Source organism: Lissotriton helveticus, chromosome 10, assembly GCF_964261635.1.
Source record: "Lissotriton helveticus chromosome 10, aLisHel1.1, whole genome shotgun sequence".
In the NCBI taxonomy this organism is placed as follows: Eukaryota; Metazoa; Chordata; class Amphibia; order Caudata; family Salamandridae; genus Lissotriton; species Lissotriton helveticus.
The window spans coordinates 727,807,150-727,879,238 of record NC_136071.1 but is presented as its reverse complement, the minus strand read 5'-3'; positions in this window follow the sequence as shown (position 1 = coordinate 727,879,238).

The following is a 72,089-nucleotide window of genomic DNA, read 5'->3' as shown; positions in this document are numbered from 1 at the left end:
CAGCCCGAACTGCCAAGCCATGTCCTCCCTGGACCGGAAACAAGCTTCAGAGGACCGATTTCTGGCATTCCAGCCCTCTTCAGCCCGGCTTGCTTGAATCCAGTGGCAAAGTGAGCAAGGGACTCACATCTGAGCATACCCTGCCACACTTATGGCGGCCAAAAGCAGTACAAAAGGGGGTGGTGATGGACGGAGCATCTGAATCAATCAAACACTCACACCCAGTCAAAAGATCTGGGTTTAATCCATCACCGTACTTTAGCCCACTCTGCCACCCCAGTTCAGACATGGCTATATGCAAATCAGTCTGCTCCTGTGCCCCATGCGAACAGTCCAGCCCGAACTGCCAAGCCATGTCCTCCCTGGACCGGAAACAAGCTTCCGAGGACCGGTTTCTGGCATTCCAGCCGTCTTCAGCCCGGCTTGCTTGAATCCAGTGGCAAAGTGAGCAAGGGACTCACATCTGAGCATACCCTGCCACACTTATGGCGGCCAAAAGCAGTACAAAAGGGGGTGGTGATGGACGGAGCATCTGAATCAATCAAACAGTCACACCCAGTCAAAAGATCTGGGTTTAATCCATCACCGTTCTTTATCCCACTCTGCCACCCCAGTTCAGACATGGCTGTATGCAAATCAGTCTGACCCTGTGCCCCATGGGAACAGTCCAGCCCGAACTGCCAAGCCATGTCCTCCCTGGACCGGAAACAAGCTTCCGAGGACCGGTTTTTGGCATTCCAGCCCTCTTCAGCCCGACTTGCTTGAATACAGTGGCAAAGTGAGCAAGGGACTCATGTCTGAGCATACCCTGCCACACTTATGGTGGCCAAAAGCAGTACAAAAGGGGGCGGAGATGGACGGAGCATCTGAATCAATCAAACACTCACACCCAGTCAAAACATCTGGGTTTAATCCATCACCGTTCTTAAGCCCACTCTGCCACCCCAGTTCAGACATGGCTATATGCAAATCAGTCTGACCCTGTGCCCCATGGGAACAGTCCAGCCCGAACTGCCAAGCCATGTCCTCCCTGGACCGGAAACAAGCTTCCGAGGACCGGTTTCTGGCATTCCAGCCGTCTTCAGCCCGGCTTGCTTGGATCCAGTGGCAAAGTGAGCAAGGGACTCACGTCTGAGCATACCCTGCCACACTTATGCAGGCCAAAAGCAGTACAAAAGGGGGTGGTGATGGACGGAGCATCTGAATCAATCAAACACTCACACCCAGTCAAAAGATCTGGGTTTAATCCATCACCGTTCTTTAGCCCACTCTGCCACCCTAGTTCAGACATGGCTATATGCAAATCAGTCTGACCCTGTGCCCCATGGGAACAGTCCAGCCCGAACTGCCAAGCCATGTCCTCCCTGGACCGGAAACAAGCTTCCGAGGACCGGTTTCTGGCATTCCAGCCCTCTTCAGCCCGGCTTGCTTGAATCCAGTGGCAAAGTGAGCAAGGGACTTACGTCTGAGCATACCCTGCCACACGTATGGCGGCCAAAAGCAGTACAAAAGGGGGTGGTGATGGACGGAGCATCTGAATCAATCAAACACTCACACCCAGTCAAAAGATCTGGGTTTAATCCATCACCGTTCTTTAGCCCACTCTGCCACCCCAGTTCAGACATGGCTATATGCAAATCATTCTGACCCTGTGCCCCATGGGAACAGTCCAGCCCTAACTGCCAAGCAATGTCCTCCCTGGACCGGAAACAAGCTTCCGAGAACCGGTTTCTGGCATTCCAGCCGTTTTCAGCCAGGCTTGCTTGAATCCAGTGGCAAAGTGAGCAAGGGACTCACGTCTGAGCATACCCTGCCACACGTATGGCGGCCAAAAGCAGTACAAAAGGGGGTGGTGATGGACGGAGCATCTGAATCAATCAAACACTCACACCCAGTCAAAAGATCTGGGTTTAATCCATCACCGTTCTTTAGTCCACTCTGCCACCCCAGTTCAGACATGGCTATATGCAAATCAGTCTGACCCTGTGCCCCATGGGAACAGGCCAGCCCGAACTGCCAAGCCATGTCCTCCCTGGACCGGAAACAAGCTTCCAAGGACCGGTTTCTGGCATTCCAGCCGTCTTCAGCCCGGCTTGCTTGAATCCAGTGGCAAAGTGAGCAAGGGACTCACGTCTGAGCATACCCTGCCACACTTATGGCGGCCAAAAGCCGTACAAAAGGGGGTGGTGATGGACGGAGCATCTGAATCAATCAAACACTCACACCCAGTCAAAAGACCTGGGTTTAATCCATCACCGTTCTTTAGCCCATTCTGCCACCCCAGTTCAGACATGGCTATATGCAAATCAGTCTGACCCTGTGCCCCATGGGAACAGTCCAGCCCGAACTGCCAAGCCATGTCCTCCCTGAACCGGAAACATGCTTCCGAGGACCGGTTTCTGGCATTCCAGCCGCCTTCAGCCCGGCTTGCTTGAATCCAGTGGCAAAGTGAGCAAGGGACTCACGTCTGAGCATACCCTGCCACACTTATGGCGGCCAAAAGCAGTACAAAAGGGGGTGGTGATGGACGGAGCATCTGAATCAATCAAACACTCACACCCAGTCAAAAGATCTGGGTTTAATCCATCACCGTTCTTTAGCCCACTCTGCCACCCCAGTTCAGACATGGCTATATGCAAATCATTCTGACCCTGTGCCCCATGGGAACAGTCCAGCCCGAACTGCCAAGCCATGTCCTCCCTGAACCGGAAACATGCTTCCGAGGACCGGTTTCTGGCATTTCAGCCACCTTCAGCCCGGCTTGCTTGAATCCAGTGGCAAAGTGAGCAAGGGACTCACGTCTGAGCATACCCTGCCACACTTATGGCGGCCAAAATCAGTACAAAAGGGGGTGGTGATGGACGGAGCATCTGAATCAATCAAACACTCACACCCAGTCAAAATATCTGGGTTTAATCCATCACCGTTCTTTAGCCCACTCTGCCACCCCAGTTCAGACATGGCTATATGCAAATCAGTCTGACCCTGTGCCGCATGGGAACAGTCCAGCCCGAACTGCCAAGCCATGCCCTCCCTGGACCGGAAACAAGCTTCCGAGGACCGGTTTCTGGGATTCCAGCCGGCTACAGCCCGGCTTGCTTGAATCCAGTGGCAAAGTGAGCAAGGGACTCACGTCTGAGCATACCCTGCCACACTTATGGCGGCCAAAAGCAGTACAAAAGGGGGTGGTGATGGACGGAGCATCTGAATCAATCAAACACTCACACCCAGTCAAAAGATCTGGGTTTAATCCATCACCGTTCTTTAGCCCACTCTGCCACCCCAGTTCAGACATGGCTATATGCAAATCAGTCTGACCCTGTGCCCCATGGGAACAGTCCAGCCCGAACTGCCAAGCTATGCCCTCCCTGGACCGGAAACAAGCTTCCGAGGACCGGTTTCTGGCATTCCAGCCGTCTTCAGCCCGGCTTGCTTGAATCCAGTGGCAAAGTGAGCAAGGGACTCACGTCTGAGCTGTTTTATGGGTGTCACCAACACTTTAGCTGGCCCGCGATGCCCGGTTGGCCAGAAATGTTGGATTTGTTGTTTACGACGCTGTTATAGCCCCAGGCAGAGCTATTAACTTCAAGGAACTGTATATAAAGTCTATGTTTGCTTTATTGGTACTGTGCATTACTGTATGGTGGCTGTTTATCGTTTTTGTCATGTCCTACGCAGATAAATATTGGATATTTTTCTAAAACTGGTGTGGTGTCCTTTTGAAGTGTTTTCACTGTATTACCTGTTGTTGTGTTTAAATGATTTACACACTGCCTCTGGAATAAGCCTGACTGCTCTTGCCAAGCTACCAAGTGGGTGAGCAGGGGTTATTTTAGATGCGTAATCCCCTTATCGTGACTAAAGTGGTGGATTCTGCCTGGCTTAGGTGCAAACCCTAGCCAACCAGAAAACCCATTTCTAACAGCCAGGATGAGCCTCCGTCATGCTGAGTTCACCCTGGCTGCACATTTTTGCAGATGTTCCTCTTCACGGGTTGTGATGTGTTGTAGTGTTCTCTAGCATTGTTTTTTCTCACTCTCCTCCGCATAGTACATAGTAGCAGTCCTGTTCCTTTTTTTGCTCACTTTGCCGATGTGTGGGGACTAGATTCATACGATGTCTCAGGCGTTGCCCCCAGGTCATCTGATTGCTGTGTGAGGTAGTACCTGAACAGGCTCCATATGTCTCTCGGTCTGGAGGCTAGGGAGAGGAGCTATGCACATACCTCCAACTGCTCATTGCAGTGGGTCATACCCTGAACCATTATTTAGGCGTTGGCCAGCGACCTTGTCCCCACCTACATGCTACTGCTAGAAGTTTCTTCTGGGCTGTGTTGATTTTTCCAATCTAGACCGATAGAGGCACTCTGGCCCCGACTGGAATATCACGTTAGCATTTGTTTTAAGGAGTTTAAACCCAGATTCGACACCCATAGAAAGACTCTTGTACAAGCCCTGGTGATAAGCCACTTGGATTATTGCAACGGTCTCCTTATATCAGCAAATGAGGAGGCGCTTAACCGTTTGCAGGTGGTCCAAAATACGGCGGCCAGATTAATCTTAAATGCTCCTGCAAGAACTCCGTCTAAACCCTTATTAAATGACCTTCACTGGCTGCCCATACGGCAACGCGTTAAATTCAAAATCTGCTGTTCAGTGCACAAATGTCTTTATGGACAAGGCCCCAGATACTTGGCCCAAAAATTTCAGATATATAAACCTGAACGTCTTCTACGCTCCAGCAACCAGTGTTTACTGGAAACTCCAACCATCAAAAAGGTCAGGCAAGGTGGTCGTGCCTTATCATTTGTGGGACCGACCCTGTGGAATAAACTTCCAACCGACCTAAGACACAATACCAACCATCTGTGCTTTAGGAAAGCCCTAAAAACGCACTTGTTTCAGGAAGTATAACTCACCCTGTGGTATCCTACAGAGGCACCGTATTTCTGTATTTAAGGCGAGTAAAGCTCGGAGATACCCCATGGGTCGATTCTGGTGCGATACAAGCAACTATATAAAAAATAAATAAAAATAAAATATTCTGTCATTCCAGTAGGTCATCACCTGCGGACATGCTAACTCCAGGTGCAGGAAATGGCCACTGGCGCTCCACAGAGCATGCACTCTGAGTTTGTGATTAGTCCAAAGTGGTGTTGAGTTTTTGGTGTGTAATACTCTCTAGTCAGGAACTTAAAGTGCATGATTCTCAATCTGCTACTAGCAGTTACCATGCTCGTATAAGTGCAGCAGAATCTCCACATTCCCTGGGTGATTTCCAATCTGGTTTTGGCTTCCCACCCTGTCCTCGCTGAGCATCCTGGCTCCGGCTCTCAAGACCATGTGTTTAGTGGTAGATTTGGTGTGTAATGAGTCTAATTGTGACTGGGCCCTAGGGTCTTGTGTAGTTGACAGCAGTTGGTGGTTGTGCAATGTCAGTTTGGGTAAGTACAGGACATTATATGCTGTTGTTTTATGTTGGCCCCCGATAGTACAAGTGACTGTTGAGGTATTCTTTCAAAGAAGCATGCGTGGTATGTCCACCAGAGAGGCAATGGAGGAGGGGCTGACACTGCCCAAATCTGTTGCAGCGTGTGGGCCAGTAGTGCACAAAGTGGGCATGTGCACTGAGGTACTATAATTCTCGACCTGTTGCCTCAAAGCCCTCCACGTGATATGGTAATATAAGCATCTCCTATGCCACTCCCACCACTTACTCCTACCACACCAGGTGCGTGAATTTTGACTTTGAAATGCAGAACAATGCTTTGTTGAGGTATAGGGGGATGCTGAGGAAAAGATACCACAGGCGAGGCATGAGTATCATTTTGAGGAGGCCGAACCACCTTGCGAGGTATTCTGGTAGTGCAAGTCCCCTTCTGATTTAGTCAGTAATCTGCGTCAGTGCCAGGCCATCATTTTCTGGAATGAGTGTATGTGGGTCTCGATTAATGTGGATACCCACATACTGCACTGTATCATCCAGACCTAAAGCAAATAGGAATGGGGACAGGGGACAACCGAGGCGAGTTCCTCAGGCTACCAAAAAAGATCAGGAGTTGACATTGTTTTTCTGAAGTTGGGGAATTGGGGTTGTGTACAACAGTTTGATTCGGATGTATGACGTTACAACGCATACTTTTACAACGCCTACCTTTACAACACATTTTTTACAACGCAACATCCATTACAACGCATGCATTTACAACGAATTTTTAAGTACTACCTTTACACCGCATTCCATTACATCCCATAATACCTTTACAACGCATACCATTACAACGCATAACACTACTTTGCATTTAAGGTAAGTATTGGATAGTGTAGGGGTAATAATTACTATTCTAACTCCAGGGGGTGCAACAGTAGGGTAAGTGTTGGATAGTGTAGGGGTTAAAATTACTATTCTAACTCCAGGGGTGCAACAGTAGGGTAAGTGTTGGATAGTGTAGGGGTACTATGTGTTGTAATGCTATGCGTTGTAATGGTATGCGTTGTAATGACTGCGTTGTAATGACATACGTTGTACTGGTGTGCATTGTAGTGTCATGCGTTGTAATGACTACGTTGTAAATGCATGCGTTGTAATGGATGTTGCGTTGTAAAAGTTTCGTTGTAATGTGCAACAGTAGGGTAAGTGTTGGATAGTGTAGAGGTTAAAATTACTATTCTGACTCCAGGGGTGCAACAGTAGGGTAAGTGTTGGATAGTGTAGGGGTACTATGTGTTTTAATGCTATGCGTTGTAATGGTATGCGTTGTAATGACTGCGTTGTAATGACATACGTTGTACTGGTGTGCGTTGTAGTGTCATGCGTTGTAATGACTACGTTGTAAATGCATGTGTTGTAATGGATGTTGCGTTGTAAAAGTTTCGTTGTAATGGTAGTGCATTGTAAAGGTTGTACACCGTTTGATTCACGTCGTGAAACAGGGTAGAATCCCCATGCACTCAAGAATCATGAAGAGGTAGTTCCCCTCTAAAGAATCGAACGCTTTGATAGCGTCCTGAAATACAGCTGTGGCAGCGATATCCGGATTAAGGTCTGTGATCAATGCAAACAGGATTCATAAATTGTGGGACATGGACCAGCCTTGTTTAAACGCTGCTTGATCTGGTCTTACCAGGTCTGGCACCATCAGTGTGAGGAGGTTAGCAATGATTTTAGCGAGTAACTTGGCATTGCAGTTAATAAGAGAGAGTGGGCTGTAAGAATCTCATCTAGGTGGAAGATTATGGATGCCTTTCTCACTGAGGGGGCAGTATATGTCGCCTATGTTTCTCATCATATACTTCTAGAAGGTGCAGGCCTAGGATGCCAATATATCTTTCATCAAATTTAGCTGGGAAGCCATTGGGTCCCGGCACTATGTTGTTTTGGAGACTCACGATGGCCATTTATTCAGTTCAAATGGTTGGAGCAGAAATTCTTAGACCCTCTTCTAACCAAGCAATGTACGTTCTTGTAGATATTCAGCCACCTGAGGAGGGAGGCTAGAGTATTGTCATGTGTGGAGGACGGCGTAATAAGTAGTGAATGTGTCTAGAATGCAGTCTGTTGTTTGGTGATGCTTTCCTGTTGTGTCCTTAATCTCTGCCACACCAGCTCATGAATGTAACGTCACAGGCACCAGTGATCTCCCTGGTGGTTTGCCCTCTTCATAGACACATGCTTTGGCATATTTGCCCCTGTTTTTACGTTCCCTTTGTGCCACCTCTATGTGCCCCGAAAGCAGTTGGCATATCTGTGCTGGTGTTACTATGTCATGGGTGCCCTCTAGTGTGTATTTCAGGCATTTGATTTCATGTTCCTTGCTCAGATTTTTGCTTTTAACCTAGGGCCAGATGTACGACCCTACTAATTTGCGAGTTGCGAATTGCGTTGTTTTGTGACTTGCAATTTGTGACTTGCAAATAGGAATCTACAACAGTGTCTCAGGCACTGTTTACGACTCCTAATGGGGTCGCAAATTACCTACCTCATCAATATTTATGAAGCAGGTGCTATTTTCGACCCCATTAGGAATGGCCAGCACTCTCAGGGATGGTGGCCTGCTAGGGTGAGCAGACCCGCATGTCTGTGACTACATTTTAAATAAAGCAGTATTTTTTTTACATGCTGCCCATTTTCCTAAAAGCATTTAAAAAAAGTAAAATTAAACATTAGATTTTCATTTTTTAAGAGTAGGCATTTGTCCGTGGGACCACTGCCTGCTCTTAAAAAATATTTTAACTGCCAGTCACAAAGGAGAAGGGGTCCCCGGGGACCCCGTCCTGTTTGCGAGTGGCTTACCACCCATTTGAAATGGGTTGTAAACTGCTAGTGTTTTGCGGCCGCAAATGCGGACACAAAACAATCTTACATTTAAGTGCCAGTCACTATTAGGAAGGGACGGCCTTGGCACGCCCCTTCCTAATAGCGAATTGCAAACCCTATTTTGCGAGTTGATAATAGGTTACTGACTCGCAAAATAAGGTTTGCAATAAAGACAGACCTATTTTGCGGTCGCAAACTGCCCAATTTCCCTTTTTCGAGTGCAAAATATGGTTGTACATCTGGCCCCTAGTATCATCTGCACATAGGTTTGGAGTTAACATACAGGTCTTTGTCACCTGCTAGCCTCCACCAAATCCTTAACTGAAAGTCATACTTTAATTTCTCCGGCTGAAACCATCATGTTGCAGCACCACGCTGTCCTTCTTTAGTCAGTGAGTTACCTTTGTACTAAAGGAGTAATGCCATATCAGGGTATTCATTGTTCTATATAAGGACCTGGGTGTCTATCAATCCTTCCCTGCAGAGTCGGACTGGCCCATAGGGCAATCTGGAACTGCCTAAAGGGCTGGTCTAACAGGTTAGTGTGTCAGCCATTTTTTTTAGCAGTTTGTGGGTCTATTTCATGGTCTGGTGGGTAGGTTTTTACTGTTGATTTCCCTGATATTACCACAAACATTGTCTGCAGCAAACACAAATGCAGGCAGTCACCGATACCTTGCCTATAATGGGTGTCTTTCTAAGTTCAAACGTGGGCTGATTTGCAAATGTAGGCCACATTTTTGAGTGTTTAGTTGGATCATGGGGCCCAGTTTTATTTTGGTGCCCTGGCCTATTTTATATCCTAGTTTGACCCCACCTCCCTGGAACAATATTTTGCAGGATACTCGGGTGTGGTCTACCCAGGCCTCACTGGTTAAAATATGCATCCTACGTGCAGAGGGGAAAAGTGGTGGTTTCATGCACCAATCAGGCACGCAATGCCCATTGGGATCAAAGGGCTTTAGCTCCCCCCCCGTCGTGTGTGGCAGCCTGGGCTGACTTTTCTTGAGCCCCCTTGTAGTTTATAAATAAGCCCGGGCTGAGACAGCATCCCGGGTACACACACAGCTGCACCCGAGTATTTCACAGGTCTTTAAAAGACCATTCGCTTGTAAATTAGGGTTTGTTGTTTTTTCACCCCTTCTAGAGCCCCTGCATCTCCATTCTAACTATTGCTGGAAGAGTCAGCCGCCCGCAAAAAAAATCCTTAGCCCCCCCACCCGAAATTTGTCTCTAGTTGCGCCCCTGGCACCAACCGTCTTTTATTTTGCTGAAGTCCTGAATTTGAAGGATGTACGTCGTTGCAACGCATGCTTTTACAACGCATGCCTTTACGACGCAAGTTTTACAACGCAAGTCGTTACAACGACTTGCGTTGGGGGGTGCTGGATAGTGAATAGTTTAATTTACTATTCCAACTCCAGTCCCCGTGGATAGTAGGGAAGGTGTTGGATAGTAAATTAAAACTATTCCCTATCCTAGAGCGCCCCCAGCGCAAGTGGTTGTAAAAGTTGCGTTGTAATGGTTGCGTCGTAAAGGTACTTCGTTGTAAAATTTGCGTTGTAAACGCTGTTCCCCGAATTGGAATGACCCCATTTGTATCACTCTCTGCTACTCTCTGTTTAACGTTTCTATTTTTCTCCTCCCTGCTAGCCTTCTCTTGATTTTCCAGACTTCATTGTTTTGTACACAGTGTCCTCTCCATCCATTGAAGGTGTTGTTTACCACGGTGCGCTAGGCACCATTAATCACCCTGTCATGCTACGTCTTAGAGTAACTGAAATTCACTGACTGTAAAGAGCAGATGCCAGTTGGCATCACTCCATGACTATTTTGCTGTGATAACTGGTCACTGCTGTTGAAATATGCTAACTGATAGGTTCCATGCTGTGTTCTTTTGTAGCACTGGCCCAGGAGCAAGAAAACATTAAAATTAATAACGTGCACATATTGTTTTCTGTATTTTAAGTTTTTGAGAATATTAAAAGTTTAGCATCTTTATGTCTTGTACTTACAATGAGATTCAATTTTAATGATTAAGTAAGTGTTTTGTATAGTGTGTAGTGGTAGCATTTTTTCTTTGGCCTCACTCCATTCTTCAATACTTTTAACACAGAGGCTTATTATAAAAATAATTACATTTATTAAACTGAGTCAGAATGATTTTGTATATCTATTGAGTGATCACATATGTGGGTTGAAATTTCACACCCTCAAATTACTGTTAGTGCAGAGCGCGTTAATTAGCAGCCGATACTGAGAGGGACACCCCCCAATGGGTCATCATTACGCACAAACTGAGCATAAAACCATCCATTCCAGGTGCTCAAACTGATATTTTGCTGTAGATATAATGGGGGCATGGGAGTTTGCAACTGATGCAGGAGTTTGTACATTAAATGGAAGTACCGCCTTACTTGCAATCAGGACCTTCACTCTGAGCTTTGTCTCATTAGAACACATTGTCAACATCTTCTTGCACAGGATATAGTGCTCATAAACACTGCCTATATTAATTTATCGAAATAGGGGGTTGGGCCTATATTCACATCCAAGCTAGGCCACCAATCAGGCTAGTAACAAGAAAAGGTGTGGAAGTGTTATTCACACGAAAGAGTTTGACCGAGTCATGGTCCTGAGGAGAACCCTCAAATGCTAATAGGGTTCAGAAACGCGTCGAACAAACACAGCTAGGCATAACAATTACGATTTCTCTGATTGATACAGTGTGCAAACAAGGCATTTCGCCTGTTGTATTTCTATTATTGCTTAGCTGTTTGTAGCAGGCTGCAGTAACATAAATCACAAATAAGTCTGCACCGTTACTGTATCTTTTCCAACTTGAGGACTGGTCATTTATGTTGTTAATGGAAAGGGGCGACCGCTCGGTCCCCCCGAACGTATGGATGGGTGCCCTGAACCCCCCGGGAAACCAGTTTTGGCGGGGTGGGCGTAGCCCGGCTGGTATGCCCAAAGCGGCGTAGCCGGGGCGCGCCTTCCCCCGCCCAAGAGGGGTTGTCCTAGACACCTTGATGGAAGACCACGCCCAGTAGGCGTATCGGGGACGGGTACACGCCCTCCCGCAGAAGGATAAAGAAGCGGGAATCCAGAAGATCGTCCTCTTGTTCCTCGGATCGGAAGGCTGCACCCACTCGTTGCTCGTGAGCCCTCGACGGAACAAGCAGCAATTTTGAATGTGGTAATCTTGTTTTTTCTCTTTCAGTTTCGAGGGCCCACAGATTTCAGGACCTCGTGGATCGACCAAGGGCGGAAGACTCGAAACCATGCCTAGCAAGAAAGCAGGAAAGGGTTCCGAGACAGAGAGGATGTTACGCCTGTTGTCGAATCGGATGGCTTGTATGGACCGAAAGCTCGGACAAGTCCAATCGCTCGGGAGAGGTTTAGCGGAGGTAAAGAAACAATTGGCCGCATTGAACGACCCAGGTCAGCCTAAAAAGGTTATAAGCCCGGCTTTGCCGGGGATAGTCCCCGGGGGAAGAGGGAAGCGGGTCAAGGAAAGGGCGGTTTCGGGGGGGGCCCCAGTTCCAGAGGTACCTCTCATCGCCCCCCTCGTACCGGTCGATAACCCGGTTCAGAACCTAGATGTAGGCCAGCCTATCCCGGTGGTGATCACCTCTGTCGAGGACGATGAAATACCCCCAGAATTGGCCGCACAGTTGACGGCATGGCTCAAAACAAAGGTGGGGGGCACAGCGACCCCGGGAGATCCGGCCGAAGAAGCCAGAGTGTTAATGAAGCAGTTGCGGCAATCGAGAGATGTCGCGAAGGCGAGTGTTCCTCTTGTTCCCCCACAGGTGGTGCCGGGAGTACCAGCAGCTGGTCAAGAAAAGACGGCGCCAACAACAGCCGATCCGGGTAAGCTCGCATTGCCGATGGTGGGGGAGGGCTCGATACCCTCAAGGCGGGAAAAGGTTGCACAGCACATTTCCTTGGCCACGAAAGAGTTAATATGGGGAGACAAGTATGTCAACATGTTTTCATTGTTAACGGACCATCGTGAGATGGAGTATGCTAAAACGCAGAAAGATTTGTGGCACCCTAGTGTCTGGCGCGCCAAGATGGCCGAGTTCAGGGTGGAAGAGACTGTGACGAACTGGGTTAAGGCCTTCTCTATATTTACCGCAGTTATGGGTGAACGTAAACCTGAGGTTATGACTGAGTTGGTTTGCTATCAAAATCGCATTATGGATTTTTATTCAATGTATGAGGGGGAAGAATGGAAAGGCTATGACATGAAGTTCCGTAAAGCAAAAGAATATGATGCTTCTTTGTCTTGGGATTGTTTGGACTCGGTGTCATGGCACAAGCAACTCCTGCCAGGGGCGACAGGTACGTCCTCGCCAGGCGGGAGCGGGTCCGGAGTGGTCCGCCAAAAGCCTGGGGTGCCCTTTCGAGCAGGCACAGGTGGGGGCTATCAGCCTAGAGTTGGCGGGAATGGCGGAAAAGGAGGGGTCTGTTGGGGCTTCAATCGAGGCAATTGCAACAGACCGCAGGGGACATGCAAGTTTAAGCATGTGTGTGCCGGCTGTGGGAATTCCTCACACCCGGAAAGTGCATGTAGATCGAAAAATGGCTGGACGGGAGGAAAAGGTGGACCTAAGCAGGAGTGAGGTAGACCTTTGTAACCGAATGCCTACACCCGTTGATCTCATGGTTATGATTCCGTGGTTAAACAAATACCCTGATCATGTATCCGCTGGGGTGTTGAGGAAGGGATTCTTACATGGCTTCCACATCCCGGCGGGGGAAATTCGGGGGAACTCCTTTTGTAGAAACCAGTTATCGGTACGGCACAACCCAGGCGTGGCAGAAAAGAGAATAGCAAAAGAGGTCAGTTTAGGACGAGTGGCTGGCCCCTTTTCCTGCCCGCCGGTGGCCCAGTTCATCTGTTCCCCGTTAGGGGTTGTCCCGAAGAAAGATCCGGGGGAGTTTAGACTCATACATAACCTTTCTGCCCCTAGGGGTTCCTCGGTGAATGATGCCATTGACCCAGAAGTTTGTTCGGTACGATACGCATCGTTCGACGATGCCGTGGCCATATTGAACCACCTAGGCCCTGGGGCGCTGATGGCGAAATGTGATATTGAATCAGCATTCCGGTTGCTTCCGGTGCACCCGCAGGATCAGCGCCTGCTAGGTTTTGCATTTCAGGGAAGTTATTAAATGGATAAATGCATGCCCATGGGTTGCTCCATTTCATGTGCATATTTTGAGATGTTTAGCTGTTTTTTGGAATGGGCATTTACCGAGGCTACAGGGCATAGACATGTTATGCATTATCTGGATGACTTTCTGTTTTTGGGGGCAGCCGGTGATACGAACTGCGCACAGGCGCTGTATGATTTCTGCATCCTCATGAATGAATTTGGTGTCCCATTGGCACCAGGTAAGACGGTCGGACCATCTACTTCACTGGAGTTTCTGGGAATTGAGCTCGATTCTGTGGAGGGGTGTTTCCGACTACCAGTAGACAAAGTGATCAAGTTCCAGGCTTCCTTGATGCAATGCCTGGGTGGGGAGAAAGTGACCCTGCACCAGTTACAACAAACAGTGGGTCAGCTTAATTTTGCCTTGAGGGTGATTCCTATGGCCCGCCCGTGTTCGCGCTCTATCGCGCAAGCTATGGGTGGTCTCAAAGAGGCTCACCACCGTACGAGACTGTCTGGAGAGGTTCGCCAGGATATGCGTATTTGGTTGGCATTTCTGGCGGACTTCAACGGTCAAGTCGTCTGGAACTCCCCGCCAGAGTCTTCGGAGGAATTAGGTCTATGGACCGACTCGGCAGGGAGCGTGGGTTTTGGCGCCATCTTAGGTGATCGATCGTCGGCACAAACATGGCCAACATGGTGGCACTCCAACGGTCTCACAGGTAACATTGGGTTCCTCGAGTTAATCCCCATCTGGGTTGCTCTGATGACATGGGCTGACGACTTCAGGGGCCGCTCAGTGGTTTTTTGGTCCGACAATATGACTGTTGTCGATTGCATTAACCAACAGGCAGCACGCTGCAAAATGATCTTGAGATTGTTGAAAGAGATTGTACTGCTTTGCATGAGATTGAATGTACTGTTCAGGGCAAAACATGTGCCAGGTGTACTGAATCATGCGGCTGATGCACTCTCTCGTTCACATATACAGGCATTCAGGGGTTATCTGCCCACAGCAGACCTAGAGGCAGCACCAGTCCCAGAAGCAATGTGGCTAATCGGTGCCTCGGATTACAAGACCTCGTGGCAGCGAGTCTAGCCCCCAGGACAAGGAAAGCATACGAAGGAGCATTTCGTTCCTATTGCACATATTTAGGTCCCACGGGGAGTCAGAATTGGGGTCAGGAGGAATCCTTCCTGGGGTACCTGGTTGCACTACACAGGGAGGGCCGATCAGTGGCAACGGCCGGTAGGCATAGGGCGGCCATTTCCTTCATGGCCCAGGTACACGGCATAAGAGACCCTACAGGTTCTTTTTTGGTGAAGAAAGCCCTTCGCGGCTGGCAGCGCCTTGAGGGTTGCAAGAAAGATACGAGGCACCCGATTGGCTTAGACAGACTGTCTCTGCTTTTAGCAAAGCTGGATGAGACGTGTTCCTCCCATTACGAAGCAGTTCTGTTCCGAGCAGCGTTCACATTGGCATTCCATGGGGCCATGAGGGTGAGCGAACTTGTCGCAAGGAACAAGAGAGATATGGAGGGAGGCTTGTGCAGGGATCACATCCAAATAAGGGGTGATTCAATGGTAATCACGATAGCCAGGTCCAAGACTGACCAGGGGGCTATGGGAGATAGTGTTGTCGTGCAGCGCAGACGTGGGTCCCCCGTTTGCCCGTTGAGGGGTGTGGAAGACTATTTGGCGCTGAGAGCGGCCGCATGGGGGGGGAGTTTGCTCCGACACAAGGATGGCACCCCACTGACGAGATTTCAGTTTCAGAGGGTGCTAGCACTGGCAATCGCTGACGCGGGCATGGACCCGTGCGATTTTGGGACCCACTCCTTTAGGATAGGGGCTGCTACTGAGGCTACAGCCAGGGGTCAGAGTGCTGAGGAAGTGAAACAATTGGGCCGTTGGTCCTCGAATTGCTTCAAGAGGTATGTGCGCTTGCACATGTTGTAAGTGATCTATTGACATGCACTCACGTTTTCTGTCTTTTGTTTACTTTGCAGTTTCGCGAGCCTGCCACGCAGGGCGGAATTGGAGGTCGACCCTGCATCAAGAGACCAGCGGTCAGAGGTCACCGACTGGAGAGAGGATGGTATGGGTCGTGGGCCACTCATACGTGAGGCGCGCCGGTGACGTATTCAAGGAAGGTGACACGATTCACGCACCTGGGGAATACGGGTTCAGAGTGGCCTTCCATGGGAAAGGTGGGCTCGTTTTTGACAAATTTGAGTCATTTTTCGAGGGACTTTTAGGGTGGCACAGGTCAGCGCCATCTGTAGTCATAGTACACCTGGGAGGCAACGACTTGGTGACACTGGGTAGACGAGTGTTACTTGAACGAGTCTTGTCGGCTGTTAGCTGGTTGGCTAAAAGAGTCACGGGGTGCACGATTGCCTGGTCCCACATGATTCCTAGAAGGAGGTGGCAGGGGGGCCTTTCGGTGTCAGCTCTGAACCATTCGGTTAAACGGGTCAATAATAAGATTAGTAGATTGTTCCGTTCTGCACAGTTGCATGTCATTCCTCATGGGTGTATCCGGGGTGACCATATGTATCTGAACGATGGGGTTCACCTGTCCAGGGAGGGGAATGATTTACTCATAGGAGACTTTGTTGCATGGCTAAGAGGTTTGAGGAAGCATGACCTATAGGAGGAGTTGGGGGGGACCGGATCGTCGGTCAACTATCCGGTCTGTGGCGGTAAGGTCATGATCGGTGAGCAGTAATTTCAAGGTCCCTAGAGTGGGGCGCCACCCACAATGGATGGGAGCGCCCGGGGGAAGACGGCCATTGGCCCCTTCCACGGGGAGGCGGCACCCACTAACGATGGGGCGCCTAGGGGGAGATGGCCATGGGCCCCTCCCAGGGGGGGAGGCGGTTATATGCCCCTCCTTACTAATTTCCCGGGGGCCGGATATCCGCGACGGCGGATAGAGAGTGTGGGGTTGGGGGGGAGAGTCCACGCTGTCCTTCCTACAGAGACCTCATACGGGAACTCGGACGACCCTTAAGATGGCGTCGAGTAGAAAGGGGGCCCCCACCACGACAAGGGAAGTTACAGTTGGCAATGAGGGTAGAGCCCTCTGCGCATGCGCCGCTCACACAGTGAGGGCGGGAGTTTGGTAGTAGGGATCTGACACCGGTTAGGACCTTGCCGTTGGCCCTTAACGCTAGGATGTACAATTTGAATTAGAGTATATGCATTTTCAGGATGTTAGCCAAAAGTACATGACTGCATCGAAATGTAATAAAATGACAAATTGTACATAATGCATAATGATGAAACTTTTATTTAATGTTTTAAATTTGTTTCATATTTTAATGAATACGGCCGGGAGGGTGACTCCCTCCCGTCTTCCAAAAGTTCAACTATTGTCCGACTTCCCATCCTTGGGGATATGTGTTGGGAGGGGGTGGCGGGCATCCCGGCCATATGGAAAGGGGCGACCGCTCTGTCCCCCCGAACGTATGGATGGGTGCCCCGAACCCCCCGGGAAACCAGTTTTGGCGGGGTGGGCGTAGCCCGGCTGGTATGCCCAAAGCGGCGTAGCAGGGGCGCGCCTTCCCCCGCCCAAGAGGGGTTGTCCTAGACACCTTGATGGAAGACCACGCCCAGTAGGCGTATCGGGGACGGGTACACGCCCTCCCGCAGAAGGATAAAGGAGCGGGAATCCAGAAGATCGTCCTCTTGTTCCTCGGATCGGAAGGCTGCACCCACTCGTTGCTCGTGAGCCCTCGACGGAACAAGCAGCAATTTTGACCCACCCACCAGCCCCTGATAGCAAATGTTGGTAGGAAAATAAAGTTTTTCTGAGTGATGAAAGTTTAGGCCTTTTTTCCTTGGTACAGTGAATGAAGGAACTTTGAGAATAAAGATTTGGTTTGCATTAGAGAAATGTCTTCTTGCAGGAAAGATCAGTGATAACAGTAAGATGATGTAAAAAAAATTCTTTTCGTAGGTAAAACAACTGTCGTATTTATTTGTCGGGCGGTAAGGTCATGATCGGTGAGCAGTAATTTCAAGGTCCCTAGAGTGGGGCGCCACCCACAATGGATGGGAGCGCCCGGGGGAAGACGGCCATTGGCCCCTTCCACGGGGAGGCGGCACCCACTAACGATGGGCGCCTAGGGGGAGATGGCCATGGGCCCCTCCCAGGGGGGGAGGCGGTTATATGCCCCTCCTTACTAATTTCCCGGGGGCCGGATATCCGCGACGGCGGATAGAGAGTGTGGGGTTGGGGGGGAGAGTCCACGCTGTCCTTCCTACAGAGACCTCATACGGGAACTCGGACGACCCTTAAGATGGCGTCGAGTAGAAAGGGGGCCCCCACCACGACAACGGAAGTTACAGTTGGCAATGAGGGTAGAGCCCTCTGCGCATGCGCCGCTCACACAGTGAGGGCGGGAGTTTGGTAGTAGGGATCTGACACGGGTTAGGACCTTGCCGTTGGCCCTTAACGCTAGGATGTACAATTTGAATTAGAGTATATGCATTTTCAGGATGTTAGCCAAAAGTACATGACTGCATCGAAATGTAATAAAATGACAAATTGTACATAATGCATAATGATGAAACTTTTATTTAATGTTTTAAATTTGTTTCATATTTTAATAAATACGGCCGGGTTTCCAAAAGTTCAACTATTGTCCGACTTCCCATCCTTGGGGATATGTGTTGGGAGGGGGTGGCGGGCATCCCGGCCATATGGTTTTTGTCATGTATTTGTCAAATGTCAATTATATTGCATTCATTATTTGATGTAGTGTTGAATGATATTATGTATGTCCTTTTTCTATGGCATCAATTTAATGTCTTTTGTGTACGCTATACAAATTATTAGTAAGAGAAAAAGGTGAAATAAAAACAACAAACCCTCTTTATGTGTCAACAGGGGGTTGTCTTAAGAAACTTAAGTTAATAACACGTCCAAACCTTTTCTTGTTACTATATTAATTAATCTGCATTGCACACTCGCATCTATGGGCCACACGTATCAAGCATGTTTGTGTTCATAAACGGGCTAGTTGTGAATGCAAAAAAATGCTTTTCACATGTATTAAACCCTATTTTGCGATTCAGTAACATGTCACCGAACCGCCAAACGGGTATGCGATTCGCTATTTGGAAGGGTTGTGTTTAGGGCATCCCTGCCAAATAGCGAATCCTAATGTTATATTTAAATGTTTGGTGACCTTGAATGCGGTCGCAAAACATTTGCATTGTACCACCTACTTCAAGTAGGTGGTAACCCATTTGCAAATGAGAAGGGGTCCCCAAGGGACCCTTTCCACTTTGGGAATGGCAGCACAAATTTTTTTTCACAACAGGCAGTGGTCCCACGGACCACTGCCTGTGCTTAGAAAATGAAAAGAAAACTTTTCATTTTTCTTTTTAAATGCAACCCGTTTTCTTTTAAGGAAAACAGAATGCATTTTGAAAAAAACAATGTTTGCTTTATTTAAAAGCAATTACGGACATGGTGGTCTGCTGACCCCAGCCGACCACCATTCTGTGATTGGTCACAAATTGCGACTTTCTTCAATAATATTCATGAGGTAGGTTATTTGTGACCCCATAGGAATCGCAGACAGGGTTCAACCCACTTTCATACATGCTGTTTTGCAATTTCCTAATTGCAACTCGCAAGGATTTGCAATTAGGAAATCGCAAAACGATTCCTACATACACCTGGCCCTATTACTTGTGTTGATTTACACGTTCTTGGGCTTCACAAGATCCCAAGGGTTAGATTAGCTCCTGCCTATCCTGTTCGTTCACCTTGACAACATGTGCAATGTATCATCTTTTTCCTGTACTCTTTTTCTTCACACAGAAAACATTTGGCAATGTGGGGAAATTCTAAGCCCTTCACTCCCAAAATCTGGGGATGTTTGGGGACCTCTAGCCTCCAATTTCTCAACTAATTGGACTTTTTCAAAACTGCAGTTTGTATATGGAAACATATTAAAATATTTGTAAATAATCACAAATCAACTCGGTCTGGATGTTCCCAACATTCCTAATGATTGTTGACTTGAATCTCCACAGGGGAGACCCTTTTCCTAGGGACTCTTACACTGTGGGTATCTAGCTGCCTGGTAGATTGTCAGAAGTTGTAACACCAATTGACACCCACAACTGTGTGCAGATCTTGGCTATGGGGCTTGGAATCTGTCATTTTAGGGTGCACAATACATTTTTAGAGCACTCAAATGTAACTCAAATTCACGGAAAATACATAGAAGTGGGGCTTCTAAGGAACATGTAGAGCAGTGCCAATGGTTAAGCAGAACATCATATTTTTGTGGTCATATTTTTGTGATCCTGATCCATGCAAACTGATGATGTTAAGTGGATGCAGAACCTGGTCTTTTGGACACAGTGACTCAGATAAAGCTGGTGTTTATGTTGTCTCCACTGGCAACACAAAAGACGGAGTCAGACCTGAAGCCATTGGATTCTAATGATCACATGTGCCTACAAAGTGCACTGAATAGACTATTAAAGCTTCAAACATATACCATTCAAACCCTCTTATTAAATAACATGTTACTTCTAGCAGTAACATATCAGTGCAAGCGTTGGGGCCTCAGCCTCCCATTTTCCAGTGTATAGTCAGTGTCTATCAGGTTGAACAATGGTTGGGCTAACAGGCACTTTATGGTTGGGCTGAAATATAATCAACATGTCATAGTCAGCCAGCCATGTGCCTTATATAGGTTAATGCGCAGGTGACATGCTGCCTTGGTTTCCTGGCTGAAGATCTCACAGTCCTGAAGTATGAATATGCACCCTGAAGTGGTGAGGGCTGGCTGTCAATCAGGGAATCCCCACTGGTCACAGATTGGGGTGGGATCAGAAATGTCTCACTCCAGCTTCTACACATGCGGTTGTGCTTCCCCCTCCCACCACCCACTTGTCCTGTCTTTAAATGCCACAGCCCTCATTGGGTGCAATTGAGAATGTGTAATGTATGTATATCTGCAAGCATGTACGTGTAAATAGGCTGGTGTACGAGTGTGTGTGCATGTGCTTGTAAATAAGTGAATGTGTGTATGTGCACATGTCTGTGCTTATGAATGGGTGGTGTGAGTATGTGTGTTCAGGTATGTGTACGTGTGTGTGTCTGCCTCACAATGTTTAAAATTAACCAGCTGCCACTGTTTACTTCTCCGTTTGTGATCGTGACATCCCTGTTGACCAACCTCTTCTCTTTCAGACACAACTTTTAAGAGAACCTAATTATTTAATTAACCCTCTCCCATTCTGCCTTCACAACTAATCATTCATGTCTCATTCACAACATGCCAGGCCTTGCTGCCAATCTCCATTCCCCTCTTAACTTGACACACGAGTCATATATTTTTGATTGAGCAAGGCAAGTGACCCACCATCCTAACAGGTATAAAATACTGTGCACTGTTCAGAAAGACAAGAAAGTTATATCCTGAGGTAAGGGTATGGAGCAGCATTGGGGATGCTGAAATGATTGCAAACGGGAAACAACCATTACAACGCAGTCATTACAACGCACTACCTTTACAACACAGTCATTACAACGCAACATCCTTTACATCGCATGCCATTACAACTCAGCCATTACAACGAATGTCACTACAACGCATGCCATTACAATGCATTCCACTACAACACATGTCATTACAACGCATTATATGGTAAGTGATGAGAAACAGTAATTTTCACCCTACACTATCCAACACTTACCCTACTATTGCACTCATTGGATTGGAAATAGTAATTTGTATCCCTACACTATACAGCACTTACCCTACTGTTGGACTCACTGGAGTGGGAATAGTAATTGTTACCCCTACTCTATCCAACACTTACCCTACTGTTGCACTCAAATGGAGTGAGAATAGCAATTTTTACCCCTACACTATTCAATACTTACCCTACTGTTGCACTCACTGGAGTGGGAAAAGTGATTGTTACCCCTACACTATCCAACACTTACACTACTTTTGCCTTAAAAGTATTATGCGTTGTAATGGTATTCGTTGTAATGGTATGGGTAGTAATGGAATGCGTTGTAAGTTTAGTTTCTAAAAATGCGCTGTGAAGGCATTCATTGTAAAATCATGCGTTGTAAAATCATGCGTCGTAATGGATGTTGTGATGTAAAAACCGCGTTGTAAAGGCATGCATTGTAAAAGTTTGCGTTGTAATGTGTCCTATTCATTGGAAACACAAAGGCAAGTTCCCAGCTGACTTTGACATGCATAAACACAGTGATGTTGGGGTTAACATATACAGTGACTAAACCGGTGTAAACTAAGTGGAATAATTTGGAGTAGTAAAAAAATACTCCAGACAATAAAAAAGGAGTTATACTTTAAAAGCAACACCAAAAGGGTAAATATTATTTTAGCTATTTCTCAGGCTTTTACAGTTAGTTTATTTTTTTGCTGTTAGTGTGTTGTATGATAATGGTGGCAGCTAGTATGCCACAGCGTCAGTCATGTCTTTCAGAAGTGTGGGGGGGGGGGTACCACTTTTAGGGAACTAGCAGGATGAGATTTGGACAAGACAGGAATATAGGGGGCATGAGCTCTCTGTAGGGATAAAGAGATTTTCAGTGCTGGGGTAAAACATATACAAGTAAGTACCTGAAGTCTGGGAAGGAAGGGAAAACAGAGGCTGAGTACTGGAATAGGCAGGGACAGGCTTTGATTAGGAAAGTCTGTAAAGGGAAACCAGTATAACACAAGTTCTATAACAAAGGGAAACGAGGAAGACAATAGAAAAACTATTATATATAATAGTTTGTATCCTCCATGCATAGTGATCTCTGTGAGGTGAAAAGATCTTATACGAAAGCAAGGAGCAGATTAATCTCACAGAGTTTTAACTTTATTTACCTTTTAGCATACAGTTAGCAACAATAGGATCATGGCAGATATAATCCATACCGTGTACAATTCTGAATCCATCATCAATATCGACATTTTATCCATTTCACAACAACAGTTCATTTGGTGCCCCTCCTTTAAGCTTATATCGGTTGAGATCGTAAATGTGTACATCTGTAGAAGCAGGGGTCCGTGCACATGTCTGATTAAATCACCAAATCGGGAGTGTGGTAAGAGTCGACTTGTGTTTCTAGAAAGTATGTTTGGAGTGGATGCCAAATGTCCCTCGAGCAAGAAGGCAGTGGCCCTCAAGGGCCACTCAGGTTTTCTTACAACCACCTGCCATGCCTTCCCAAGAATGAAGAGTCAGCCAGACAGTAGAGAATACAAACTTACATTTTATTAGCCATACTCTGAAGAGGAGTCCAATCAGACCTGCACCCTAAGATGTCTGCTGAGGGACTGACTCCCCAACAGTCGACAGTGACTAAGAATTCTTCCGAAGAAGCCTCCAACCACGCCCACAATGGAAATTTAGCGGCCTGGGCCGAACATGAACGAAGAAGGCACAGGGAGATGGGCTACCACCTGCCAGATGGGTACAAGTTATCTGAAAGTCGAGGTCACAGCACTGAGTCTCAGCATCTCCTAACGTGGGAGCAGAAACTACACACACGGATAGGTATGCCAAGGCAGAATGGCTTATTCATTAGTAAGTTAGAAAACAGCCTTGAGCAGAAAAGAAAATAATAACAAAATACAGTATTCTGCTGAGGCAAGCAATACGAATAATGAGTCCTATTTCAGATGCAGCCTAAGCAGCTTAATGGGGATTACGAAATACAAAATGGAGTCACACTGGCTAACTAAAGCTTGCAAGTTGCAGGGATAACTCAGTGGGTTGCATAACGTGAATACAAATGGAATCTACTTAGCCACACACTGCTAACCTAATATAGCATGAAACATGTGTATTGCGGGGATGAGATTTTCAAACCTAACAGACCCTCCTTTTAGCATGGGTGGCTAAATGCTTTATTGGGCTATCCGGTAGGGTCTTTACAAAGTGGGGAGAAAGAATTGCATAATCACTCAAGTTAAGTAGGAGAACAAAGCAACACAGGAGCATCAGAATCACTCAATATTCAAAGATGCCCTCATCTATAAGCATAATACCCTGGATGTCCTGCATCATCATAGGGGAGACCTTGTTGTCTCGTATTGGCAATTTAGGGGTAGGGGTGAGTTTACCCAGACAATATGTGCAACATGCTGGAAGACAGTTAATAAATAGGCAACACATAAAGATGGCACCTGCGATGGATGTTAGGACAAGTAATATCTTTCAACCCCATGACGTCAGTAAACCCCAGAACCATCCTGTCCAGTACCATGACCAATTATCTTGGTGAATGTCAGAAGCAACCTTTGTGGATCTTCTGTATAGCAAGATAGATAGTGGGGGCGTGGTCAAGGATGTAGACAACTGCTACCGGTAGGTGGTTGAAGTTGAGAATATATGTCGCTATTGGTGCAACAATATATCAAGCTAGTAGTCCAGCTCCTCAGTGTCAGTGGATGTTTACCCCCCCAACGTTTGCAATCTCATGTTTTGCCAATAGCAGAGCTAATGCCACATATCTGCGTACTGTTTTTGGGACATTGTGAACAAACCCGAGCAATGCTTCCAATAGGTTAGGTGTGAGTGTCCGGTTTATCATTCGTGATAATTCAATGTATACGGTTGTCCAAAAAACTGCTTTTTTAGTACAAGTCCAGGCCATATGGAGGAGGTCTGCATGGGGAGACTGGCATTTAGGGCATTTGTGTGAGCGACTATTGTCCATACGATGTAACCTGTAGGGAGTCATGTTTGCCGGACATATGAATTTAAAGTGTAGCAGCTTATGACGATGGTTCTTAGATAGTTTGTGTGAAGCAGTGCTGCCATTGGAAGTCGGATATAGCATGGCCCAGATCCCTCTCCCATGCCTCTCTTATTCGAGAACCTCTAGTAGGGAGTAAAGTGACACAAGCCTGATAGAGTTTAGACATGAGATGTTCTCCGTGTCTCTAATGACTAAAGTCAAGGGGGTGAATTCTAATTGTTTAAGTTTGTAGCTAGGGATTGGTACACGTAAAGCGTTTTGTAGCCTATGTAGTATACAATTATCCATCTGTGTCGCATTGTGAAATCTAGCGTCTTCTGTCCGGGAGAATACGTGGCCTTGGGGACATAGATCGCCCAACTAATCAAGAGAGAATTTAGAGAGAGTGCATTTAATGATTTCTTCCTGTGTGATAGGTAGCAAGATGTTACCTGCCAGGGGAAAGTCCGATGAATAAAGGAGGTGGCCACGTGTGGATCTGATTAGTTTCCTCCATGCTCAGCTCATTGTTGAGTGTTGGGTCCACCTCGGGTTTGATGTAAGGAATTGTAACATCTGGATGATTCCAGTACCTAGCGAAGCTGCATTAGCTCACTAAGTAGTAAATCTGTAAATGTGGTACCCCAAACCCACCACGCTCATAAGGTAGAGTCAGGGTGACTGTTGGAAATGCCCTTTTTACACGGTTATCCCCTAACTTTTTGCTACTTCCTCCCTTGTTTTTCCTGACCTGTGGTTGTTGGCAATAGGGCACTTTACCACTGCTGATCAGTGCTAAAGTGCATATGCTCTCTATATAAATTGTAATTATGATTGGTTATCCATGATTGGCAGATTTTTTTCATCAATAGGTCCCTAGTAAAGTCTACTGAGTGTGCCAGGGCTGGTGATTCAAATGCTACTAGTGAGCCTGCATCACTGATTGTGCCACCCACATGAGTAGCCCTAAAATGGTGTCTCAGGCCTGCCACCGCTGTGCCTGTGCGCAGTTGCTAACTGCCATACTGACCTGGCCAGTATCCCCACTAGCCAGGCCTAACCCTTTCCTTTCTTGGCACATTGAACACCCCTCTGGAAGACCCAATGTACCCTCCCTGTGCAGGGTGCAGTGTTTGTGAAAGGTAGAGCATGTACTAGTGTGGGTAACATGCTCTGACAGTGAAATACTGCCAATTTCGTTTTTCACTTTTGAAAGGCTATCTTGCCCATAGGCTAGAATGGGGAATGCTGTGTATAATGTTTAACTGCATTTCTTCCCATAGGAGCAAGATAGAAAATTGAAGTCTGGTATCCCTGAATTCAGAATTTAATAACCCATCTTTTAGGAAGGATGGTTTTTAAATCCTGTGTTTGGAAACAGCACTTTTAGAAAGTGGCTGTTTTCTTGTCTGACCTTTCTGTGTGCCTCTGCCTGTTTGTAAATTGACTGTCTGGTTTGTGAGTGACAGGGGCTAGGGTGGCTCCTGGAGGCTGGGTGAGTCAGCACTAGGCTGAAAAGTTCCATCGGCATCTTGAGTGGTGGGAGGGGATAGCACTTTAGCCTGAATAGGGCTGTGTCTGCCTTCCACAATGCTGGCTCTACCTCCTGCTGGGCAGCTGACTACCCTGCCCCTCTCTCTCAAAGGAAGAAGGTGTTCACTGGCAGGAAGCACCCAGAACTGGTTTGGACCGGGCTCGGAGCACTCCTGCACAAAGGGATCAAAGACTTTTTGGGGTATAACTACATGACCCCAAACCCCTGAACTTTAGATCATCCTGGAATCAAGAAGGAACCTCTGCCAAGGAGAAAAGCTGGAAGACTGAAGAGGAAGGACTGATCTGCTGTGTGTTTGTGGGCTGACCTGCAGTTGCTATTCTGTCAAGGAGAGGGGAAGGACTTTGCTGTTGCTGTGTCCCCTGCTTGAAGAAATCTTCAAGGGCCTGAGTAGAGCTGGCCTCCTGTTAAGAAGCCTCATGAACAAAAGGACTTAACCCCCAGCTTCCCCCATGAACTCTGCTCTGTGAGTTCTGACCTGCCTAGAGTGCTTGATCCATTTGTGGAGCCACTGGAGGTTGTTTCCTGCTGTTTGGGGAGCTGGAAAAGAAGAAGAGAAGAAGATCTATAATTTTGCACGCATCGGCTCACTTGCAGAGCGTATTGTCGACAGTGCGAGAAAATTCCCGTTGGCGCGAAGATAGTAGCAGGGCCTGTTGCCACTGCAAGACCTGACGCGTCCCTCACTTGCAGAGCGCATCGCCCCGGTGCGGGAAGATTCCTGTTGCTGCAAAAATCGTTGCAGAACCTGTCATCACTGCGAAAAATGACGCACCACTTGCCTGCGGAACGCATCCCATCACTGCAAACATCGTCACAGAGTCCAGCACCAATGCATCGAGGGGCCGCGACAGAAGAGGATCAACAGTGCGCATCGCCCCTGCACCGAAGTTCGTCGCCGCCCCGGAGATCGTTGCATCGTACCTGTGCAAGACACTTGCCACCGGAGAACCTGCAAACTGGAATCCAGACAAGGTATCGCATCCCCCCCATACAGACAAGATTCGAAGCAACCTACCCGCTGCGTGCAGCGGGGTTGTCGCATCGCCTCCTCAAGGTCTCAGGAGTGACGCTTTTTTCCTGATGCTGCAGCTGCCGCTTGGAACTTTTGTTGTATCTACAGGTACTTTGGGCTACAAGTGATGCAACTGTGGATTATTTTGGTGCAAACCTTTGAACTCTTTCTAAAGTCTTATTTTGGAACAGTTTATGTTGGATTTTTGTTGTTATGTTCTTGTGTAGTTTAGATAAAAAATACTTTAATTTTCTAAACTGGTGTGGAGTCCATTTGTGGTGTTATCACTGTGTTACTGTGAGTGTTGGTACAAATACTTTACACATTGCCTTTGGTAAGCCTGTCTGCTCATGCCAAGCTACCAAGGGGGTGAGCAGGGGTTATCCAAAGAGTGTATCCCCCTTACCCTGACTAGAAGCAAGGGTCCCTATTTGGACATTGGTACCTACCTCTGCCAACTAGAAACCCCCAGATCTAACATTGGTGGCAGAGGTGGTATTTGAACTTGTATTTGTACTTGACCCACAGTAATTGGTGTACATCATTAGTTTAGTGCAGACCACTACGCAACCACATACTGTGTTTTGTTTTTGGTTCTATTTTGGAGTAACCCTGAAAGTATCCACGCATCATGTCTCAGAAGGGTAAACCAGCAAGTGAGGTTGCAGAACGGGAGTTTGATATTGAAATGTTAAGTGATTACAAAGTAGGTCAACTCAAGCAGTTCTGCAGGAGCTTTGGATGTCCAATGGAGAGCAGTTCCAGGAAGGAGGAGCTACAGAAGGCCTTAGGGGCCTGGTGGGAGGCAAAAGAGGCTGGGGAGATGGAGGGTGATGAAGTGGATGAGGATGCACAAGGGGATGGTTTCAGGTCACAGGATCTGCCTGTGTCCAGAGCAGCCTCCAGGGCTGGCAGCAACCATTCCGATAGAAGTTTTTTCCCTGAGGAGTTGGAGGAGAACCAAAGGGTTAGAGATCATGAGTTAGAAGTCATGAGGCTTGAGATGAAGTTGATGGAAATAGAAATCCAAAACATGTCAGAGGAGAGCAAAAGGATATATGTCTTGGAAGAATTGAAATTGACCTTGGCACATGAATTAAGAATGAGGGAGCTTGATTTGAAGCTCAAGAGGCTTGAGGCCATGAGTGTCTCAGCCCAGCAAGAAGAGAAATGTTTAGCTCAGGAAGTCAGCTTTGATGAGTTGGAGGTAGAGTCCGGCTCAGATGGTGGCAGCAAGATTGTAGTGTCCAGTGCTGAGAGAACGGTACAAACACCCAGAGATGTGGCACCTGACTTTAGGGAGGAGGTTGACATACACCAGAGGGTTCAGGTTTATGAGGTAGCTCCAGTGGTGTGCAGTGTCCCTCAAGTAGATTGGGGGACTGACACAGGGGACCATATTCCTAGTGGTGGGAGGGGCACTTTACTGACTCTAGATGACAGGTGGAGGGAGAGGGGTTCCCCCATGGTAGAAACCTTGGTGTGTGAGTGTGGAGACCGCCCAGAAGAGTTTGGGTTGAGTGACAGAGACCGTCACACACTGTCTTGCCAATCTCAGGAGAGTGGTGTGGGGTACTGGTGTGAGGCACTAGAGGTTGAGGCAAAGAGTAGCTGGGTTAACAACTGTGGGGGGCTGTGTGATTCATTTGTTGGAGAGCATATTTTAAGTCCCAGTTTTCCAGAGCATGCCAACACCAGGTGGAATGTGAGTTGTCTGATTCCAGGGAGCTTGCGTTGGAGGCAGACGTCTTGGTGGATTCCAGAGGGTCTGAAGAGGCATTGGGGAGTGATTCCAAAAGGAGTGGCTCAGATATCTTCCGGTCCTGTGTGGTGGAAGAGATTCAGTGTAGCCCGCTAGGTCCGAGTGTAGTGGGAGGGTTGTAGGGGCTCATGTCCTGTCTCAGTGGGGAAGGAGTGAGCGTGAGACTGTGTGTCCCAAGGTGCCCGAAACCCAGTCTCAGGGCCTGGAGGGTTCCTTAAGGAAACACCAGGTTGGGGGCCTAGACGGTGCTAGAGGGCCATTTGAGGGGGATCTCCTAGTGTCAGGAGAACCTGGAGCATCTGTAAGGAGCTCCAGTGGTTCTGGTATCTGGCAGTGCGACTCCATTTGGGAGGGTGCAGAAGTCCAGAGTGAGGGGTGAGAGGGGGATGTGTTCCCCAGTGGGAGAACCAGTGGGTAAGGGGCCAACCAGAAGGGCTGAGTCTCCTAAGAGTGACCATGGTGACACCACTTCTGTCCTGGGGGATCTTCGCGCACTGTCAAGTGGACAAAGGTCAAGAGATCTGCGCCAGGCAGACCGTCACAAGACACATCGGTCATGTGTCACCCTCGGGGGGTACTGTGTGAATCCCCAGAAGTCCTGGTTCAACCGCAGGATTTAGTCTCTGGGTTGGGAGGCCAGGTTCAGGATCTACCTGACCTTGAGGGAAGGATATCTGTAAGCAGTGTCCTGACCGATTTGGTTTCCAGGGGTACCACTCCAGTGGGGAGGGTGCAGCACTATGGAAGGGGGTGCAGAGGGAGGGAGCCTTCGCCTCTGACCCCGGTGCAACCTGAGGGTTTAGACCCTAGGTTGGGAGACCAGTTGCAGGAAAGAGATCCTGAAATGGTGGGCAAGTTGTGTTTTGTGGTGACTCTCCTGGGAAGAGAGGGCAGGACCCCCAGAAGGAGAGGTAGGGGGAGGAGAGCCTCATCCGTGACCTCTGGTCATCCTGAGGCTACAGACCCTGGGCTGGTGGGCCAGTGTCAGGATGCTGAGGAAAATTGAATTTTGCCTTGTCATGTGTCCCTACGTGTTCCCCATCCTATGTTATATGTGCATGATTAATATGCATATATCCCCCTATGATCGAATAAAGATGCCATTATAGTTGTGTCCAACGTTAGTATGTCAGTTATCCAGTCCCCGTGAAAGCAACGTGAATTAGGCTTCTAGGCCTATGTTGCCAACGTTTTACATTATGCACGTTAATTCATCGAATTGTCCCCGTTTCTAGGCCTCAAAGGGCCTGAACACCAGATTCAAGCTCCAGTCTCCTGAAACCACTCCGAGGAGCGATGCAGCCCCTCCCGCATCCCTGACCCTTCGCTTACTTTCTGCCAAGCAACGCGGTGCCCGGCCTGGCATGCCTGCCTGTCTGCCAAGAATATGTTATGCTTCTAGTTATCAGTTCAGCTCTCCGTCTTCACATTCCTAAGCTAACGAACCGCATCAACATCTTCAGCTATAGTCTAGTCTTCCTGTCTCCATGTAAGAGAATTACTGAATTAGTATCCATAGAAGATTCATAGCACACGCAATACATGTAGAATATATGCATGCACCAGCCTTAGTGTCAAGTAGCCTTTGCCCTGATAACTTTTAGATTCTATCAACATGTACTCCAAACACCAGATACCAGATATGCTATAGGTACATGTCGTCCTGACATCCCAGACTTTAGTCTCCTCTTCTAGTGCTAGAAGTCAGAGCCCCCAGTTCTCCCCAGTTACACGTCATGGCCCGTTTGCGCGCACCAGTAGGTTAAAGGTTCCAGCTGCTCAGGTAGCCCCCTCCATGTATCCACCCATTTGTGACACTTCTGTGACGTCTACATCACATGTCTTCGTGCACGCCCTGTGCACGCCTTCTTTTTACGCCCATGTGTTCTTATCTTCCGTTTGTCACTTGTTACGCCTACTGTATGCAATGCAATTGTACTGTTTTACTATATATATAATGTAAAGTTAATGAGAAGTTGCAGCTGCCATGCCATTCCATTCTATTACAGGCTGTTCCGATCCTGTCCCTTCCCTTGTGCCTGATTAAAGCCTGTTCAACTTAGATACCCCGGATCCTGCCTCTTATTTATTGAGCTATCTGTTTTAGTTAATGTATAGAAAAATAGTACCGGTAATTAATTATTTATTTACCACATTGTGGTAAATAAATAAATAATACCTCTATTTTTGACTGGATATAACAATAACAGATAGCTCAATAAATAAGAGTCAAGATTCGAGGTAGTAGGAGTTTGCAGGTTTAATACAGCATAAAGGACAGGAACAGGACAACCTGCACAGGAATAGGATGGCAGCTAGCTAGCCCTTAATAACAGTGCACAAGCATATATATACTTAAACAAAATACATGATGTTCAATACAATAGGCGTAGCAGTGGGCAGGGCCTGTAACAGTCGCGAAAGATAAGGCAGAAAGTAGGTGTAACAGGAGGCGTGAACAGGGCGTATACATGGACATGTGATGTAAACGTAACAGAATATGTCATAAACGGGGCGGAAACATGGAGGGGGCTACCTAAGGAGCCGGGACCTCTAACCTAGTGGTGCGCGCAAGCTGGAAATGACGTGTTACTAGGGAGAAGCTGGGGGCTATGACTTCTGTGCTAGAAGGAGAGACTGAAGTCTGGAAAGTCAGAGCGACATGTACCTAAACACTATCTAGTATCTGATGTTTAGAGAACATATTGATAGAATCCAAAAGTTATCAGGGTAAAGGCTAACAGACTCCAAGACTGGTGCATACATAATTCTACATGTAGTGCGTGTTGAGGAATATTAAATGACCATTAATACAGTATTTCTCTTACATGGAGACGTAATGGCTAGACCATCACGGAAACTATTGATGCGATTCAGTAACTTAGGAATGCAAAGAAGGAGAGCTGGACTGATAACTAGAATCATAACATGCTCTTGGCAGACTGGCAGGCAGAGCCAGGCCGAGCCGGGCACTGTGAGGCAGGAAGTAAGTGAAGGGTCAGGGATACAGGTGGGGGCCGTATCGCTCCTCAGCGAGGGTTCAGGAGACAGGAGCTGAATCTGAGTCCGGGCCCTTTTGAGGCCTAGAAACGGGGATTTTTCAACGAAATAACGTGCACACTGAGAAACGTGGCAACGTAGCTTTACATAGGCTCAATACTCGTAGCTTTCACGAGAACTGGAAACTGGCATACTAGAGATGGACACAACTGTAATTGCGTCTTTAATCGATGATGGGGAATACATATGCATATTAATCATGCACATACAACATAGAATGGGGGACACGTAGGGACATAGAACATGGCAAAATTTACTTTTCCACATTCCCTCCTTGTCACTACGTTTCCATCAGGAAACATCAATATTCATGATACCATCTATCATTTCATACAGTATCATTTGCTCGTCTCGAATTTTCTTGGAACGGGATTTAGGACGGGACTTGGGACTAGGAATACAAGAGGTAGCACAAATGCCGCAAATCGCAGGGCCACATTGTATACAGAGGCAGCAACTGAATATGATCGCTACTGCAATACCTAGAAATGACAATACTTTCCATCCCCAGGCAGAAATTATACTCCAGAACCAACCGGACCATGTCCAGGTGCCTGGATTCTGGTGTAACTGATGGGCAATTTTATGAAGTCTGGTTATAGCTGAATAAACAGACGGCGCGTTATTAGGAATGAAAATGCAGCAACTAGATCCGATGACTCTACATGCTCCTCCTCTATCGGCCAATATGACGTCAAGAACGAGACGATTTTGGAGCACGACAAATCTCATAGCAGATTGTTCTTCCGTTAAGTTACCTAGGGCAGAGGCAGTCTCATTCACTACTGCTTCAAGGGTTCTTGTTAACCTATGGATTAACTTACTATTCTGGACAGGTCCTATAAAGAAGAAGAAACCTTTATTGAAATCTGTATACTGTTCTAGAGCAGTTTCAGTTTGATCGACAATTGGGGACTCGATCTCCCTTCTATGTCTAATGTGTACTAGATGTGTGTTTCTGTGATAATCAGATGGGGCTAGAAAAACTGGTGGCAGTAGGAAGGCAATGTAACAGGTTCCCTCCCAATCGAGGGGCAGACGAACATACGCGGTCTGACCACAAACAAAATAAGAATGACGTGAAGCTTTGAAAATAGATTTCCCACTGTCACTATACTTGACAATAGTAGTACAATCACTATGTCCTACATGTACGGAACCATTATTTCTGACACATAATTCGCCTTTGACTGGTAGTACTGAAATAGCAGGTAAGTCTGGAGTAGGATCAGACTGAACATTCAGGACCATAAAATTCGAAGAATAATTACCCAAATTATAAACTTCATTTTCTAGATCTAACCCTGTTCTGTGGGGAAGACCTTGCTTGTCTGGAAAACATGTACTGTTCAGAAAGGACATATCAGTTGAGGATGACGTTAACATGGACCATGCTCCACACGAACCATTATGTGAAAACGGATAAGGAAACAGTGGCAGAACTCCCTTTGGTGTCTGGAAAGGGGGGAGTCGACCACACACCCAACAATTAGTGGCATTGCTGGTCTGGTGTGAATAATGTAACATACGGATAAATGTATTATTGCGCATAGCAAGACGATAGGATAGTTCGTGAGGAGGCAGATCACTAAATGTGTGCTCTACTGTAGCATTAGAAAACTTATTTACATGAGAAATTGGAAAACATAAATAAAATGCATAACTCGTGCAGGTAACCATCAAGCTTAAAAACAATATAAAACTTAGAAAAACGATACATCGGATTGAGTTTTGACTAACTCTCTCACTATGGGGGTCTATTTCATACATGTCAGATACCTGTCTAACCGTTTCACCCAGGGGGACTTAGACAATTAAACTGGCTGACTTATTTTACTAGACCGGAGCTTCTCTTTATACTCCTGCTGCGGAGTTTCCTCTAACAGGGGAGGCTTGGTATCAATGTCATTTGCGGGACAGTCCTTAAGAATAGTATCTTGGCAGTCTTTAAAATCTTGACAATCCTTGGAAATGTTCTTGGAAACAGTTTTTAGTCGGAGTCCGTGAAATTTCTTGACATGTGACAGGTGCACCCACCCCTTCCTGCCTTCCAACTTGACGGCAGTACGGGTGGTCAAGAGGACTAACTTCGGCTCCTTCCAGCGAGGCTCCAGCGGACTTGAACGATCAAAATTGCGGACGAGGACCAAAGAGCCAGGAAGGATCTCGTGTGGCTTGACTTCAGTATTGTCGGGAAATGCAGCGGCAACCTGTGAACGACAAGAGTGTAGGGCAGACATCAAGGAAGCTAGGTAATCTGTCAGCATATTACTGGAAACATCTGTAATACTTCGGGGTCTGGGTGTACCCCACATATTCGGGGGGCGGCCGAATACGACCTCATAAGGGGACAGGCCTGATCTGGAATGTGCGACCATGCGCATATAGAACAGGGCAACTGGCAGGGCAACTAACCAGTCTACACCTTTTTCTTGACAGACTTTGGCAATATGGATTTTCAAGGTTTGATTATGTCTCTCTACGAGACCGGCTGCTTCAGGATGGCGTACACAATGGAACTTCCACTGGTACCCTAACAAAAGGGAAACGTGCTTCATTAGTTCAGATGAGAATGGCTGGCCGTTATCAGAATACACGACCCTTGGGAGTCCATAGCGGGGGAAATATTCACGAACCAACTGCTTGGCAGTGGTCGCGGCTGTGTAATCTGGGACTGGATATGCTTCTGTCCACCTGGACAAAGCGCATACAACTACAAGGACATACTTGAAACCTCGACATCGCTCCATCTGAATATAATCCATCTGGAGGACTTCAAAAGGGTGGTCAGGAGGCTGGAATCCACCTTGTTCCACCGGGACACTTTTACCTGGATTGAACTGGCAACATATCATACAGGTACGGACTTTCTGCTTGGCTGCAGCTCGTAAATGCTTGTTGAACCAGATGTTCTGGATACTGTCTAACATGGCTTTTTCTCCTAAGTGTGCTGGACTATGTGCGGTATTGACAATGACTTGAACCATAGAGTCGGGGAGAAACCATGTGGCTTTTCCCTTCGTCACCCATCCCTGATCTGTCTGTACCCCTCCTTGTTCGGACCATTTCTTGATTTCTTCAGGAGTAGCATGTAACTGTATATCTATGACATCTTGAGTGGGGTCCTTAACTGTCATACAAGTAGTCTGTTCTAGAGTGGATGTCGGTGTCTTGTTAACTGGTATGTCTGGTGTCTGTGCTGTAAGCTTGGCTGTTCGATCTGCTAGATCATTACCTTGAGAAATAATGTCTGTAACTTTCGTATGTGCTTTGCATTTCATGATAGCGATAGCTGTCGGTAAATGTATTGCATCTAACAGAGCTTGAATAAGGACACCATGCTGAATCTTGGTTCCATGAGAAGTCATGAAACCTCTCTCCTGCCAGAGCACTCCAAAGTCGTGTACAACTCCGAATGCGTAACGTGAATCTGTGTAAATGTTAACTTTCAGGTTCTTGGCGTGTATGCAGGCTTGGGTCAGAGCAACTAGCTCTGCAGCTTGAGCAGACAGGGTGTCAATACGGTGTGTTTCAATAACTTCAGTGTCAGTAGTCACTGCATACGCGGCTACTAGTTCTCCTGTACTCGTTCTCATACATGAACCATCCACATAAAGTGTCAGGTCGGGGTCTGGTAATGGAATATCTGTCAGATCTTGTCTTGGCTTAGTCATAGTGTTAACTACTTCCACACAGTCATGTGTGGCAGGATTTGAAGTAACTGTCGGTAACAGTGTAGCAGGATTTAGAACATTGCAGCGTCTGATTTCTATGTGTGGCTGGAACAGTGTCAGTTCATAACCTGTCAAACGTGCAATTGTCAAATGCTGAGTCTGTGTTCGGTTTAAAAGAACTTCCACGGAGTGTGGAACTTGTACTGTCAAGGAATGTCCTAATACTATGGAATCACTTTGTCTGATAGCTAGTGCTGTGGCTGCAACTGACTTGAGGCACGCAGGCAGAGCCTGGGCCACTGGATCTAATGTGCTCGAAAAATAAGCACAGGGCTTGTATTGTCCGGCTTGATCTTGTGTAAGAACAGATAATGCTGTACCATCACGTTCTGTGACAAAAAGTGTAAAAGGCTTATTGTAGTTCGGTGTAGCTAGAACAGGAGCTTGGCATAAAGCTTTCTTCAACTCATTGAAACTAAGTGTATGTTCAGATGTCCAAGGGAGGACAGTCGATACGGCTGCCTCCTGTGTCGTTAACTGTATCAGTGGCTTGGCTAGAAATGCATACTGAGGAATCCATTGTCTGCAATACGAAGTAAGGCCGATAAAAGCACGTACCTCCTTCTGGGTCTTGGGCTGAGGAAGACTCGCTATTAACTGGATACGATCGGGTGTCAACTGCCTACCCCACTTGGACAGTAAGTGGCCTAAGTAGATCACTTGCTGGACACAGAATTGAAGCTTCGAAGGGGACACCTTGTGCCCCATCTCGGCTAGGAAGTACAAGACTGTAAGTGATGCTCGCTCGCAAGCACGTTCAGAACGGGCGGTGATCAGTAGATCATCGACATATTGGAGCAGGGCAGTGTCAACTGGCATGTGAATATTGTCTAGTTGTCTTTTAAGTGCTTGACTGTAAATGCTAGGACTTTCTGTGAAACCTTGAGGAGCTCGTGTGAATTTATAGCTCCTTCCATTTAAACAAAAACCGAAAAGGTACTGGCTATCTGGATGAATCGGGACACTGAAAAATGCATTCTTGAGGTCGATTACTGTAAAAAATATTGCCTCAGAATCAATAGCTGTCAATAGGGATGAGATATCTGGAACAACTGGATACTGGGGGATAATACATTTATTGAGTTCTCGAAGATCAATCACTAATCGATATACTGGGGGTGCATTTGGATCAGTACGTTTCATGACTGGAATGATAGGAGAATTACATACATTGGAGTCAGTTTCTACAACTACTCCTTGAGCCATGAGCTCGTCAATAATTTTGGATAAGGCTGCTACAGTCTCCGGTGGCAATCTGTACTGTCTGATTCGTGGTAACACTACACCTGGCTTGAGAGTCACACGATGGGGTGTGATTTGCATGAAACCAACATCAGTTGGACCTTGCACCCATAGATGCTGCGGGACATTAGACAATCTCGGATCAAAATCTCGTAATACATAGTGACCCTTGAAGTCACGTAAAAACAAACGTATTCCCTCTGGGGAACAGCAAATAACTGCACCTAATTCTTTCAGTGTCTTAATACCTAACAAATTTTCTGGACATGACTTCGTAAGCAATAGATCAGTAGTTCGGGACAATGGACCTACTTCTAGAGTAACTGGCTTTGATATCTCGTTTACAATTGGCTTTCCTGAAAATCCAAGGGAAACATTTCTAGAGCCTGAGAGCGGAGCCCCTGGAACCTCGTCGTGACTTATAGTAGTCCTACTTGCCCCTGTATCAATCAAAAACTTTCTGTCCTTCCCTAATACTTGACTATGAACATAGGGACCTTCTTGATCTACAGGAATCTCGATGAGAGGCAAGCCTACCTCCCTCTCTAGGCTGTTTCATGAATACGCTTGATACTCTGGATACTCTGTCTGTGCATACTGGTACATCTGCTGTGTAACATGCTGTGTTGCAGCGATAGGCTGCGGTGCTGTAACTGTCTGTTGTGCATTCTGCGGCTGAGAAGTCTGTGAAACTTGTTCTTGTCTAGGCGGACGTGGTCTTTCTTTAGTTTTACCAGTGGCTATATTGTGTTTCAGAACTGCACACTCGTTTATAAAATGACCTGGCTGTTTACAATAATTGCATGTCCCTTTAACGGGAGCTGTAGGATGACTGGCTTGATTCGGACCCCTCTTCTGACTGTCTTGTGGAACAGATTGTGCAACTAGTACTTTCATTTTCGTGTCTTTCATACGTCTTCTCTCGTGTTCTTGCTCTTCTCTGATTCTATTCTGGTGATACTGGAGCATCTGTAACATCTGGGACGGAGTACTAGCTTGCCATGTACTTTCGACTTTCAAAACTCGATTCTTAACTTGTGGACTTGAATTCTCGACTAATTTAGTAACAAAAAGATGAGGGTATGACTCGCTACTCGTCTTCAAACCACTGTTGATTATAAAACATTTCTCAAATCTAGAATAAAAATCACTAGTGTCTTCGTCTTGTTTCTGTTTACAGGCTGAGATTGCATCCCAGTCTTCCTTTTTAGTGGCTAATAATCTAGGTAAAACTTGTATTAATAATTCTGGTAATTCTTTACATTTCTCTCCAAGACCGGTACCTGGTACTCGTATCTTATCTTCAGCTTCTAGAGCTGTCCAATCGATCTTTTTCTCTCCCACCTCCCACTCTTTTTCCTTGAGTTTTTCGTATACCCCTGCGGGCAACAGGACTTTTAACATTTTAATAATATCTGGATACGTGTATTCTCCCATACGGAGCATGTCTTTTAATTCTCGGTGGAACCCTGCTGGATCTTTGTCGTGACAGGGAATTAATTTCTTCATCTCTAAGAGTTCCATCTTGGTAACTGGGGTGTAAACAAATACTCGTTGCATTTCACCATCTGCTGTCCTAACTGGGTGTACTTCTCGTAACGGATTCTGTCTGTCTATATAAAACGGTTTACTTTCTGGAGGTGAGACGTGAACAAAATGCGGGTTCAAAAATGTTCTATATTTGTGGCGCTGTTCTAGAATGACACTAATTAAATCGGTACCTAAACCTTTCCATCTATACTGGAGTAACTCGTTCAGGATATCATGTAACGGACCTGGATCAGAATGTTGACCCTCATACAATGTAATGAGGTGTTGGATCATATACATACCCACCAGTCGCTGCTCAGCTGGGGGCAGTTTCAGAAACATTTGTGCCACTATTTCGTCTGGAAAAGTGGTAGAATCAGTAGTCCATCGGACTGCTGATCGGGCTAGTTCTTGTTCATGCATGGTACTTAACTCACTATAACCGATTCGTGATTTCAGAATTTGATCGGTAACTTGAAATACTTGTTCTAGAGAACCTTGTTCTGGTGCTGGATGATGAAAGACTTTCTTGTGTTCTAGGCGTAAATGTCGGTCTGGAAATCTAGATTTACCTACATACGCTATTCTGGCGGTATTCTCGTCCTCTACCTCTTCAGTAGAAGAGTCATTTTCTTTCTCGCTTACTTGTGCTTCTTTGCGTTGCTCGTGTAACCTTATTATTTCTTTACGAATTTTCTTGTACATACTCTCTATACTATTGAGTGTCTTGTGCTTACCCTCGGCTATATTATCACTCCACCTTGTCAGAACTTTTATTTCGATCGGATCTTTAGTCGGGGAATCTTGTTCCCGTATTAAACAATTGATCAGAAACTTTAATAGCATAAACTGGATCTCGGATTTCCTGAGAGACATGACTTCAACAATACTTTCTGGATCTTGTCCTGTACGAATGAAACGATACATTCTGTCTAGATCTTCTTTCATATTCGGTAGGGTGACCAAATACTCGGACACCTGTCTTATACGTATGGAATATAGAACCATACTATCCTCGCCTGGGACTGGATCATAACAGCATTCAGTAAGAACTCGCCTGATTTCTGCAATGGACTGATATTTGGGCGTACGCTGTAACGCACGTTCATGTAACTCGACTGGTCCTAAACGTCTATTTGGCGGCGGGGTACCAGGAGGACCTCCTCCCGCGGCCCCTATACTGGAATCGTCGACTGATATTCTTCGTGCTGGCAGAGTGACTGATGTGGCGGGAATTTGTACTACGGGCTGGACCGGGGGTACCGTAACAGGTACTGCAACAGGTGCCCCGGTGGCTGGAGGACCATGAATTACATTATTTACAGGAGCTGGCGGAACAGGATTTGCATATTCTGGGACTGTGTCGTCCAAATAGGACGAGAGAAAAATATCAGCTGCGGTCGGTTTGTGACGTAGCTTGGTCGGAACTAAGGGTGGCGGAAAATTACTGGATGCTTCCGGGGTTGCTTTTGGCAAGCCCTTGGCAAGAAGAGGATACATACCCTTAATGAGGGCATTCCTCTGTCTGTCTGACTGTTCGGTTTTAACTCGTTCACCTATTTCGATTAATTCCCTTTCTTGGGCTCTTTCTAAGGATTCTCTACTTAATTCTGACTTTCTGATTTCTTTTTCGGTTCTTTTATGAGATTCTTTGCGCCATAACTCGATGGCATCTTTCTGTGACTGTCTGGCTTTCTTTTTCCATAATACTTCCTCTACTCGCATGATGCACTCGGCATCCCATGTACCCGATACGGGCCATCTGTACTTTTCTTCTAACTGTTTGGTGTACTCCACCCATAAATCTAGATATAATATGGCACTTATGCCATGCTTTTGATACATAAAATGACCTGGACTATCCCTAGGCGGGACAGGAACTGCTTCCTCTAACAGACCTTTTCTAGTTTTTAACTGACGTAGTTTGGAAAACAAAGGCATGACTGGGCTGGAGCCTAGACACAATACAATACACAATGAACACGATAATTACTGAAGATACACCACTTTCATACCACGACATTGAAATACATGAATGACATTTAAAATAGCAGTTCTGACAAAATACTACCTGGAATACTGAAAACAGAATACAGAATTTCTCGAGAACAGAACGGACTAGAACAGAAACTAGATGCACTGCTAAAACAGTACGAAACTTATCGGTCTCATAAAGAGACACGTCAGGACCCGCATCCACCTAAGTGGACACTTCGTGTTGGATCTGTGTACCCAAACCCACAGACCAGAGACAATGCAATTGACCCTGTCTAGATACTACCCCAGCAACGGTACTCACCGGGCAGCAAGAACGGAAGGCCTCGGACTGGACTGGACTGCTACGACGACGGACGAACTTCGGACTTCTGTTACGGGTGGGCCTCCGGATACCTCGGACCTTGGACTCTCGGCTTGGGCTCTGGTCGGGACTCGCCGCGTTCCTCCACCGCCTCGTCTGGATGCTGGACCGCAACATCCGTCTCCTCCGTGGGCCTGAGGGATACTTGAAGCAGAAATATCTGCACGTGCACGGTATGGTTCCGTCACGGCTGCAGAGGATCAGGGGGCTTGCGTGGCTTCACCGGCGCGTGGGGAAAGGGCAAGTCCCTATTCGGGCGCCATTATGTGGTAAATAAATAAATAATACCTCTATTTTTGACTGGATATAACAATAACAGATAGCTCAATAAATAAGAGTCAAGATTCGAGGTAGTAGGAGTTTGCAGGTTTAATACAGCATAAAGGACAGGAACAGGACAACCTGCACAGGAATAGGATGGCAGCTAGCTAGCCCTTAATAACAGTGCACAAGCATATATATACTTAAACAAAATACATGATGTTCAATACAATAGGCGTAGCAGTGGGCAGGGCCTGTAACAGTCGCGAAAGATAAGGCAGAAAGTAGGTGTAACAGGAGGCGTGAACAGGGCGTATACATGGACATGTGATGTAAACGTAACAGAATATGTCATAAACGGGGCGGAAACATGGAGGGGGCTACCTAAGGAGCCGGGACCTCTAACCTAGTGGTGCGCGCAAGCTGGAAATGACGTGTTACTAGAGAGAAGCTGGGGGCTATGACTTCTGTGCTAGAAGGAGAGACTGAAGTCTGGAAAGTCAGAGCGACATGTACCTAAACACTATCTAGTATCTGATGTTTAGAGAACATATTGATAGAATACAAAAGTTATCAGGGTAAAGGCTAACAGACTCTAAGACTGGTGCATACATAATTCTACATGTAGTGCGTGTTGAGGAATATTAAATGACCATTAATACAGTATTTCTCTTACATGGAGACGTAAAGGCTAGACCATGACGGAAACTATTGATGCGATTCAGTAACTTAGGAATGCAAAGAAGGAGAGCTGGACTGATAACTAGAATCATAACATGCTCTTGGCAGACTGGCAGGCAGAGCCAGGCCGAGCCGGGCACTGTGAGGCAGGAAGTAAGTGAAGGGTCAGGGATACAGGTGGGGGCCGTATCGCTCCTCAGGGAGGGTTCAGGAGACAGGAGCTGAATCTGAGTCCGGGCCCTTTTGAGGCCTAGAAACGGGGATTTTTCAACGAAATAACGTGCACACTGAGAAACGTGGCAACGTAGCTTTACATAGGCTCAATACTCGTAGCTTTCACGAGAACTGGAAACTGGCATACTAGAGATGGACACAACTGTAATTGCGTCTTTAATCGATGATGGGGAATACATATGCATATTAATCATGCACATACAACATAGAATGGGGGACACGTAGGGACATAGAACATGGCAAAATTTACTTTTCCACAACATAATGGCGCCCGAATAGGGACGAGCCCCTTCCCCATGCGCCGGAGATGTAACGCAGGCCCCCTGACCCTTCTACAGCCGTGACGGAACTCTACCGTGCACGTGCAGATATTTCTGCTTCATCAAGTCTCCCTCAGGCCCACGGAGGAGACGGAGGCTGCGGTCCGGCATCCAGACGAGGCGGTGAGGAATGCGGTTCGTCCCGACCAGAGCCCAAGCCGAGAGAGCAAGGTCCGAGGTATCCGGAGGCCCACCTGTTTCCGAAGCCCGAAGTTCGAAGCGCGTGCATAGTAACCAGACGTCGTAGCAGTCCAGTCCAGTCCGAGGCCTTCAGTTCTGCTTCCCGGTGAGTACCGTTGCTGGGGGAGTATCTAGACGGGGTCATTAGTTTGTCTCCGGTCCGATGGGTTTGGGTACGCAGATCCAGTCCGACGTGTCCATCTAGGTGGATACGGTATGACGTGTCTCTTTATGAGACCGGTATGTTCTGTACTGTTTTAGCAGTGCATCCAGTAATTCTAGTAAGTCCGTTCTCGAGAAATTCAAGTGTTATGTTTTCAGTGTATCAGGTAGTATTCTGTTCGAACTGTTATTAATGTATTTTTATGTCGTGGTATGAGTGATTTGTTTGCCATTTCATTACTGTGATTATTGTGTATTGTGTTTAAGTTCAAGTACGACTCAAATATGCCTCTGTTTTCGAAGTTACGTCAGATAAAAACCAGAAAAGGGTTACTCGAAGAAGCAGTTCCTCTCCCTCCTAGGGACAGTCCTGGACACTTTATGTATCACAAGCATGGCTTAGATGCCATATTATATCTAGACTTATGGGTGGATTATACAAAGAATCTTGAAGAGAAATATAGATGGCCTGTATCAGGTACATGGGATGCCGAGTGCATCATGCGAGTAGAAGAAGCATTATGGAAAAAGAAAGCCAGACAATCCCAGAAAGATGCCATAGAATTATGGCGTAAAGAATCCCATCAAAGATCCGAAAAAGATTTCAGAAAAGCAGAATTAAGTAGGGAATCCTCAGAAAAAGCCCAAGAAAGGGAACTTCTAGAAGAAGGTGAACGAGTTAGAGCAGAACAGTCAGACAGACAGAGAAATGCCCTTATTAAAGGTATGTATCCTCTTCTTGCCGAGGGCTTGCCGAAGGCAACCCCGGAAGTACCCTGTAATTTACCGCCACCATTGGTCCCGACTAAGCTACGTCATAAACCGACTGCAGCTGAAATTTTCCTTTCGTCCTATTTGGACGATACAGTCCCAGAATATGCAAATCCTATTCCGCCTGCTCAACCTCAGCACCCTGTTAATAATGTAATTCCTGTTCCTCCAGCCACTGGTCCCGGGAACCCCGTTAATGTGCCAGTACCCCCGGACCAGCCCACATTACGTGTGCCCGTTTTGCCAGTCACTTTACCAGCACGTTCAGTATTAACTGACGATTCTAGTTCAGGAGGAGCGGGGGGAGGTGCTCCTACCACCCCGCCTCAAGTAAAACGACTGACGCTGAGAGACGCAGCGTTACAGCGCACGCCAAAGGTGTCTACACACGCAGCCCTCAAGCAATACCTTACAGACTGCATATATGATTCAGTGCCAGGCGAAGATCACATGATATTATATTCCGTATGTTTAAGACGAGTTGCCAAATTTTTGGCCACCCTGCCCGAGATGAAGGAACATCTAGACAGAATATATCATTTTATCCGAACAGGGGAGAATCCAGAGAGTATTCACGAAGCTATGACACACAGAAAGGTCGAGATTCAAAGTATGATTTTACAGTTCTTGATTAACTGTTTAATAAGAGAGCAGGATTATCCTGATAAAGACAAAGACGAGATGAAAGCCCTGACAAGGTGGAGTGACAATATAGCCGAGGGAAAACATAAGACACAAAATAGTATAGACAGTATGTACAGGAAAATTCGTAAAGAAATTCTAAGTATACACGAGAAGGAGAAAGCAATAAGAGCAACCGAGAAAGAGAATGACTCTTCAAGTGAAGAGGTAGACAGCGAGAATCCCGCCAGAATAGCGTATGTAGGTAGAACTAGATTTTCCGACCGACATTCACGCCTAGATTACAAGAAAGTTTTTCCTCCTCCCGTACCAGAACAGTGTTCTCTTGAACAAGTATTCCAGGCCACCGATAAAATTCTGAAACTACGAATAGGTTATAGTGAGCTTAGTACCATGCATGAACAAGAACTAGCCCGATCAGCAGTCCGATGGACTAGTGATTCTACCACGTTTTCAGATGAAATAGTGGCCCAAACGTTTCTGAAGCTGCCCCCAGCCGAGCAGCGTCTGGTGGGTATGTATATGATCCAGCACCTCATTACACTGTATGAGGATCAGCAGTCTGATCCAGGTCCTTTGTATGATGTACTGAACGAGTTACTCCTAAACAGATGGAAAGGTCTAGGTACCGATTTAATTAGTGTCATTTTAGAACAGCGCCACAAATACAGAACGTTCCTGAATCCACATTTTGTTCCTGTTCCACCCCCAGTAAGAAAACCATTCTACATAGACAGACAGAATCCGTTGCGAGAAGTACATCCAGTTAAGGGAGAGGGGGGTGAGCTCGAACGAGTATTTGTTTACACCCCTATCACGAAAATAGAACTACTAGAAATGAAAAAGTTAATACCCTGTCACGATAAAGATCCAGCAGGGTTCCACCATGAATTAAAAGACATGCTCCGTATGGGAGAATACACGTATCCCGATATCATTAAAATGTTAAAGGTCCTGTTGCCTGCGGGCATATATGAAAAACTCAAAGAAAAAGAATGGGAGGTGGGAGAGAAAAAGATAGATTGGACCGCATTAGAGACTGAAGATAACACACGAGTTCCAGGTACCGGTCTTGGGGAAAAAGCTAAAGCATTGCCCGAGTTGTTAATACAAGTCTTGCCAAGATTACTAGCCACGAAAAAGGAAGACTGGGATGCCATCTCAGCCTGTAAACAGAAACAAGACGAAGACACTAGTGATTTTTATTCTAGATTTGAGAAATGTTTCATTATTAATAGCGGCCTGAAAACAAGTAGTGAATCGTATCCACATCTTTTTGTTACCAAACTAGTTGAGAATTCTTTACCACAAGTTAAAAATCGAGTACTGAAAGTCGAAAGTACCTGGCAAGCTAATACTCCGTCACAAATGCTCCAGATGCTACTGTATCACCAGAACAGAATCAGGGAAGAGCAGGAACATGAAAGGAGACGTATGAAAGACACGAAAATGAAAGTACTAGTTGCACAGTCTGTTCCACAAGACAGTCAGAAGAGGGGTACGAATCAAACTAGTCATTCTACAGCTCCCGTTAAAGGGACATGCAATTACTGTAAACAGCCAGGTCATTATATAAACGAATGTGCAGTTCTGAAACACAACATAGCTACTGGTAAAACGAAAGAGAGACCGCGCCCGCCTAGACAGGAACATGTTCCGCAGAATACGCAACCACCGCAGAATGCACAACAGACAGTTACAGTACCGCAGCCTATAGCTGCCACACAACACGTTACACAGCAGATGTACCAGTATGCACAGTCAGATTATCCAGAATATCAGCAGTATTCATGAAACAGCCTAGAGAGGGAGGTTGGCTTGCCTCTCATCGAGATTCCTGTAGATCAAGAGGGTCCCTATGTACACAGTCAAGTATTAGGGAAAGACAGAAAGTTTCTGATTGATACAGGGGCAAGTAGGACTACCATCAGTCATGACGAGGTTCCAGGGGCTCGACTCTCAGGCTCAAGAAATGTTTCCCTTGGATTTTCAGGAAAGCCTATTGTTAATGAAATATCGAAACCAGTTTCCCTAGAAGTTGGTCCATTGTCCCGAACTACTGACTTGTTACTTACGAAATCATGTCCAGAAAACTTACTAGGCATCAAAACACTGAAAGAATTAGGAGCAGTCATATGTTGCTCCCCAGAAGGAGTGAGATTGTTTTTACGTGATTTTAAAGGTCATTATGTATTACGTGATTTTGATCCAAGATTATTGAATGTACCACAGCATTTATGGGTGCAAGGTCCAACTGATGTAGGTTGTATGCACATTACACCATATTGTGTCACTCTGAAGCAAGGTGTTGTATTACCACGAATCCGACAGTACAAATTGCCACCTGAGGCTGTAGCAGCCTTATCAAAAATTATTGACGAGCTCATTGCTCAAGGAGTAGTTGTAGAAACTGACTCCAATGTATGTAATTCTCCTATCATTCCGATTCTTAAACGTACTGATCCCAATGCACCTCCAGTTTATCGATTAGTGATTGACCTTCGAGAACTTAATAAATGTATCATACCCCAGTACCCAGTGGTTCCAGATATTTCTTCCCTATTGACTGCCATTGATTCCGAAGCTACGTTCTTTACTGTTATTGATCTCAAGAACGCATTTTTTAGTGTCCCCATTCATCCAGACAGCCAGTTCCTTTTCGGATTCTGTTTAAATGGAAGAAGCTATAAATTCACACGAGCTCCTCAAGGGTTCACAGAAAGTCCTAGTATTTACAGTCAAGCACTTAAAAGACAACTAGACAATATTCATATGCCAACTGACACTGCCCTGCTCCAGTATGTTGATGATCTATTGATCACAGCCCGTTCTGAACGTGACTGCGAACGTGCGTCACTTACAGTCTTGTATTTCCTGGCCGAGATGGGGCACAAGGTGTCCCCTTCGAAACTGCAATTTTGTGTCCAGCAAGTGGTGTACCTTGGACACTTACTGTCCAAGAGGGGTAGGCAGTTGACACCAGACCGTATCCAGTTAATAGCACATCTTCCACAGCCCAAGACTCAGAAGGAGGTACGAGCTTTTATCGGCCTCACTTCTTACTGCAGACAATCGATCCCTCAGTACGCATATCTAGCCAAGCCACTGATACAGTTAACGACACAGGAGGCAGCCACATTGACTGTCCTCCCTTGGACCCAAGAACATACACTTGTTTTCAATGAGTTAAAGAAAGCTTTATGCCAAGCACCTGTTCTAGCGACACCAAACTACAGTAAGCCTTTTACACTTTTTGTCACTGAACGTGATGGTACTGCATTATCTGTTCTCACACAAGATCAAGCAGGACAATATAAGCCCTGTGCTTATTTCTCTAGCACATTAGATCCGGTGGCCCAGGCTCTGCCTGCGTGCCTCAAGTCAGTTGCAGCCACAGCACTAGCTATCAGACAGAGTGATTCCATAGTGTTAGGACACTCCTTGACAGTACAAGTTCCACACTCCGTGGAAGTTCTCTTGAACCGAACACAGACTCAGCACTTGACAATTGCACGTTTAACAGGATATGAACTGACATTGTTTCAGCCACACATAGAAATCAGACGCTGCAACATTTTAAATCCTGCTACACTGTTACCCTCAGTTACTTCAAATCCTGCCACACATGACTGTGTGGAAGTTGTTAACACCATGACAAAGCCAAGACAAGACTTGACAGACATTGCATTGCCTGATCCCGACCTGACGCTTTATGTGGATGGTTCATGTATGAGGACAAGTACAGGAGAGTTAGTAGCCGCGTATGCAGTGACTACTGAAACTGAAGTTATAGAAACACATCGTATTGACACCCTGTCTGCTCAAGCAGCAGAGCTCGTCGCTCTGACCCAAGCCTGCATACGAGCTAAGAACCTGAAAGTAAACATATACACAGATTCACGTTATGCATTCGGAGTCGTACACGACTTTGGAGTGCTCTGGCAAGAGAGAGGTTTCATGACTTCTCATGGAACCAAGATTCAGCATGGCCCCCTCATTCAAGCTCTGTTAGATGCAATACATTTACCGACAGCTATCGCTATCATGAAGTGCAAAGCACATACGAGAGTCACTGACATCATTTCCCAGGGTAACGACCTGGCAGATCGAACAGCCAAGCTTACAGCTCAGACTCCAGACATTCCAGTTAACACAACACAGACAGACGTCCCAGTTCAGACGACTTGTATGACAGTTAAGGACCCTACACAAGACGTACTAGATATACAGTCACATGCTACCCCAGACGAAATTAAGAAATGGTCTGAACAAAGAGGGGTCCAGACAGATCAGGGATGGTTGACGAAGGGAAAAGCCACATGGTTTCTCCCCGACTCTATGGTTCAAGTCATTATTAACACCGCACATAGTCCAGCACACTTAGGAGAAAAAGCCATGTTAGACAGTATTCAGAACCTCTGGTTTAACAAACATTTACGAGCAGCAGCCAAGCAGAAAGTGCGTACCTGCATGATCTGTTGTCAGTTCAATCCAGGTAAAGGTGTCCCGGTGGAACAAGGAGGATTCCATCCTCCTGACCACCCTTTTGAAGTCCTCCAGATGGATTATATTCAGATGGATCGATGTCGAGGTTTCAAGTATGTCCTCGTAGTTGTATGCGCTTTGTCCAGATGGACAGAAGCGTATCCAGTCCCAGATTACACTGCCGCGACCACTGCCAGGCAGTTGGTTCCTGAGTATTTCCCCCGCTATGGATTACCTAGGGTCGTGTATTCAGATAACGGCCAGCCATTCTCCTCCGAACTCATGAAACAAGTATCCCTTCTGTTAGGGTACCAGTGGAAGTTCCACTGTGTACGACATCCCGAAGCAGCTGGTCTCGTCGAGAGACATAATCAGACCCTGAAAATCCGCATTGCAAAGGTATGCGCAGAGAAAGGCGTAGATTGGATGGTAGCACTGCCAGTCGCCCTTTTTTACATGAGAATGGTCGCTCACTCCCGTTCAGGTCTGTCCCCATACGAGGTAGTTTTCGGTCGTTCCCCAAACATGTGGGGTACACCTAGGCCACGTACAATTACCGATGTTGACAGTAATATGCTGACAGATTACCTGGCTTCCTTGATGTCTGCACTACTCTCTTGTCGTTCACAGGTCGCCGCTGCCTTTCCAGACAACACTCAAGTGAAACCGCACAAGGTCATACCAGGCGACCTCGTTTTGATTAGAAATTTTGATCGTTCAAGTCCGCTGGAGCCCCGCTGGAAAGAACCGAAGCTTGTTCTGATGACCACAAGGACTGCGATTAAAGTGGAGGGCCGCAAGGGGTGGTTGCACTCCAGCCACGTTAAACGATTCCATGGACTCCGTCCAAAGACTTTTTTCAAGGACTGCCCCGTTCTCAAGGACTGCCCAGATACTGACTCTAAACTTCCCCTGTTAGAGAAAACTCCACAGCAGGAGTATAAAGAAAAATTAAGGTCTAGTAAGCCAGCCAGTTTAATTGTCTAAGTCCCTCTCGGGTGAAACGGTTAGACAGGTTCCTGACATGTATGAGATAGACCCTCATAGTGAGAGAGTTAGTCGAAACTCTAAGAGAATACGTTATCGGAAAAATCTTCGAAGTCGATGCATTGTTACTCTATTAATTATGTTATTTCTGAGTCTTACGATTACAGGCATAAGTTATGTTTTACATATATATTTTCCTCCTATCGTTTCACATGTACATTTTTCCTCTAATGTTACAGTAGAGCACACATTTAGTGAACTGCCTCCTCACGAGTTATCCTATCGTCTTGCCATGCGCAATAATACTTTTATCCGAATGTTACACTATTCACACCAGACCAGCAATGCCACAAATTGTTGGGTGTGTGGTCGACTCCCCCCTTTCCAGACACCGAAGGGAGTTCTGCCACTCTTTCCCTATCCGTTTTCACACAATGGTTCATGTGGAGCATGGTCCACGTTAACGTCATCCTCAAACGATATGTCCCTTATGAATAGAACATGTTTCCCAGACAAGGAAGGTCTTTCCCATAGAACAGGGTTAGATCTAGAAAATGAAGTATATGATCTAGGTAATTATTCCTCGAATTTCATGGTTTTGAATGTTCAGTCCGAGACTACTCCAGATTTACCTGCTATTACAGTTCTACCAGTGAAAGGCGAATTATGTGTCAGAAAGAATGGTTCAGTACATCTAGGACACAGTGATTGTACTACTGTGGTCGAGTATAGTGACAGTGGGAAATCTACTTTGAAAGCCTCACGTCATTCTTATTTTGTATGTGGTCAGACCGCATATGTACGTCTGCCCCAAGATTGGGATGGAACATGTTACATTGCCTTCCTACTGCCACCAGTTTTCCTAGCCCCATCCGATTATCACAGAAACACACATCTAGTACACGTTAGACATAGAAGGGAGATCGAGTCCCCAATTGTCGATCAGACTGAAACTGCCTTAGAACAGTATACAGACTTCAATAAAGGTTTCTTTTTCTTCATAGGTCCTGTCCAGAATAGTAAGTTAATACGTAGGCTAACCAGAACCCTTGAAGCAGTAGTGAATGAGACTACTTCCGCTCTAGGTAACTTAACTGAGGAACAATCTGCTATGAGATTTGTTGTCCTTCAAAACCGCCTTGTTCTTGACGTCATTCTGGCCGATAGGGGCGGAGCTTGTAGAGTCATCGGATCTAGTTGCTGCATTTTCATTCATAATAACGCACCGTCTGTTTATTCAGCTATAACCAGACTTCATAAAATAGCCCATCAGTTACACCAGAATCCAGGCACCTGGACATGGTCCGGTTGGCTCTGGAGTATAATATCTGCCTGGGGATGGAAAGTATTGTCATTCCTGGGTATAGCAGTAATGATCATATTCAGTTGCTGTCTCTGTTTACAATGTGGCCCTGCGATTTGCGGCTTGTGCGCTACCTCTTGTATTCCAAGTCCTAAGTCCCGTTCCAAGAAGATTCGAGACGAGCAAATGATGCTGTATGAAATGATAGATGGTATCATGAATATTGATGTTTCCTGATGGAAACGTAGGGCACAAGGAGGGAATGAGGAAAATTGAATTTTGCCTTGTCATGTGTCCCTACGTGTTCCCCATCCTATGTTATATGTGCATGATTAATATGCATATATCCCCCTATGATCGAATAAAGACGCCATTATAGTTGTGTCCAACGTTAGTATGTCAGTTATCCAGTTCCCGTGAAAGCAACGTGAATTAGGCTTCTAGGCCTATGTTGCCAACGTTTTACATTATGCACGTTAATTCATCAAATTGTCCCCGTTTCTAGGCCTCAAAGGGCCTGAACACCAGATTCAAGCTCCAGTCTCCTGAAACCACTCCGAGGAGCGATGCAGCCCCTCCCGCATCCCTGACCCTTCGCTTACTTTCTGCCAAGCAACGCGGTGCCCGGCCTGGCATGCCTGCCTGTCTGCCAAGAATATGTTATGCTTCTAGTTATCAGTTCAGCTCTCCGTCTTCACATTCCTAAGCTAACGAACCGCATCAACATCTTCAGCTATAGTCTAGTCTTCCTGTCTCCATGTAAGAGAATTACTGAATTAGTATCCATAGAAGATTCATAGCACACGCAATACATGTAGAATATATGCATGCACCAGCCTTAGTGTCAAGTAGCCTTTGCCCTGATAACTTTTAGATTCTATCAACATGTACTCCAAACACCAGATACCAGATATGCTATAGGTGCATGTCGTCCTGACATCCCAGACTTTAGTCTCCTCTTCTAGTGCTAGAAGTCAGAGCCCCCAGTTCTCCCCAGTTACACGTCATGGCCCGTTTGCGTGCACCAGTAGGTTAAAGGTTCCAGCTGCTCAGGTAGCCCCCTCCATGTATCCACCCATTTGTGACACTTCTGTGACGTCTACATCACATGTCTTCGTGCACGCCCTGTGCACGCCTTCTTTTTACGCCCATGTGTTCTTATCTTCCGTTTGTCACTTGTTACGCCTACTGTATGCAATGCAATTGTACTGTTTTACTATATATATAATGTAAAGTTAATGAGACGTTGCAGCTGCCATGCCATTCCATTCTATTACAGGCTGTTCCGATCCTGTCCCTTCCCTTGTGCCTGATTAAAGCCTGTTCAACTCAGATACCCCGGATCCTGCCTCTTATTTATTGAGCTATCTGTTTTAGTTAATGTATAGAAAAATAGTACCGGTAATTAATTATTTATTTACCACAATGCCCTACCTGACTTGGCCGGAGGGAGAGTAGAGGGAAGGTGCCAGGCACCTGGGGCTACTGACCCCTCTTTCTGACGCCCCAGAGGTTAGAGAGGTCTGACAGCCATCAGGCCTGTGTCTCATCACTGACAGCTGTCAGTGGCCACTGTGGATGGTTGTCCTGGTGGACAGAGTTGCGCCTGGGAGGGGGGCTGGGCCACACATCTGAATTGGCCATCTGGGTACTGTCTACCGGTGTGGACACATCTGTGAGTGAAGTAAGGTTAGGCGCGGCACAGATGGGGTGCCCAGTTGAGGAGAAGGGTCCCCCAGGGTTTAGCCTAGTGGGCCCTGAGAGAATAGATGGAGGGATCCAACTGGGTTCAGGAAGGCGTAGAACAGGAATGGTCCCCTGCTGTTTGGGCCAGTTTCCATGTTCTATCGCCCTAAGGAATCCCATTGAGGTATCGTTTGGTCTACCCTGGCTTTCGACTGGAAAGGGGTTGTGTTGGAAATTGCCCTTTTTGCAGGGTATCCCCAAACTTTTTGCTTCTTCCTCCCTTGTTTTTCCTGACCTGTGGTTGTTGGCAATAGGACTCTGGGCACTTTACCACTGCTGATCAGTGCTAAAGTGCATATGCTCTCCGTATAAATTGTAATTATGATTGGTTATCCATGATTTGCAGATTTGTTTCATCAATAGGTCCCTAGTAAAGTGCACTGAGTGTGCCAGGGCTGGTGATTCAAATGCTACTAGTGGGCCTGCAGCACTGATGGTGCCACCCACATGAGTATCCCTAAAATGGTGTCCAAGGCCTGCCACCACAGTGCCTGTGTGTGCAGTTGCTAACTACCATACTGACCTGGCCAGTGTCCCCAATGGCCAGGCCTAACCATTCCCTTTCTGTGCATATTTGACACTCCCCCGGAAGGTCCAAGGTACCCCCCCTGGGCAGGGTGCAGTGTATGTGAAAGGTAGAGCATGTACTAGTGTGGGTGACATTTTCTGATAGTGAAATACTGCCAATTTTGTTTTTCACTATTGAAAGGCTATCTTGCCCATAGACTAGAATGGGGAATGCTGTGTATACAGTTTTCCTGCATATCTTCCAATAGAAGCAAGATGGAAAATTGAAGTTTGGTATCCTTGAACTCAGAATTTAATAACCCATCTTTTAGGAAGGATGTTTTTTGAATCCTGTTTTTGGAAACAGCACTTTTAGAAAGTGTATGTTTTCTTGTCTGACCTTTCTGTATGACTCTGCCTGTTTGTGAATTGACTGTCTGGTTTGTGAGTGACAGGGGCTGGGGTGGCCTCAGGAGGCTGGGCGAGACAGTGCTAGGCTGAAAAGCCCCATCTGCATCTTGAGTAGTGGGAGGGGATAGCACTTGGGCCCGAATAGGGCTGTGCCTGCCTTCCAAAATGCTGGCTCCACCTCCGACTTGGTGGCTGACGACCCTGCCCCGCTCGCTCAAAGGAAGAAGGTGTCCCCTGGCAGAAAGCACCCAGAACTGGTTAGGACCAGGCTCAGAGCCCTCCTGCACAAAGGGATCAAAGTCTTTTTGGGGTATAACTACAGGACCTCAAACCCCTGAACTTTAGATCATTCTGGAATCAAGAAGGATTCTCCACCAAGGAGAAAAGCTGGAACACTGAGGAGGAATGACTGACCTGCTGTGTGCTTGTGGGCTGACCTACACTTGCTATTCTGCCAAGGAGAGGGTAAGGATGTTGCTGTTGCTGTGTGCCCTGTTTGAAGAGATCTCCAAGGACCTGAGGAGAGCTGGCTTCCTGCTAAGTAGTCCCAGGAACAAAGGACTTCACCCCCAGCTTCCTACCTGAACACTGCTGTGGGAGTTCTGACCTGCCTAGAGAGCTTGATCCATTTGTGGGGCCTCTGGAGGTTGTTTCCTGCTGTTTGGGAAGCTGGAAAAGAAGAAGAGAAGAAAATCTACAATGTTGCACGCATCCTTTGCTTGCGGAGCGCATTGTCGACAGTGCAAGAAAATTCCCGTTGCAGCAAGGATCGTTGCAGCTCCTGTTGCCGCTGCAAGACCCGATGAACCGCACGCTTGCGGAGCATATCACCCCGGTGCGCGAAGATTCCTGTCGCTGCGAACATCGTCGCAAAACCTGTAGTCACTGCGAAAACCGACACAATGCTTGCTTGCGAACGGATCCCATCGCTGCGAACATCATCGCAGAGTCCAGCACCAACGCATCGAGGGGCCGTGAAAGAAGAGGATCAATGCTGCGACGTGCATCACCGCTGCACCGAAGATCGTCTCCACCCTGGAGAACGTCGCATCGTATCTGTGAGAGACACTTCCCACCAGAGAACCTGCAAACCGGAATCCAGACAAGGTATCGCATTGCTCCCCATACAGACTAGATTCGCCACAACCCGCCTGCTGCGTGCAGCGGGGTTGTCGCATCTCCTCCCCAAGGTGTCAGGAGTGACACATTGCTTGTTTTCTAACGCTGCAGCTGCCGCTTGGAACGTTTGTCGCATCTACAAGTACTTTGGGCTAAAAGTGACGAAACTGTGGATTCTTTTGGTGCAAACCCTTGAACTCTTTCTAAAGTCTTATTTTGGAACAGTGTATGTTGGATTTTTGTCATTTTGGTCTTGTGTAGTTTAGATAAATATACTTTATTTTTCTAAACTGGTGTGGAGTCCATTTGTGGTGTTTTCACTGTGTTAATGTGAGTGTTGGTACAAATACTTTACACATTGCCTTTGATAAGCCTGTCTGCTCGTGCCAAGCTACCAAGGGGGTGAGCAGGGGTTATCCAAAGTGTGTATCCCCCTTACCCTGACTAGAAGCAAGGGTCCCTATTTGGACATTGATACCTACCTCTGCCAACTAGAGACCCCCAGATCTAACAGTGGCCCATTTGATCCTAGGGTGTTTATTACCCCAAACTAGGCGTAAGAGTTCTGGGGAACACCCACCAGCTCCTATCAGGGATTGCAGGGTGGCCATCTGTGCCAAAGGCACAAGCCATAGAGGCCAACTGCCACCCTATGAAGCTAAGACAATCAGACCTATGATATAACCACAAGACAGAACAAAAGGGAACACAGGAAGGAACACCAAAACTGAAACTGGGATGAAATACTGAAAACAAGGCTAGGAAAGATGTACCCCCTTACACAGGACATGACTGGAATATGCAGACAATTAGAAACGCACAGCACAACATATGAATTTAGTGAACTTCCTGATTCCCTTATCCATAATAAGCTAGTAAGGTGCACTAATAATTAAAAAAAATGATGTGAAGAATCCAGCCTAAAAGAGTCAAACAATGTCCTTGCAAGTGAATTTATGGAGGTTTGTGTGCAAGTGATCAGAAAAAAACAGTAAAGATTGTCAATACAAGGAAGGGGGATTACGGAATAAAAGGCCAGGGTTAAGAAAGAATAGGAGGACTGATAGTGGAGAGACATGTGAAACAATTCAAGTCTTGAAATGTTGGACCTGCTTCTAACAATCAAGCACATAATCCAAAGTATTCAATGTGCTTAATTTGTGGAAAAGGGGGGCACTGTGCTCGCATGTGCTGCACAGTGAACGTGCAGCAAGCTGAAAGCAGCAATGATGAGGACAAGAAAAAAGTACTTCAAGTGGAGAGGGCATCTGGCGTGGGAGAGGATGACAATAAGACACAGTAGGTGAAGAGAGTGACTGGTGTCGATGAAGGCGAAAATAAAATGCCAGTCCATGGCTTTAGGTTGTATGGCAACAAGCTAAAGGCTCTTAGCAGACTCTGTGCCCTGTACACCTTAGCAGTATATAAAGAATTTGAGATGATATTTTGAGGAAAAATCTAAAGAATTGTCCCAAATATAAATCCCCGTGGCTATGGTAACACTAGAACAGACTTGGTTGGAAGGTGTAAGGAGATTGAATTCAAAGGAAAGAGAATAATATGCAAAATAAACATAGCCAAGAGAAATCACCATCTTGAATGCGTTACAAAGACCTTTAGGCATAACTCTGAACCCTAGTGCTAAGGAACAAGTTATGCCTATGTCAAGGTGAATGGAAGGGGAGGATTTGCTAGAAACGTTTCCCAGAGTGTCTTGTGATGGTGTCAGACTTTTAAAGAACTTTGAGTATCTCATAATATTAAAGAAGAGGACGAAAACTGTGGCACACAAAGTAAAATGTGAAATAAGTAAACAAATAAAAAAATGATACATTAAATAATAGACAATATATATATATATATATATATATATATATATATATATATATATATATATATATATATATATATATATATATATATATATATTCACTGAAAAAACCATAGGTTTCACACTAGTAATAGTTAGCTGAACATTTTACTCATACAAAACCATTGAAATTCCCATGTTATAGTTAGTTGGACTCACTATAACTCGCGCGCCCGCAATCCACTGCTGATGATGTCACATATTACATCATTCATGACATGGTCAGTGACATCACTGATGACATCACTGATGACATCTCAAATGACATCACTGATTACATCATTCATGTGATAATACGATGCACCTCCTCACACTCTAATCTAACCTTTAATACTCCCAGTGTTAAATACAAACTACCATTCCTGAAACCATTAACACACCAATACCAGTTACTACATACGCACTCACTGATTCCTAGGTCTACACACACATCCACTCATTCACCCATACAATCACTCATACATACAGACACTCATCAACACAACACTATCATATGCACTCATTCACCTATACAGACACTCACACACTGCCACTCATCCATGGAGTTACTCACACACCTAGTCAGTCATGCAAAGAATCAATCACACTCCCATTTCTTCATCTATACAGTTATACAGACAACACCTCAATTTTACAAACATATACTAATACATACTTACTCTCTTATACAATCACTGATACAAGTACACATTGATCCATACAGCCACTCGCACAATCACTGGCTCTCATGTATAGTCATTTATATATGCCAACTTTCACATGCACTGTGTTTTACATATGTACTTACTTGGACATGTAGCACTGAGATATCCATTCACTCACCAACACAGACATGCACACAGTCAACCGCCCATACAGCTGTTTCCTCATGCACTCTTGAACTCATACACCTAGTGAATCAACTACTCACACATCTATGCACAGAGTCACACACCTCCCAGCCACCCAAGACAGTTTAGTTACTAACCCATGCATTCAGTAAGACACATTTAATCACTCACTCATACAGTCAGTCACGCACCAACTAAATCCTTCATCCAGACACTTATACACTCACTCATTCTTGAATATGTAAAACATGTTTAAACTTTACAGAAACACACAGTCACTGGATGATGTAATCAGTGATGTCATCAGTGATGTCATGTGAGATGTCATCAGTGATGTCATCAGTGATGTCATTTGAGATGTCATCAGTGATGTCATCAGTGATGTCACTGACCATGTCATGAATGATGTAATATGTGACATCATCAGCAGTGGAGTGCGGGCGCGCGAGTTATAGTGAGTCCAACTAACTATAACGTGGGAATTTCAATGGTTTTGTATGAGTAAAATGTTCAGCTAATTATAACTGGTGTGAAACCTATGGTTTTTTCAGTGAAATTCAAAGGTTTTTTAAAAGCTAATTCCTTACTATAACGAGGTTGTAACCTACAGTTGTTAAAGTGAATTATTAAGTGTTTTTTAATAGCTATTTTTCATAGCTATTAATTATTATAATCTTTATAAAATTATTTAAATAATGTATATTTGTATACATTATACATTACATAATTATGTATTTAAAGTAAATAATAATGCAAGACATTCAGCGGCATACTCATAAAAGTACTAATTTTAATTTTTAATATCCGTATTTCACCTTTAAACGCATTTAATAAAATCTAGCAAAACTTCATTCTGACGCGCCGCGTAAGCGCCTCCGGAAGCGTTCCCGGAAGCGCCTACGTACGTGCCGCGTAAGCGCCTGCATAAGCGCCCGGGGGTGCGTAGCGTAAGCGCGTGTCAAGCCATGTGACCTTAAAACAACACTTTTGATTGGTTAATAACAGTTTTTTTTCACAAGTATGGAAACACCCCACCCATTTCCATCACAACCTCTTTGATTTTGCTGAGACAACACCTCTTGTCTGTTCCTGTAAAAACAAAACTTATACTATCATGTCTGGTTCCCAGAACCCTTCCCAGGACCAGTCCTCAGACTCTTCCGATGGATTCCTGCTTGAGGTCCCCCCACAGAGAAAAGTGAAGGACCACTTCATTTGGAAATGTTTCTCTTTCCCAGAGGGGGAGAAGAAATGCAATGCAGCAAAAGTCACGTGTAAAATTTGTGACACTGTACTCTCTCGTGGAGATCCCACCCGGAAATATAGTTTTGGAAATGCAACATTAATAAGGCATGTGGAGAGGAGGCACCCGATTAATTTTGCATGGGAGAGCACCAGAGCCCTGGCTCGCAATCTACCACAAGAAGGCCCCTCCACTTCCACCGGAGCTTCCACATAATCAGTGAGAGGAAGACCAGAACTGATGATTCCAAATATTCAACCTGTTTTTGGTGACATTACAATTCGGTGTAAGCAGTGTGACCAACTGCTCTTTTATGGGGAGCAGAGCATTCAAATAATTGTGAGAACCAGGGAAGATCACCGCTGCACCCCTCTACCCTAACTTTTTCCCTTTTTTTTGCTCCTGTTGAGCAGTTTGGCATTCCCTAGTTTTGTTTTTGTTCTAAAAAAATACAAATTTTTTTTTTAAAACGTTTGGAAAAAATAAAAAAAAATAAAAAAGAAGAAAAAAACAGTACTCTTTAGAACTACCTCCAATTTTCCAAAAAGAGCTATATTCTTTACAAATTCTCAAGGAGTGAGTGAAGTGGAGTACGGTGAAAAAGGAAAGGAAAATAAGTGAGGGAGCGAAGGAGGGGAAGAGAGGGGAAGGGAAGTGAAGCAGGGGGACTGAAAGAAGGTGAGTGTGGGGAAGGGGAGTGAACATGGGGAATGAGGATAAGTGAGGAAAGCGGAGTAATGGAATGGGGTTGAGGAAGGGTAAGAGAAGAGCAGTGAGGTTGAGGAAAGAGTGGTGATAGAGGGTGGATAAAGGCAAGTGAGCGTGAGACAAGGGGAGTGAGGGAGTGAGGAGACAGAGGGAGTGAAGGAAAGAGTGAGAGAAGGGGACTGAGTGAGGGAGCATAGAAAGGTAAGTGAGGGAGTGTGGGTGAGTTATAGGGAGTGTGCGTGACGGAAGAGGAGTGAGAGAGTGAGAGGACGGAGAGAGTGAGGCTAAGAGTGAGAGAGTGAGAGAAGAGGAGTGAGGATGTGAGAGGACAGAAGGAGTGAGAGAAGGAGTGAGTGAAGTGGAGTAAGGTGATGTTAAAAATAGCAATGTGTATGTACATAAGCGGCGTTCATTTATGTTCACAGTACCCCTTGGTGTAAACAGAATGGGTATCGCTAAAACTCTGACTGTGTTGTCCCACTAGCATAGACCCATGCACACACGTACACGACAGCCATTTTAGGTACCATGGTCTCTCAGTTTGCGGTCGATCGCCAGCGCCCCTTCCCTGACCCTGCAAGCTTCCCCCATGCCCCCTGACTGCCCCCTCTCCCACATGCGCGAGTCATGAGCCCTCCCCTCCCGCATGACTCTGTCCCTAAAGAATCGCACCCCGCGCCTGACCAACACCTCCTGTCCCTCCATGAATACCCCTCCTTTGATAACCTCTTCCTCTGAGCCTGAATGTCTGCACGGACCGCTGGTCATCCCTTAGCCTGAGGATACAGTTCATTGTCCACTACTGTATGCACTCGTCTCTCTTGAAAGGAGCCGCTATTGATCATGACCACCCCCACCCCTGACATTCGATCAGGAGCACACATTCCAATGGAATCAACAGAACACTCAGCCGCGTGACAGCCCCCTCCTATTGCATGGAGAATAAGGGCCTACTGTAGCCATGTGTTGGAATACCTCCATACTTTACAATGCCTTGATTATAATGAAGGATGTGTGTGTGTCATAAACCTGTGTATAAAAGACGAAGCCTCAGAGAAACTTGTTAGAGCACCCCCCAAAGACACCATGCGAGTGTCCCAAAGGACATGCTCTCCTCATGAGTAATAAACCTTTTTCCTTGTCTTCCTACTTCCAGTGCCCGTCTCTTTATTTGGTAACTACTCAAGAAGGAAACAAAGAGTCGCCCTGCACCAGCAGCCTGGGCATCGGGTGCGATCGGGGCTGACCCTTTTTACAATTGGCGCCCCAAACGCGGGGTCCATCAGCGACATAAGGTCCGGTAAGAGAGGTCCAGACGATGGGGTGAACATCTAAATGATTGGAGTATACCTGCCTTGAGAGGGCCCTCGTCCGGCTGCCGATTGAATGAGCTTCACCGATTCCAAACGGACCTCTCTCAAGTGACCTATTGTCCTGACTGGAATCCCACAGGAATGCTGCGGTAAAAACATGGAGAAAGAGAACGATCGGGCGCTGGAAAAAGGAAGGCGAAGAACTGCCCACATGGTCCGGTCCGGGTAAGGTCGTGACACACGACAAATTGCGAAATTGATTGATTGATTGATTGTTTGAAAATACTAGTATTGCCTATTGATTGCTTCTGGGAGATTCTCTATTTGCAAACAAACACAGAATCGCCATACTCTGTTTAATCTTTGCAGATAGTGAAGGGTAGGCAACGCAAAACTTTAACACGTCGTGCCTATTTTTTCCTCCCCATTGATTGATTGATTGAATCGAGCATTAAATTGTTCGAAGTTGGTTCTCTTAAGGATCTTCTCTGCCTACAAACGGGGAAGAATAGGAATATTCTCTCTCCCTTTGCCGACAGTGAAGGGTAGGTAACGCAAACCTTTAACACGTCGTACCTATTTCGTTCCTCATTGATTGATTGTTTGTCCAAACACTGACTGTTTGGAATTGGTTCTTTTTGGAGGTATTCTCTATTTTTGCAAACAAGCACAGAAGTCACCATACTCTAGTCTTTGCAAGTAGTGAAGGGTAGGTAATGCGGACCTTTGTCCCCCGTTGTAATCTGTCATACCTATCTACTCCCCACCGACTGATACGCCAGTCTCACCCGGACCATTCACTGGAGGTAGGTCACCTGGCCTGACCAGAGAACACCCCTAGTGAAAAGGACATATACAATAATAACGAAGTGATCACTGTAACCTGTTAACAGAAAAACTTTAGCATGAAACAACCTGGAAAGAAGGGAATAGGAAAACGAATTCAGTAGGCCACTGATGAAAAATGAACTTTTTATTAAATAACGAACAAGGAAAACGATAACAATACTTAATGGTAAAACCTAGTTAGTAACCCGTAATGAGAAACCTGAAAACAATAAGAACGATAAACTGGGGAAAATGCAAGTCAACAGAACATCCGCCCCCACTCTGGAACCTTCCAAAGTGGAGCAGGGTTGCGGCCACGCCCAGCCGAAAGCAACCCATATAAGGCGGGTCCTGCTGCCAACAGTTGGCCAGGAGATCCTAACGTAGGGTGTAGCTGGAGGAGAGGCCGAGGCCAGCGGGACCCGGCCAGGGGATTGCCTTGACAACACCGGAGAGTTGCAGGGGGGGGAAATGTCCTCGACCCTCCCCTCTCTCTCCCAGTCCGGCCGCGGTGGCCCTTGAGAGTTGCAGGTAGTCCCGCCACATGCTCTTCCGGTCCGGCCACCAACGGCCGGGGCTGGGGCCGACGGGATCCGGCTGCAGCCGATGAGCCAAGGAACCCGTTCATGGGGCCACAGCAAGGGGCGTCCGGCCGACATTCACCGGAAGCCCGGCCCAAAGACGGACGGGACATTGTTTCTTTTCTCCTTCGTAATGGCAGCGACAACACGCCAGACATTTCTTCTTTCTTCAATAATTGCTGCGACAACTCTGGGGGGGATGTCTTGCACATGCCTCCGACCCCCCCCCCCGTCCTCATCGCCTGATCCGGCCATAACAAATGTCAAGCGAGACGCCGTGGGGTGCACTGGGAGGGAGAGACGGTGCGAACAGGCCTCTCCCGCCTCCCCAGGTGGAAGCTTCCCAGCTGCACCCTCAACGCTCCAGGCGCCCGGAAAAGGGTTCTTCCACTGTGGCGATGCTGCAACGCCTCGCCCGGCAGGGTGGAGCCCGTCCGCTCACTTTACCCCGCGATCGCCGGTAGCTGCCGAACTCTCAAAATGGCGATCGACCTGGCAAGAGCGGGCCCAGCATGAAGGAATGGCCCTGTCACTTATTGACTCCACCGTCATAGTTCTCCACAACCTTGAAGATTCTAGAGGAGCCGCGGGAGTCCCCGACTCCCGCAAATACCCCCGATGGGGAGTGACTGCCATGATTGCCCACGGAACGATGGAAATGTAGCCGCAGGACGTCGGCGCTCCCATGCTGTCGCCAGCCTCAGTTTGAATGACTAGAGTCCTATACACCACAATTCGGATCAGTTCCGGTGAAAGCACAGTATGACCCGGTAGGAACATTGTTGCCTCCCTCCCCTTTTTGACTGATGGTTCGAACCACCGATCCATTCTTTTGCCCTTTTAACAGAACTTTTGGATTGCCAAAGGAAGCTCTGGGCCAACCACGAGTTAATAGACATTTAGACTATGCCTGGTCCTGCCTGACTGCACTCAAAATGGCGCCGATGCAAATGAAACTTTCAACTCCTTGTTGTACCCCGAGTGTTCGGCCCTGATGTCATGAGTTATGTATGAAGGTTTTTTTTAACCGCATGAATTGATATAGGATGTGCACTGATTACGTGTTCGGACAATTAAGGGATTCAAGATGTGTACTGTCAGTTCGGGAAAAGAATTGATATGGGATGGGTACTGGTTATAGGTTCGGACAATGAATTGATATTGGATAGGTACTGATTATGTGTTCAGACGGTAAATTGACATCAGATGGGTATTAATTGAACATTCGGACAATGAATTGTTGTTTGAGTTTTGCACATCATGATTATTGAAAGTTGGAAGCCCAACACTTATGACACTCGCTCACACTGAAGTCTCGACATAATTTTATTGCGCTTTCCGCACTTTTTATGAAATAAACGACCACCGGCTCCATTAAGTTGTTGCTAATAAAGTATCCCCACATCTACAGTTCCAGCCTGCTCCGTGGCCGGTCCACGAGGTTGTAGGCCCGTATTTATGTACCGACATTCTTATTAAAGATTTTTTGAGAAAGCAAATATAGTTGTCCGCGTAAAATCGATGAGTCTTGAATGAATAATCCCTATTTTTCGATATAACTGAAGTGTAGGTGGAATGACTAAGCTCGATTAGATAAAGGGTTGAAAAGGTATAGCACGTAGAAATATTGCAAATATGAAGGGTCGAATTTTAGTTGTGTATTTTTCCTTTTTATACAGCCAAAGGCAACCGCTGAAGATCCAGGTATTTAGCCCATACTTTATATGCTACCTATATAAGAAAAATCACACTAACGGTCCACCTGGGCTTAAACGCCCCAGTTGGCAGTGACTGCATCCTGTGGAAATAGGCCGAGTACGCAGTAAGTAAAAACCTTTCTGGGTTTATGCGCGCGAGTGCGTATCAATGTAGCCTGCTCTCCCCTCCCTTCTTTTCCCTCTCTCTGCAGGTCACCTCGGAATGCCGACGAAAATGGTGATCCAGCGGACGAAGAGACGGGAAAAAGGGTCTGATTATAGTACCTGACCGCGACAAACCCCGAATAAAACAAAAAGAATAATGTACACACATGATTAAGCATTCTTACGTTTTAAACTAAGTAGGGAAAAGTTTAGGGTATTTCGAGGTAGGGGTTACACAAGTATCCCCCGCCGAGAGGACTAGGGATATTGCCAATATTTGAAAACCTACTACCTCCTTTTTCACATTGCTCATAGGCATATAACTAAAAGCTGCCCCCTTGCTCTCCAATTGACACCAACTGTTGTTTCAGCCTGGAAACGCACTTGCTAAAAATCACTCGGATAAACCACCGTGAGCATTAGCCCGACCAGGTTAGTTCGTGACCAATTGCCAACGGCGTGAGTGTGTACAAAGAAAGCCACTAGTGAAGACAGCCAACGATAAAAGAGAAGAACAAAAGGTAAAAAGAGCTTAGAATGTTAAGAGGCGCACAACGTACAGGAAAAGATAATTTTGGCCAATAACTGTTTTATGTCTTGTCTTGGATCTTTGTGTGTGATACATGTGCTGTCTCCCCCGTCTGAATTTGTGTGTACATGATGCATGAATATACGTCATCCCTCCGCTTGTGTTTACGCATTACTTAACCCCTGCCGTTCTAAGTTGTGTGCGCACTGAATGGACCATTATTGTACACGACTCTCTCTCTCCCCACGGCATACGTGTACCGAATGGTTCGTTTAGAGTACGACTCTCTCTCTCTCTCTCTCTCTCTCTCTCTCTCTCTCTCTCTCCCTCCCTCTCTCTCTCTCTCTCTCTCTCTCTCTCTCTCTCTCTCTCTCTCTCTCTCTCTCTCCAGAAGCCCCCCCGTTTCCTCTTTTTCTTGTATGGTGGCGTTGTGTCCCTCCGACACAAACATAATTGGGTTCCCTCGAACGCAAAGGTGTTCAGCAAAATTGACCAAAACCAAAACGATTGAGACTTGCCATATTACTACCTCTCCCTTCTGCAAATAATAGAACCCGAGTTGGTAATGAAGGAAAGGACGGGTAAGACGACGGATGTCCCCTAATCTGGCCTTTTATAAGGGAACTATAACGTCAATGGTCTTCTGTCTCTCAGTTCGTTAGAAAATGCGATCCCCAATGCCTCGATTGCCCCACCCCCTTGCACCTAAGCGTGGATGTCCAGAGTACCCCACTTCTCCCGATCGACCCCAGCTCCCTGTCCAAACGTCCCCATTCCCCCGATTAACCCCAGCTTCATGTCATCTACCCTCGAAAGCGAAATTAATGACTTCGATTAACGTTCACTCCCCAAGAAGAGCATGTTTTACGTCCACCCCCTTTCTTCATGACGATAACGCCTCACATACAAGAGTTAGCCGACCCCGAAGGGAAATGTAAGATTGTCGATACTTGGGTTACAGGGAAGAACGAGTCTCTACATAAGGACTCGACTTTGAATTGTCTATAATGTTACACTGTGTGTAAAGGTCCAATTTCTCTCCACGAACGTCACGAATGAGCACCGAATAGGGTTATGAATTCCATAGCAATGCACTCCTACAGACTCCATAAATAACGACCTCTGACTGTGACCGATGAACTTATCCCCCACCTACACAGGATTGGGGACGGAATTAAGATGTATAAATGTCTTCTCCTGCCAGTTGTTCTAAAAACTCGTTTTTTACTCATTTAAAGATATAATAACCGGAGGAGAGGAGCTGGACGTGACGCACAGCCTGGCCACAGATCATGAAGCACACGTGACCGCAACCAAAGGTGGAGCCGCAGAGCAACGAGACGCGGGACGAGGCACAACTCTCAATCTCGGCAGATGAAAGAATGAAGGGCTGTCTTGAAGCCCTCGACTTGCTGACCCACTTGTGCCTGAAAGTCCCCGTCCCCTTTTTCGAGTCCGACTGTTGGGCTTGCTTGCTCATCATCCTTTGCTCCCTTGGTCCCTTGGTGTGTTCGAAGATCTGGCTCCACTCCGCCCTCTCTTCCCTCGGTTATTCAACAAACTTTTTCCATATAAACTTTGACTATGGACTGGGATTTTGCCACGGAAAAACAGAAAGACACGCAGGTGCCCAGCATGAGGCACCCCTAAGAAAATGAGTTAGGAAACAGGACTGTGATCTAACAGCAGAGGACTGATCGCACCCTGCAACGTGTAAGGATGATTCCGAGCTGGATTTATAGCTCTACCGCCGGTGCTCAAAAGCGCCAACGAAAAGAAAAACGGACTAACAGAGTCTACCAGTGGTGGCTCGTCGTTGAAAAAGACATTTTCGCTAAGACCGCCCCCTTCCAGAACTTTCTACTCACCCCTTGACTAGTTGTTTACATCGAATTGCATTTCTCCCTCAATTTTTATTGCTTACAAAAATGTTTCATCGATCACTCAAGTCCAAAGGTCACATACAGCACTTTTTACTGTATATTGATGTCGTCGGAGAAAAAGTCCTTTTAAACCCTGACTAAATATTATGCCCATCTTTAGGCTTGTATTTAGAACTCAACAAATGTAAATTAACATGTATTATATTTTGCCTATCACATCGACTGTGTAGAAATTGAACGTGCTTATGTAAAAAGCAGCGACTGTTAAAAATAGCAATGTGTATGTACATAAGCGGCGTTCATTTATGTTCACAGTACCCCTTGGTGTAAACAGAATGGGTATCGCTAAAACTCTGACTGTGTTGTCCCACTAGCATAGACCCATGCACACACGTACACGACAGCCATTTTAGGTACCATGGTCTCTCAGTTTGCGGTCGATCGCCAGCGCCCCTTCCCTGACCCTGCAAGCTTCCCCCATGCCTCCTGACTGCCCCCTCTCCTACATGCGCGAGTCATGAGCCCTCCCCTCCCGCATGACTCTGTCCCTAAAGAATCGCACCCCGCGCCTGACCAACACCTCCTGTCCCTCCATGAATACCCCTCCTTTGATAACCTCTTCCTCTGAGCCTGAATGTCTGCACGGACCGCTGGTCATCCCTTAGCCTGAGGATACAGTTCATTGTCCACTACTGTATGCACTCGTCTCTCTTGAAAGGAGCCGCTATTGATCATGACCACCCCCACCCCTGAGATTCGATCAGGAGCACACATTCCAATGGAATCAGCAGAACACTCAGCCGCGTGACAGCCCCCTCCTATTGCATGGAGAATAAGGGCCTACTGTAGCCATGTGTTGGAATACCTCCATACTTTACAATGCCTTGATTATAATGAAGGATGTGTGTGTGTCATAAACCTGTGTATAAAAGACGAAACCTCAGAGAAACTTGTTAGAGCACCTCCCGAAGACACCATGCGAGTGTCCCAAAGGACATGCTCTCCTCATGAGTAATAAACCTTTTTCCTTGTCTTCCTACTTCCAGTGCCCGTCTCTTTATTTGGTAACTACTCAAGAAGGAAACAAAGAGTCGCCCTGCACCAGCAGCCTGGGCATCGGGTGCGATCGGGGCTGACCCTTTTTACAGTGAGTAAGGGAAGGGGAATTACTGAGGGAGCAAAGAAAGGAAAGAAGGGGAAGGGGAGTGAAGTAGAGTGACTGACAGCTGGAAAGTGGTGGATGGGAGAGAGGGAAAGGGCAGTCAAGGAATGGGGAATGAGGATACGTGAGGGAAGTGGAATAAGGGAAGGGAGGTGAGGGAGGGTGAGAGAAGGGCAGTAAGGGTGAGTTAAGAGGAGTGATAGAGGGTAGAAAAAGGTGAGTGAGCATGAGACAAGGGGAGTATAATATATATTTCATAATACAAAATACAAAATAGCTTGTACAACATGTTATATGGTTTATTTTTGCTGTTCTCAGAATATATTGAATTTCACTTAAAACAGTGACTTCGATACTACTCATCATATGACAGCAGGCAAAAAAAAACACAATCAAAAAGATTGTGTTTAAAAAACCCATACAACGTTTCAATAAATAATGTAAAATTTAGAAAAAACATATCTTAACTCACTTTTGATCCACGTACTTTTCCACGAGGCCAAATAGTATATGGAAAGTCCTTTTCTTTGGAAATTACTCAATAGTATTCTTAAACTTCCATTTACCCGAGTTTCTGAAAGAAAAACTCCAACATCTTTTACATCATGAAACAATAGTTATATTTCCTTCTCTGGCTTACTCATCATTAACATTTCCTATAATACTCATATCACTCACTATGTGATACACTTAGACTACTTCTATGAAAACTACAAGTTTTTTATTATCTTGATCACTCTCACTCACAAAGTAATTTTGAACAGCAAACTAAGGGCCTGATTACGATTGTGGTTTTCCCGCATCCTCCGGGCCGGCGGAAGCCACCGCCGGCCCGGAGGATGCGGGAAAACCGCTGCGGACTGAAAAAGACCCCCCGCCAGATTAGGATGGCTGGGGGATCGTTTTTCAGTCCGCAGCTTTTCCGCCGCGGAGGCCTTCCGTCCGCGGCGGAAAAGCTTCAACATGGCTGGCGGTGTCTATCAGACACCGCCAGCCATATTAGGATTTCTGCAGAAAGATGCCTTTACACGGCGGCATTTACGCCGTGTAAAGGCATACGGATTTGTGTTTGGGGGCCCGTTGTGGGCCCCCAGGGGTGAAGGGGGGCGTGGGGGGTTCACGTGGGGGGTACCTATGGTACCCCCCTGCATTTGCCTGCACAAAGCGGCAGGCACCGCGAGGTGCCTGCCGCTTTGTGCATGCAAATGCACAACATACATTTTTATCATTGCGGCGGGTGCTGCTTCAAGCAGCACCCGCCGCAATGATAAAAATACAGGATGTGACCGCCAGGGTGGCGGTCACATCCTAATTAGCACGGAGGGACCGCCGCTGCCCCTGCGGACGGTCCCTCCTTCTCTATGGTGGCGGACGGACTCAGGTCCGTCCGCCATCATAATCGGCCTTTTAGTTTTATTAACTGCTCCAATCTTCATAGGCCAATTACCTTTCCTAAAATTTCTGTTGTAAGAACACTAGGCAAGAATTTGGTAAGTCAAAAGGCAAACGTTTTTTAAAAGTCAATTGAGTATCATTACAGTGTGTCCAGCCTTTTGGACATTTTAAATAAGCTGTGTAATGTCCTGATGTTGTCGAAGGACCATCATGGAAAATAATTGCTGCAGTTGCAAAGGTTCTTCCTGAAATTGATAATTGAGAAGCCACAACATTTTTAATTAAAGTTGTCAATTTAGTTCCATCAGGTATACATCGTTGGCACATTAAAATGACATACTGTCCATATCTTTGTATAAATAATGTTGATAGCATTGCAGATTTACATTGAGTACAGACCATGTTTTGATTTGCTTCTCTAACTAGATTATTAAAAGACACTGATTTGCAGTCTGGTAAAGTCAAATATATAAATCTTTCAGTGTCTATTATAATAGTACTTGAAAAGGAACAATTGTCGCAGTTATGCTGCCATTTATAAGAAAGGCCAAAAAGATTTTCTACATCTACACCTTCATCTTGCAATACAACAAGCATATACATTAGAAATTCCTGAATATTCTGTGAAAATTGATTTAGACCAGAACATATGTCTAAAACATTTCGAATTTCAGAAACACTTTGTATTTTTGTTCTATCACTGCTACATTTCTCAAACACAGAATTCAACAAACAACAAAATCTTTGATCACGATTTTCAACAATCTGTTCTTGTACAGTTTGGAGAAAAAAAACAGCATTAACCACTACGTTAGCATAGCAGTTGACACCAGAACTGTTTTCAAACTGAAATCCAACAACATCTTTAACTGAATTCTTTTCCTTTCTGCTTACAATTACTGGTTCATCTACTTTTTTCTTTTTGCTACAACTTCACTACAATTTTTCTCATTTCTTCTTTTTCGGCCTACTACACGCTTTTCAAATAGAGGATATTGAGGTAAATTTGGAGCATACTCTCTTCTTAACCTATTATATTCTTTTACACAATTTAGATCTGCACTAATCTTTGTCTCATCAAAATCAATCAAGTACAATCCAGCTAAAGTTCTGACAAGCAACATATGCCATACCCTCCTTGAACACAGAACTTCCAATATTCACCAAAGCACTATCTACACTTAAACCTTGAGATTTATGAATAGTCACCGCATATGCCAAAGAAACAGGAAACTGTTTTCGGCGGACATATAAATCTTTCACAAGGAAAAATCGAGCAGAACAACGACAGATTTGTTGTACTTCTTCAATACCATCAAATTTAATTTTTATAAATTCAATTCCATCTCTATTTCGGTAATTCACAAAATCAACAACATGACCCATTGCTCCATTTACTAAACCTCTTTCCACATGTAAATTCCGTCGTAAAATTATACGGCAATTTAAAGATGCATACAGAGTCTTTTCCAAACCAGCAGTTTTAGATATTGTCTTCTCTAAAGAATCCAATTTTGATTTAAACTTTTCTGACAAAATAATAGTTGCTCCTTCATGCTCTATTTTATCAATAGCTTCCACTTTTACAATCTCTTGATTTTATAACTTTAACATTTTGTTGTTGAAGATTGAACATTCTTGCAGAGTTGGCATCAAGCATATGACAGATTTGTTTTCAGGAATTTACTTAAAAATATTCTCTGGGAGAATGTTTTCGTTTGGAAACAAATTTGAAATTGATCGTCCATGTAAAGCTTCTTTGCCATGCTCACTTACTTTTCCAATTCTTACATCTTGTAGAATATTTTTATAATCTTCATCCTTTGCCTGACGCATATTTTGAAGCAGTTCTGCATATTTGAAATTTAACCATATGTTAACATTTCAAATGCTTCCTAAGCACTTTCTGGTATCTTCATGCGTAAGCATTTTAAACACTGGTTGTCCTTTCACTGGAGTTAGCTGCAGTAGATCTCCAAAAACAATGATGTGTTTGCCTCCAAATAACACATCCTACTCTGTTTTAAGAATGTCTTGCATTCTTAAATGCGCAAAAGCAAGCATTACATTTGATACCATGCTTACCTCATCAATGATAAGAAGTTTAATTTCCTTTAAGACTCTTGAAACTTCACAACAAGCTTCTCCAGATAGCTTGTGGTATTGTAATTTATTATCATGCTCTCCTGGCAGCATCAATAAACGATGTCAAGTAATCCCTTTAATGTTATGTGCTGCCAACCCATTTGGAGCGGTAACAACACAAGACAGCGATGACTCCGTTCTTTTCTGCAGATAAGTTGCAATTGCTTTAATCAGAAAACTTTTTCCAGTTCCTGCTTCTCCACTCATGTACAGTCAGACAGGTATAAATGATGTACATGAGCACTCTTTTTTCTCATGACATAAACCATGCTCAATCTGTTCTGTGAGTTCGTCATATATTTGTCTCTGCTCAACGTTTAGTTCTTTTTCCAAATCTTCTAAGTTAACTACATCCTCCTGAGCTTGTTCCATGGCTCTTTCCACTTCATCCATGGCAGTTGCAGCTTCATTTTGGATTATTGGTCCTCCTAGTGGATCCTGACTCAATGAAGCAGAACTCTGACTGTCTTGAGAACTGTCTCTAGCAATCTCTGCTGCAATTGTAGCTTCTTGCTGTATTTCCTCGTTCAACATTTGCAGATAATTTGAAAAAAACAGGACATTCTATGGTATCCTTGGTTGCATTGAACGAATCTTCATAACGGAGAAAATCTCCAAGTAGTTCCTCTTCTGTACGCCATGGCTTAAAGAGTTGCAAAAGAGCTAAATAGGAACATTACCTTTTGTCAGGAGATTCACAACTCAATTTTCGATGATTATTAAAATGGCCTTTTCTTTGTTTCACCAGACATCCTTCACATCCAATTACAGCATATACACCTTTATTGATATCTTCTGTGATGTTCCTCTTAAAAGTATAGGTTTGCAGAACTTCATAGAGACAAACGTTCTCAAGATGACTACTTCTATTTGGATAGTATGTTTCTAACATGTTTGTCTTCAAAATATCAGTACTGTTTGGTTCTTTCTCCGCCAAATACTCTATTTCTTGTACAGATTTCAAAACTCGGTTTCGTGTTGCAGCAAGACCTAGACTCACCCAAATGATTGTTCTAGATTTGGCATATAGACTTGCTGATGATAACCGATTAGAACATTCATATGCTCCAAATTCTCGATGCGACAACATCTTCAGACTGTAACTGTATAATTTCTTACTTAGACTCTTTTCATGTGAAATTTCCTCCCACATTTCCTTCAGTTCCGTCTTTTCTGATTTTGTGATGTAAGACGTCACATATCGAGCCACAGCAATAGAGTTGTCAGCAACATATTGAATATCCATGTTAGCATTCCACATGGACAAAATGACTGGGTTGTAGTCATTTATGTATTTCGACTCTTCATTTCTTCTTAGGTTGTATGTATTTTTCGGTAATTTTCTTGTCACAGTATGTCGCAGAGAAGACATAAAATTGTTCACTCTTCCTTTCGATGTTACTGGACGTGGAAATGCAAAACGACATTTTGTGCAGAACTTGC